The following is a 52,524-nucleotide window of genomic DNA, read 5'->3' as shown; positions in this document are numbered from 1 at the left end:
ATCCAGCAGAGGGAGCATGTTGGCCTCAGGAGCAGAGGTAGAAGGGGGGTTGTTCTCCTTAGGGTGCCCCAGGAGGGAGAGTTCCTGGCCAGTACCCCCTGTGATGATAGAGGGACAACAGCAAAAGGCCCCCAGAGCCTTTTCTCGGCCTAGCCGGCGGATTAGATCTGAGCTGGGCCCAAGTGGGGCGGCTAAACTCAAGCCGCTAAAGTCTCAGCTGGAGGCTTGATTCCTCAACCCTGGGAGCCAGGCTCCTGTCCATCTGGCTCCCAGGGCTGGGCCCACAGCTGCCATCTCCAGCCCAGGCTGCCCCGTAGGAGGTCTGCTCCCGGCATCCTACTGACCTTGGCGGCACCCAGAAGGGCAGGGACCCTGCTCTGGGGCAAGTCCTGGAAGGAGCCACAACAGCCCTGGAGGAGACACACCCTTGGGGGACAGAAGAGCTCAGAGACTGAAAACTGAGCTTGACAGAAAGAACTGAACTAGAGAGGGAGGTGGACAGGAGGAGACAGGTGTGAGTGTGTGTGTGTGTGTGTGTGTGTGTGTGTGTGAGAGACAGAGAGACAGAGACAGAGACAGAGAGAGAGAGACAGAGAGACAGAGACAGAGACAGAGACAGAGAGAGACAGAGAGACAGAGACAGAGAGAGAGAGACAGAGACAGAGAGAGAGAGAGACAAGAGAGAGAGAGACAGAGAAGAGAGAGAGAGAGAGAGACAGAGAGAGACAGAGAGAGAGACAGAGAGAGAGAGAGAAGAGAGACAGAGACAGAGACAGACAGAGAGAGACAGAGAGACAGAGACAGAGAGAGAAAGAGAGAAGAGAGGAGAGAAACAGAAACACAGAGAAACAGAGAAACAGAGAGAAAGAGAGAAGAGAGAGCAAAAAAGAGAGAAAGAGAAACAGAAACACACAGAGGAACAGAGAGAGAGAGAGTGAGGGAGGGAGGGAGGGAGAAAGAGAGAGAGAGAGAGAGAGAGAGAGAGAGAGAGAGAGAGAGAGAGAGAGAGAGAGAGAGACGTCAACTTCAGGCTGCAGAAAAACCAGCAAGAGGATGCAACCTGGTCCTGCCAGTTTGCGTTGGGGCGGGAGGGCGGAATGTCGGACGGGGGGCAGTAGAAGGGAGCATGGGGTGGGGGATGAGGGGGGAGAATACGGATCAGGACCCAAAGGACGGAAGCCCGCGGCAGGACCGGGGGGCTGCAGGGGGGGACAGCCCACAGCGCAGGGCCAGAAGGACATAGCTGGGGAGGGAGGGTACGAGAAGGGAGAGCACAGCTGGGAGAGCATGAGGGAGACAGACGCGGAGGGGAGGGTGCCGGGAGCGCACAGCTGCTGGGGCGGGTGGGGACGGCATGGAGAGCGCGCCGGGGGTCAGGGCGGGGAAGGGGCAGCGAGGGAGACGGCGCGGAGCGCACATCTGGGGGGCGCTGGGGTGTGACAGGGTGCCCCGGGGGACACATCTGGGGCCAGGCAGGGACGGGGACGGCCCGGGGAGGGCGTGCAGCTCCGGGGGCATGGGGGGCATGGGGAGGGCTGGGGGAGGGAGGGGAGCCACGGGGGCGGATCGCGAGGGCGAGGAGGCACACGGGTGGGGGACAAAGCTGGGCGCCCTCGGGGGGCAGAGCTGGGGCTCGGGGAGGAGAGCCCCGGGGAAGGGCCCGTTCGGAGGTCAGGCACGGAAGGGGGGCAGCAGCTCGGGGAGCAGCGGGGTTGAGGCGGGATGACGGGGCGGACGCGGCGAGGACAGCCCGGGGAGGGGCGGGCGTCCGGGGCTTCAGGCCGTGCCTCAGGGGGTCACGGCTCTGAGGGGGGTGCGGCGGCCGCGGCAGAGCCCCAGCCGGGCCGAGGGGAGCCTCCAGGCTGGGTGGGCCGGGCGGGGCGGGGCGAGGAGGAGCCCGGGGTCCCGCTCCCCCTCCCCTCCCGGTCCGCTCCCTCCCCCTCCCCGAAGCTCTCTTGTTTGTCTCTCGGTCCGGCCGGAACCGGCTCGTGCTCGCTGCCGGGCGGGCGGCTGCTGATTGGTCGCTGCCTGTTTCCAGCGCCGTCTGCGCCAATCAGCGCGCGGCAGTGTTTTCCTCTCGGGGTCGGAATAAAAGGGCTGGAATAAAAGGGGGGCAGAAAAGGCTCCGGGCGGGCCCGACACGCACCGGGCGGGAGCCGGGTGAGCCGCGCCGAGGGGCAGGGGGTTTCGGCCCGGGGGCCCCGGGGCGGGAGCGGGAGCATCGGCAGGCGGCGGGAGGGGATCGGAGGCCGGGCGGAGGGACGAGCAAGGCGGGGACCGGGAGGGAACGCGACGCCGGGATAACGGGAGCCCCCGGGCTCGAGGCGCCGGGCCGGGAGCCGGGGGGCCGGCGGGGGGGCCGAGCGGGGCGGCTCGCGCCGCCGGTTCGAACCGGCTTCGCCCGTCCCATGCGGGGCTCGCGTGCCCGCAGCGCCTAGCGACCCGGAGATCCGCCAATGGGGCCGCGCTCCCCCGGGCCGCCGAGCCAATGGGCGAGCCGGGAGGCGGGCCGGGCGCCGCTCCGGTGCTGATTCTGTGGTTGAAGGAGCAGCCCCTCCAGATCGGGGTCTGTGCGCGAGCCGGCGGGCGGGCGGGCGGCAGGGCTCGCCGCTCGGGCTGGGACGGCGGCGGGCGCAGGTGAGTCGGGCCCCCTCCCCTCCTGCAGCTCGGCGCAGCGTCCGGCCGCCGCCCCGGGAAGCCCTGGGGCTCCGTCCGTCCTCGCGCGGGGACCGGGCTCGGGCTCTCCCATCGTTATTCCTCCCCCGCGCTGACTCAGTTTCCCCGCGCGTTACACGGGGCCGGAGGGCCGGGGAGGCTCCGGGCGCGCTGGCAGCGGAGGGGGGCGAGGGCGCTGCGGGCAGCGGGCTCCGGCTCCGGATGGTCCCTGCCGGGCTTGAGCCTGCCTCTTGCTCAACCCTCCTTCCTCCCCCACCTGCAGCAGCCTCGGTGGAAGGGGTGACATCGTTTGCATTTTGCTGCAGAGGCTGGGGAAGGGGGAGGCGCGCCCGCCACGGGGCTCCGGGGTTGTGACCCGCGCTTCTCTTTGCAGGTTGCCCCCACATCGCTGCTGCTGCTGCGGCTCGCTCCGGGCTCTCCCCGCCTCTCTCCTCCAGCTTGAGCCATGGCCCCCACTCTGGCCACTGCCCACCGGAGGCGGTGGTGGATGGCCTGCACCGCCGTGGTGGAGAATCTCCTCTTCTCGGCGGTCCTCCTGGGCTGGGGGTCCCTGCTCATCATGCTCAAGTCCGAGGGTTTCTATTCCTATCTGTGCAAGGAGCCAGGTAAGCAGATGGGGGGGGGGGGGTCTGGGGCTTATGGGTACTCTAAAATGAGGTGATATCATCGAGCCAGGCTGGGGCGGGATTATCCTGTTCTTCCCACCAGTCAGAGGCTTCCAGGGAAGTCTCTATTTCTATAATCTCCGTACCCACCCCCACAGCGGCCGAGGCTCGGAAAAATCTCCTATGCATCCTCCCAGCCCTTCGGGGTCCCATTGTACAGATCGGGAAAGTGAGGGGCCACAAAGCAAATCAGGGTGGGACGGGGAGCTAAGCAGTATGGTTGGGAGGCTTCTGTGCATTGTGAAGGGAGGGCCAAGTCTGGCTGCCCTCGTCTAACTGATGAGCAAATAAAAGTCAGGAGCTCAAGCTCCCTCCTTGGAAAGCAAAAGAACAGGATCTCTTGTCAGTGACTCCCTGTGAGGTCTTGGGCAAATCAATTTCCTTTCTCCATGTCTATTCCTTCCTTTTTGAAAATGGAAGGTTAGCCTCAAAGGCCTCCAAGGGCCCGCTTGGGCCCTGACTCTGGGGTCCTGCAGTCTCTCCGGGCCCTTCCAGCTGAAATGCGGGAGACTTATGTAAGCCAGGGCCCCCAACCCACAGGGGCTGGGTCTGCTGACTCCAGAACCCGGCCTCCAGCTGTGATCAGAACCGTGGCTGCCCTTGCCACACAGCAGCACTCAGCAAGTCTCTGTTGGTTGCTCAAATGAGCCTGACTTTATTCTGCTCAGAGTCTCTTCAGGGAAGAGAGTCTTTTGATTCGGTGGCAGTCTGTGAGAGATACTGAGAGGAAGTTGTGGTTCATGGCTTTGCGTCAGGAGGCAAGTATGCCCCATTATTAAATCCCTGCTCCACGCAGAGCCCCAGAGGAGACGCAGAGTTCAGTTGAGACAATCCCCTGCCTTCTGGGAGCTTACAGTCTCCGAGCCCGCTGAGAAAGGTCTCCAGATGGAATTTCCCTCAGAGCTTGATGGGTTTGGAAACTGATTGACTCAGTCTATTTTCTTTGTGATATTCGAAAAGCTGATTCTTCCTTAGAGGTTGTGGAAATGCTGCTGATTTGTGGATTGTGTGTGATAGAGGGGTAGGATTACGCAGGGCCTCCAAGGACCCTTCCTTTCTACACTCTGAAGCTCCATTCCCTCCCCAATTATTGCTGTTATGCTTATTTTTGACTAGGTGAAAGGGCTCATTCTCTGCCTCCCTTCTTAACTCACCTTAATCACTGAATGGGTGTATTGCCTCAGTCAAAGTGAGATCCTAACTTAAAAGGTCACGATCTTTCCCTGAATCTGGGGCCACCTCCTTTGGTCTGAACTGTCTTGCTATTGGACCCAGATGACTCTGGAGGAGAAAGTGAATCTGCTGACCTTGCACAGCCCTCCCTCATTTCATGGCCTCACCTCCCTGATGGCACGAGGAAGGACAAACTGAGGCTCCCTTAATTATGTCCAATGTCAGTTGGGCTGTTTCCTTCTAGAGAGGTCTAGTGGCTCCCCCCAGTAGAGGGACAGTCCGACAATAAATACTTACCGGTTGTACGATTGCAAGTCAACTCACTTCTCTGAGACTCACTTTCTTTGTCTGTAAAACAGGCAAGAATAATACTAACAGTGATTACACCATGAGTTGGTTGTGAGAATCATATGGACAGTGACTCCAAAGGGCCTCATGTGCTTTAGAACCTTGTGTAAAATAATAGCTGGACAGCTAAATGGTGCTGTGGATCTTTACCAGCTGTGTGACCCTGGCAAGTCTCTTACCAACAAAATAAAATGTAAGCTCCTTCTGGAGCTCAGCCTCCCTCTATCAGAACTAGATAAATAAAGCACAAAATAAAACCGTTGTGGAAGTGAGTAGAATTGTAGAAAAGTTAGATAGGATAAACCTTTGGAGAAATTTAAATGAGGATAAAAAGGAAGGGATAGACTGAATCTGGTCTCAGACTTTTACCAGATCTCAGCCTCCCTCTATCAGAACAAGATAAATTAAGCACAAAATAAAGATGTTGTGGAAGTGAAGAGAATTGAAGAAAAGTTAGATATGATAGATAGGAGAAATTTGAATGGGGATAGAAAGGAATATAGCGAATCTGGCCCCAGACTTTTACTGGCTCTGTGACTCTGGGCAAGTCACTTAACTCTGTTTGCCTCTGTTTCCTCATCTGTAAAATGAACTGAAACAGGAAATGCAAACCAGATGGGGTCATGAAAAGTCAGTCACAACTGAACAGCAGCAAAATATCAGCCTCTGTGTGATTATCACAACTGGTAAAGAATATCCTGTAGGGAGAGACCAATTAACTGATATTTGCTAGAACTGTCCAAATTTCAACGAAGGGAAGTGGCTAAAATTTAATGAGATTTTGGGAAGGGAATCATTATCAAGGTCAGAGACAGCAGGGTTCCAGCTTTGCTGGAGGAACAGGGAAAGTCACTTCTCCTAGTGCTAGAAATAATTCTCTGGGACTCCAAGTGATAGTGAGAGTGCTGAGGATTACCTGGGCTGAAAGAGGTCACTCCACCAGGGAAACCTCTCCTCCAGTTCTTTACCCTGCACTTGCAGAAAAGAATGCCTTTGTCCTGGACTCCACGTCATGATTCGGAGCTTCAAAAAAATGAACAATGTGCCCATAAGGTCACGATTTCGATTTGGTTTGGGTTTTTCATCATTTGGGAGAAGTCGTCATTGCGTGGGGCCCCAGAGTCACAGCCTTGAAGGACTTCCAAGTCCCACCCTCATTTTTTGGAGGAGGAAGTAGAGCTCAGGAAAAAAAGGGCCTTGATCCAGATCGCCCTGCTAGCTGGTGGTGCGCCTGGGGCTCAGGTATGATATACCTCTGGCTCTGTTTACTTCAGCTGCAGCCTTAGATAATACCGATGAACAGGAAACTGAGGGAAGTACCACCCCTCCAACCAAGCCTCCCCACTTGCCGTGGGTGGTGAATTTAGATGAGAGATAACCCATCCAAATCTCAGCCACACCCAAGCCAGTCTAAAACTGGCTCTTGTCCTCCTGAGGCCTTCCACTGTGCTCAGACCTAGTTTCCTCCATGTAAATTGGGCCTAAATTCTGTCATTAAGGCCTGTCCCTGGGTTGTGTGGCATTGGAGCTTGAGCTTGAGTGAGAATCCAGGGTGGGCTCTGGGGGTGACCAGTTCCTCCGTGTAAATTGGGCCTAAATTCTGTCATTCAGGCCTGTCCTTGGGTTGTGTGGCCTTGGAGCCCAAGCTGAGTGAGAGTCCACAGTGGGCTCTGGGGATAACCAGCACCCAGCTCTCCTGTGTCCTCAGGGAGGGCTGGAGTCTCTAATTCACTAGGGCAGGAGAGTGCTTGAGGGGAGGGAGTAGATACTTGGAAGAGGGCAGAGAATATATCTCTTGTAACCCTTGACCTTTAGCTACTCAAAAAACATTTCCTAACAACCTAAGAGCCCTTGGCAGGGCTTTGCCGGCATCAGCAGAAATCTTGGGTGATGCAGACCTTGTTCTCTGGACAGGGATTTCTGCTACGTCTGGGAGATGTTCGGAGATTAATGACTACTGAAGGCCCCGAGTCACTTGGCCGGTTCTTACCCCTGACTTCTTCCTTTCCTCTTTCCTGCCTGCTGCGATCTGAACTAGCTGCCTCTTTTCTCAGAGTGTTGAGAACTAGGCGACCACATTTGGATGGGAGGGTGGTGGGTTTTAAGCACCCAAAGGAGTAATAATAACTGAACATACACGAACAGAGATTCTTAATCCCTTCTGTATGTATTCTCTGGATCCCTTCTCAGAACCATGTTCTTAAATCCCAAGGATTACAAAGAAAACCAATTAATGTTTTAAAAAAAAAAAAAAAAATTTATCTCAGCTTCATATGTGTCTTAAAGTTTGTTCTGTTTCCTTGGGGACCCTCCTTCGTTGGGAATTCCAGCAGACTGGAAGTTTCTTTAGGCCAGGAACGGGGTGTTTGTTTTATCTCTGTGCCCAGCATGGATGGGTGTAAGAAAATACATGTTGAATTGGATCAGTCGAGTTGAGTAGAATTGGCAGTGTGTTCTGACAGACAGTGAAATGGTTGGCAACGGTCCCTTGAGATCCCGGGCACGAGCTGCTTTTCTCGGCTCTTCGGGAGCCCTTTGCTCCCTCCTTAATTTGGGTTTTGCTGATTCTGGGCCCCTAACCTGTTGATCCAGCATCTTCTGCTGGAATTCCTGCTGAGGCGGGGCGCTTTATCAGGCTGGCGCTGCTTATCAGCACTTCTGAGAGATTGCTCTGACCTGTTACTTTCAGACTAGAAGTCATGGCAGGCCTCTGACTAAGATGGGGAGATTTATGGTTAAGATCTTTTGTGGAATAAGTTTAAAGTCTTCAAACTTGGCAGTGATAAAGAGGCAATTAGATGGAGAACTTTAGCTGCCTCTGGAGGATTGGTTCTAGAAGGAAGCTGGAATGTAGGAGCCAGTTTACAAGGGGCAAAATGCAGATTTGTCAGCTTTTCCTTTTTCTTTTAAGATCAGCATGGAGACAGTCGGCCTGAGTAGGTTAAGCCTTTTCTTCTTCTCCCAGCCTGATCCAGACATCCACGGGGCTCCAGAGCCAGGCCGAATTTTGCATTTGTTGTTTACATTCAGATTGGAAGGCACCTATGCCGTGGAGATAATGGGTGAGGGAGAGGGACGCTTGTAGGTTCAGAGTCCCAGAGCTGGAAGGGAGCACAGAGACTGGCTAGTCCATCCCTCCCCCAATTTTACACAGGTAGTCAGTGTCAAGGGAGGATTTGTGCTTCAGTGGGAAGTCAGATCCTGGGTTCAGATTCTAGATCTGCCACTTACTTGGTCATGGACTTTTATAAAACTCTGAGCCTCTTCATCTGTAAAACGAGGCGGTTGAATTAAATAAAAACTAACATTATATGTGGCTTTAAGATTTTTAGAGCACTCTACTATGATTATTTCATTTGCTCCTCATAGCAGGCCTCTAAGAGAGGCGTAAATATTCCCATTTCATACATGAGGAAACTGAGGCTTGGATATGGCTAGGATCGCCCAGCTACTAACTGTCTGAGGCAGGATTTGAACTGGCATCTTTCTGACTCCGAGTCAAGACCCCATCCCTGTACCACCTAGCTACACTAAAAGATTCCTTCCTCTTTTAATTCTATGACCCCTTCCTCCCGGGACTCGAGGCCGGAGGGCCCTTTCTTGCTCTCGTTGAGAGAGGGAAAAGGTAGAATGTGAGGACATGAGAGGCTGGCCTGTGGTCTCCATTAGATACCAGACTCCCCTGGTGGCTCCATCTCCCCGTGCTCCGATGTAGCCTTGGCAGAACATCACCGTGGGACCTTGGCCAGGGACACCAGCGTTTCCTCGCTGATGTGTCCGTTTCCCTACTTTGGAGCTCAGGCTCTCCTACTTTCTCCTGCTCCCTTGTGTTCTAGGACCCAGTCTCCTGGAATGTGGTTTGAGGAAGCCCATGTTTCGGACAGGCCATTTTCAGGGGCCAGGACTTATCCAGACCTGTGGATACAGATCTGTGTACTTGCTCCATGCCCTCAAGTGTTTCTAATTGTGTAGTGTAAGAGACGGGATGTGTGCAATCACACTTTACCATTTACCTTCCATTTCTTGGGAGGCTGCCACCTTCTCTGCCATCTAGAATCTTAGAGAGCTGCCCGAGGGCTCTTAACGGGGAAGTGACTTGCCACGGGTCACACAGTTCAGATGGTTCATGGAGGGGGGGGGGCAGTTCCTTGACCTCCAGCCTCCCTTCTTTTGGAATCACAGGATGTGGCTCAAACCCAGGTTCTGGCCATCACTGCCTGGGTGATGTTGAGTGACCCCTTTCATCACAGAGGCTCCTTTCCTCAAGCACAAAGTCAGGGTGTTGGGGGATAAACAGTTGATGGTCTATAAGTGTCGCAGATATCACCACATTGTAAGACATGGTGAAATGCACGGGAAGACCTCTGGGACAGATGCAGAACCGGGACAATTTATAAATAACAGCAGTATCGTAGAGAGAAGCGGCTTAGAAAGACTTGAGGACTCTGAGCGATACACCGGCCACCCATATTACCAGGGGATGATAGAGAAAGTCCCTTCCCCAGTCCCAGTGAGCAGGGATAAACCCGTACGGCACAGTCAGACCTAGCCAGGGAGGATGTGTCCAGTGACTGGGCAGATTTGTTAGGACTGGATTTTTTTTTTTTTTTTTTTTTTTTATTGGAATGGGGCAGGGGCAGGAGGAGGAGGAGGAGGGGAGAAGACATGGGCCTGCTCCCTGGAAAAAGAAAGAAAATATAGTCTTCTTACAGGTCTAAGTCTGTGATCCTCTGCGTCTCCCATCTTTCCTTCACCTTCAGTCCTTAATATTCTTGGTGGGGTGACGGTGGGATCGGGCCTAGGACACACTAAGTGAGGGAGCTCCATCACCCAGGACGGGGCCTCCTCTCCTAGAATCCGGTCTCAGGGAATAGCTGCCTTGGAGGCTAAGTTAAATTCTTGCCTGATTCTGACTAAGATTAGAACCCAGCCCTGCCTGGTTCTCTCCAATGCACCAAGCTGCCTCCTTGGCAGAGGGCACCACCGCTTGGTGATGCTCATGGAGACCCTGGAAGATGCCCAAGGTCATGGAGCTAGAGCTGGGCTGCAACCCTACATCCTCTGGGCTCTTAGGCCTGATGTTCTTGGAGAAAGACAGGACGGGTACAGAGAAAAAGAAAGACCAAGAAATAGCATGAAGGGGGGAGGGTGAGCCAGAGAGAGGAACGGGGGGGCCAGAGAGAGGAATGGAGGAGAGAGAAATAGAGAGGAAAGAAAGAGACAGATGGTGGAGGGAAATGGAGGGAGGAGAGAGGGAGGAAGGAAGGGAGAGGAAAGAGTCAGAGAAGGGGAGAGAGAGGGAGACAGAGAGATAATGGAGAGAAGCAGAAAGGGAAAGAGATGAGAGAGGGAGAGGAAAGAGAGAAGGAGGGGAGAGAGACACAGAGGCAGAGTGGAAGGCAGGGGAGGGAGAGAGAAAGGAGAAAGCTCTTGTCCTTCTGGGAAGTGGGGAGACGGGCTAAGGTTGCAGATTCCAAGGCGACCACAGGCAGAAACATGTTGCGGGAAACTTGCTCCTTTCTTCCCGTCACTGAGCGTCTTTGCCGCGGCCCTGCCACCCAGGTATTTGGCAGGGCGATAATGGGAGTCTCACGTGCGCCAGGGTGACTGCCAGGGAACCGCGTGTGTTTCACAATTGCGCCCTTCCTTGGTCAAGGGTGATGGGCCTGGGCTTTGGAGGAGGGGGGGGGCAGGGGCTTGCTGGGGCTTCCAAGCATGTCGGTGCTGACAGTGCTGGGTAACTGAGGTCATGGGGCTAACCAGGGACCGTGGCAGCTGAGATGGGGAGCTCATTCCCTGTCCCCTTCTCCCCTGCCTTCAGATGGAACCAGGGATCCTGCAGCAGGATGCTTTGGGGCACTCCCATTTTATGATCCCCTCCCATGCTCCCAGGCCAGAAGTTCAGGACTCCCCACTGCTGCCCTTTCACTCTTGCTGCCATTTCCATGTGTCACACGTTTTTATCTTTTTATTTTATGGGTGTGTGTATAGGGGGGTGCTGAGTCTGCTTATTTGGTGATTTCTTTAGAAGAGCCACTCCCATGAGGAAGCTCCCTTTGCCCACGCACCTGGGAACCTTTCTCAGAATACTGTGTTTTGGTGCATAAATAACCTGAGAGTACAAAAGAAATCCCTTATTTGGAGAGGCAGCGGTGGTAACAAAAGTCCAGACCCCAGGTTAAGGTCTCCTTCCTCGGGGGCCTGGGGCTCAAGCCAGGAAAGGGACTTGGCGGGGCTCACCAGCCGAGGCTAAGGCTGGCCCTCCAGCCGCCAGGCCGGCCCTTTACCTTCCTCCCCCACCTCTCACATCTTCTCCAAAGAGGGCCAGGAGGTCACAGCCGGCCCAGGTCTCGTGGAGCCTCTTGTTCTTGCCGCTCTCCCAGAACCCAATGGGAAAGGATGCCGTGCATGGCTCAGCTACTGTGTGGCTACCCCTTGGACCGAGGGTGGCTGGGCCATCCCTGTGATGGAACCAGCTGCGTAAGGCAGTGGGCGCGTTGCCCGGAGTGAGCTCCGCCATCCTTCTGGGCCAGTGACATCTCATTACCCAGCGTCCCCTTGGGAGTTCTGCTTTTCCCCCTTCCTCCCTCTGCTTGCCTTCACTCTCTGTGACCTAGCCGGGCCCCTCCCCCATCGGCCGCCCTCCCCTTGTTTTCCACAGCTCCAAGAGAGTCTGTCTGGTTAAGTGCTGCTTCTCAGGGACCTTGTGAATGGCCTTGTGACAGCCCCCTTCATGCTGAGCAGTACCAAGGAGTTATTCTTGCCCCCAGACAGTGGGGATGTTCACAGCGACTTGCCAGTGCCCGTTGTGGGTATTTTCTCCTTCAGACAAGACAAGAAGGGGTGTTCTTCACTCGCAGCCCCGGGAGAGTGGGGGTCCCGTCTGGCCACGGGCCTGGCCTTCGTTGCTCTGGTCTGTCGCCTTCTCTTGTTTGTCCCCCGTCTGAGACTGACCTCTCCCCCACATCTCCTTTGGTGAGCCGAGATGCTTCCTGTTGCCGGATAGGATGGACAGAGGATTTCGGAGAAGGGCAGAAGAGCCTTGTCCAGGTTGAGCCTGGTCAGCAGCAGGCCCTCTGAGCCCAGCATCCCGTGGGGGTGGGGGTGGGGAGGAGCAGCCAAGTGAGGGGCTGACGAGCTGATCAAAGGCCTCTTCTGTAGTAAGGATTTTCCAAGTTTTGCAAGGCCGGGAATCCCAGAGGGCCCTGGAAAAAGCCAGTGGCTTTTCATTTAGTGGGATTTGGGAAAAAACTCTTGGATCTACTGGGAATCAAGGGAGGTGGTGTAACAGAGGGTGTGTTTGAGAGTTGGGGAGATCCTTTATGGATTTAGGGTAGGAAGGGAGCCTACAGGCAAACCTCATTTTCATTGGAATGGATGTCCCTTGAACATAGGGATCATTTCATTTTTTATACTTGTATCTCCAGTGCCTTGCATCATAGTAGGTATTTAATGAGGGATTAGGGGAGGTCCCTCATCCGTTTTACTTGTCATCTCCAGTGCCTAGCAAGTAGTAGATACTTAATGCACAGATTAGCTAACTAGGTTAGCTTGATTTGCTTATGGTCACACAGCTGATCCCTGTCTGAGGAGGATTTTAACCCAGGTCCAAATCCAGTGCTCTATTCACTAGGCTATGCTGCTTGGGTTAATAATCACTCCTTAGAACATTTCACCATGTGGCCCTGGGCAAGCCACTCAATCTCCAGGCCTCAGTTTCCCTCATCTGTAAAAGGGGAGAGTCATAGCCCCTCGTGCCCAGCCGGGCGGGGGATCAGGTGAGCGGACATCTTCTGCAGACTGTGAAGCATCCTTCCCCAGAGCAGCCCCGTCCGTGGCCCTCCGTTCCCTGGCTGTTGCCGGCAGTTGCATCTGGCACAGATGGGCTTTCTTTGACTCTTGTGGTGAAGTTCATTGGAACAGAGCGTCGTATTGTTTCCTCCTCCCTCCTCCGGGGCCTCGGGTAAACAGCCCCACTGCGGCTCTTCCCTCAGCCTTGTTCTACCAGTTCTCCTCTTTGTGTTTCCCCTTTCCTGGAATGGGACTCCCGTGGCTCCCACAAGGAAGGGACCCTCTGACTTCTCCGCCCTGGCCGGCCGCTCCCGGCCACACTCTGCTGCTGCTGAGGAGGCCGAGGGGACTCTTTCTGGGTGACCCATCCCACAGCCGTCTTTCTTTGGCTTCTTGTGGCCCAAACAGGGGCCCCGGGTGGGGTGGCCCGGTGGGCGGGGGCTGTTATTTATGACGCTCTTGTTTGCTGCCAACAAAAGGTGTGGATTCCTGGGTGTGTTCGGCATTCTCTCTCCTGTGGCCCCACACCGGCAGGTGAGCCCCCTCCTGCTCCTCCCACCTCCAGGTGGATCAGAGCCGTAGTCACGCCCACAGTCGCACAGCTGGCAGTTGTCGTCAGGAGGCTCTGAAGCTGCTTCCCTCCCTTCCGAGTTAGTGCTCTTCCCATCCTGCCCCGAGAGCGCCGAGCAGCAGCCTAACGATTAGGGAAAAACTGCTCCAAGATGGAGCAGGTGGCTCCCGGGGACCTCTGTGGCCATTTAGGTCAAGCTCTTCCAGACAGGATTTCCCTCTCCAGGTTGTTGGAGTGCTGGGCCTTGAATTCAAATGCTGCCTCAGACCTTTATTAGCTTCATGACCCTGCACAAGTCAGCCAGGCTTTCAGCCTCACTTCATGTATAAAAGGGACTGAACTCAATGTCCTCTAAGGGCCCATCTTAGCCCTGAATCCTAAGAGAACCTGTCACTCATTCCCAGGGCAGCCTCTATTTGATAGGTGGTATTAGGATACAATGAGAAGAGCATGAATCTGAATGAAGAGAGAGAGTTCGAATGCCGCCGTTGCCGCTGGTTGTCCCTGGGCACCGGGCAGCCCTGCCCTCCTAGGCTGCTCCGGTCTGTGTCTGTATCAGGAGAGAGCTGGAGGTCCATCCCAGCTCAAAATCCAAGATGGAGACTTGGAGCAGCAGGACTTAGAAGGGCCCTACTGTGCCATGTCCGAGATGACCCAGGGAGTGAGCTGTTAGGAATGGGAATCATTCCTGGAGACCAAGTGGAACAGATGGACTCCCTCTTGTAGAGCTGGGACGTACGCACTTCTTCACTGCTCTCGTATCCACTCCTAAATCTGCTCCCCCTGGTCCTTTCCCCAGGGCAGATCTGTGAGGCTCTCACCGGCCTGGCCTCCGCACTCTGGGAGCCCTGGCCCATGTCTGGATACACACTGCTGCAGCTGCCGAAGGGGGTGGAAGGGGAGCCCACCCTGGGAACACTGGCAACCCTGACTCTCCCTCCTTCCCCCATCACCCCAACCACCCCAACTGGTGGGAGCAAAAGAGTCTGGGCTGAAACACGGCAGTATTCTAGGAGGGTTTCTGGAGTGCTCCAGCACCCAACCAGCCAGCCTCAGGCTAACCAGGAAGGAGAAGTGGACTTCTCTGCCTCCTTTAGCCATCTGTTCTCATGCTCCTGCCACATGGGGAGGATAGAGAGGGAGGGAGGAGGAAGAGAGAGACGGGGGGGGGGGGCGGGGAGAGAGGGAGAGGGGGAGAAAGAGAGAGAGGGAGAGGGGGAGGGGGAGAAAGAGAGGGAGAGGAGGAGAGAGGGAGAGGAAGAGGGGGAAAGAGGGGGGGTGGAGAGAGAGAGACAGAGAGAAAAACACAGACAGAAAGAGAGAGAGAGCTTGTGTGAACTGGCATGGATCTTCAAGATATTCTAGACTTCAGCAGGAAGGAGCCTTCCAGGCCATCTAAGGAAAGGAGGCCTTAGTGAGATTCAGGGATCTGTCCAAGGGCACACTGGGAGTAAACGACAAGAGGCAGCATTTGTCTGTGGCCAGAACGCAGTCCAACCCTCCTTCTCCCCCCAGCTTAGTAAATAAGTGGCTTGCTGTCTCTTGTTTTTATATCTCCTGCTTATCCTGAGGTCCTCCCCCTCCTCCCGCCCAGAGAGCCAGCCCTTGTGGGCGAAGGTTCAGGCAGGGACCCAGGAGGCTGTGTTCAGGTGTTTAAAGAGAGGCATGAAGAAGGGCTTTTGGCCTCCATCTGTCCGGAACCTGTGAGGAGCAGTGGCTGGGCCTGGGGGAGGGCCGTTTATAGTAGATACAGGGCAGAGATTCCTGATGACTTAGGCTCCAACTGAGAGTCATAAGCCCCCGGCCCCAGAGGTGGGAGGGGGGGGGGGTCTCAGAGGCCTTTGGTGGCCCAGGAACGGGAGCCCTGGTCTCATCAGCCTAGACCTCCTCTAACCTGGCAGATGGATCTTCCCTGTACATAGACCTTGTCAACACGGGGACTAACACAAGGGCCAGCTTCCTTCCTACTGGCGCCCTCAGGGCCGTCTTGGCACACAGGAAGGGCTCTGTCTTTTTGTTTTTTAATTTTCTGTCATAGATTAGAGCAGGAGATCTTTTCCTGGGGTCTGTGGACAGATTTCGGGGCGGGGTCCCTGAATTATTTATGTTTTTTGATGTTGATAATGATTCTGACAGAATTAGTTTCCTGTGTAAAATTATATATTTTATTTTGTGCATTTAAAAACATCATTCGGAGAAGGCATCCTGTGCAAGAGTGACCCCTGGGGCTCCCCAAAACCCTTTAAAGGGATCTGCAATATCAAAACTGTTTTAAAAATAAGAATAAAACATTTAAATTTCCAATAGGGAAACTATCACTAGAAAGAACCCCCATAAGCAAAAGCTCTTGGGGTAGAGATAGGAAGCCCCCCTAATGCTTAAGCGTGTATGGAAAGTTTGGGAAGCTCTGGCCTAGAGAATAGTTAGCCACAGCAGGGTCTGAGATGGCCCAGCAGGTCTACAGTGGATGTGGCCATATGGCAGCACCGTGGGGCTCAGGTGGTTTGGCCACCTGAGAAGGAGAAGGCTTCTTTCTTTAAAAACCAGAAAGGAAAATTTCTTTGGTTTATTTGCATCCTCAGCTCGGGGGAATCCAATCTGTTTCAGATCCTTCCTGGCTCTTCCCTCAAACAACATGCTCTATTTTCTCCCTTCTCTATCTGCCCGCTGGCTGGGCTGGGTTGCTCCTCCTGTATAGTTAATTGTTTATCTTAATTAATTAGCATCTCTTACGCACGTTGGGTGCCCAGATATCGCGTGGCAGGAGCTGTCAGTAGGCCGGGATCTTGCCCTGTGCCTGCAGTCTCTGAGGCCCAGGCCAGCACCAGCCCAGGAGTCTGACGAGTCGGGGTTGGCAGCCTGCACTGCCTCCTCCTTCCATGCTGGCAGCTTGTGTGTGGGCATCTCTGAGCAGGGATCGTTTCAGACCAGTTCCCGAAGGCCTGGTCCCTCCCCTGGGTTCAGTGGAACCTTTTCCCTGTCCCTTCCTCACCATGGGATCAGATGTGAAGCACAGAAGCCCCTCCTGGCAGAGGAGATGACCCCAAAGTGCATTGTGGTCCATGCAGGAATTGGTCCATGCAGGAATTGGTCCTGACTGTCTCTGTGTTCCAAAGACTTTCTTCTCTTTTCTCTCGTCTCCTCTTCCAGATAGAAAAGTGGGCTTTCAAGGGGCCAGAGCGACAAGCTAGGATAAAAGGAAAGGACTCATTGGACAGCTGAAAAAAATTTCAAGGAAGAGAACAGAAGACTGGGAGATGCTCACCCAAGTGGGGGAGCTGGGAAAGCTCCAGGGTGGGAGATGTACTTAGAAAGAAAAGTAAGAGCTACAGTTTCATGGATCACCCCTCCTTTTCCTGTAATCCCAGGCCTTTGGGAAGGCCCCTCCATTCGCAGGTTGAGATCCGAATGAAAAAGAAAGTCATTTTACAACCTCAGGGCTTGGCCTGGTTTTGCACGATTAGTCAGCGCCCTTTCAGTCTCATTCTGGTGAAAGAGTTCAGCTAATTGTTCCATTCACCTACGGCCTCTCCCCTTCTTTCTTGCTTTCCTTCTATTTCTGGGTCTTGGGAGGTGAGAGACCAGGGCCATGGTCGCCCCACTTCTGTGGCCAAGCTCTGTCGTGCCAGGAGCTGGACCAGGTGTGTCCAGGTGTGACAATTCAGGCAACCGAGACTCAGAAGAGCAGTGAGGGCCATACAGCAGGAACTTTCCCCTCTACTTAAGAAAAAAGGAGGGTATCACGGTGACTTACAAAGGAAAATTCTGTCACAAAGCCCGAGGTGCTGGTTTTAGTTGTCGTAGTCATGAATACCAGGAGTAAATGGCATAGCTGAAAAAGTCATCAAGGAAGCCCGGCTCTGGGATCAGCCAGACGGGCACTTTTATAAAGGGCTCTCCCTTTTTACGAATATGAGCTCCAGGGGAGCTCCCTCCCTTTCTCCCTCCTGTCTCCTTCTCTCTCCTTCCCCATCCCTCTCCCAGGTCAGCGAGCCTTAGCTTTCTGCATCCATCAGGAGCGAGCTGGCGTCGTTCGGCCAGAATTCCAATTCCATCGATGACCTGATCTTGTGGCAGCTGCTCTGGGCATTATTTTGGGGTGGGTCACCGACCCTTGACCTTGGTGTGGGACCCATCCTGCACTAAGAGAGTTGAAGGCAGTGAGATAAGGGCCCTCGCCTTGGTTATTTGTCCAGGGTTGATCTTGTCTCTCCGATTTGGGTTGGTCTGGACTAACTGATCCTGGGCCAGCTTTCTCCCATTGGTTCTGTGACTTTGAGGGAGGGTCGGGGTTTCCTATCTGGTGCCCGAGTCCAAGGAAGCTGGCTTTGCTGCGATTGGGAAACAGGTTGGGTATCCTGTACCGGTCAAGGTAGTTCCAGGGGTTCTGGGCCAGACTTGCTGCCCTGGCTCTGTCGTAAAGCCAGTTTTACCTTTGAGAGGGAAAGGTGCCAATAGTGACACTGTCAAGAGTATTGGGATTAGGGCGTGGCCGGGGACTGGTCCCGATGCCCCAGACGGTGCCCTAAGACGCTGAATGAAGGTTCTAGAGGCCCGCCAGTACTGCGGTGCCATGGATAAAGTCATAGTGGTTCCTGATGTTGGACCATTTGCCAAGGACTTTGATGGCACAAACCTTCCTCTCTGGGACTTCACTACTGTGGCTATGGCATCTGCAGGAGCAGCTCCCAGGCTGCATCTCAGGATGATGCCTCAGGCTTTTCCCACGGATCTTGGGGTCCTGGGCTGTCCCCTCCAGTGGAAGGAGATGGGGGCCAACCTCCGGGTGCCTGTTGATTCCAGCCAGGCTGGCCCGGCCTCTCGGCCCTGTGGGTGATGTTGGGGGTGGCTGGCACCTTCTCCGTGGGATTGGCTTTCCTGTCACCCTCATCCTCATCACTGTGTGTGGGTCTTCTCCTTTTCATCTCACAGGGAACATCACCAACAGCTCTGACCAGGACCCAGAGGTGGAGCAGGAAGAGGTGAGCTGGATAAACAACTGGCTCAGCTGTAAGGCCCAGGATGAAATGCTGAACTTGGCTTTTACTGTGGGCTCCTTCCTGCTCAGTGCCATCACTCTGCCCCTGGGCATCGTCATGGACAAATATGGCCCCCGCAAGCTGCGCTTGCTTGGCAGGTCAGTATAAGGACCCCTGAATGGAGACCAGCCGCGCTCCCAAGCCACTTACTAGCTGTGGAGCTGGCCATCCTTGCCCTGAACTTCAGCTCCCCTTTGGGGAAACTTTCTGGGAAAACCCAGAGTGGGCACTGGTGGGTCCCTGGTAAATCCCATCACCTGGAGGGCTTGCGGTGTTGCTGAGTCGGGAGGCTCTGAGCCCCATTCCGTTCTTTGGAACATCTCATGGGGTATCCCAGTTAGCTGAGCCCTTGTGATGTGGGTCCAACCATGGGCCAGGTGACATGAGGGAGACTAGAGGTGGCATAGAGGAGAATGGTAGACACCGTACCTATCCTCAAGGGATGAGGAGTTTGCTTTGGGGTCAAAGGCAGAGGACCAGTTCAAATTCTACCTTTCCTCCACCCCCTGGCCATTGGGTGGACGAGGTGACCTTTCAGTCTTTTCTAGTTCTCATCTGTGATCTCCTGAGTCTTCTAAGTTTCCTTTTGGGGCATCCTTGGCAGGTTTTTCCAACAGTCTCCACAAATGAGAACCCCTTCTGGCTATTTCTTTTGGTCATAAAGGACAGTGGGGGGTTAGATATCAAGTGAAATCGAGAAGGACTAGATCTTCTCTTGAGTAAAATCTGGAACGTCAATAATGTTATTAGTCTGGGGTTAGAATAGAACACCAAATGTTTCATAAAAAACCCTCCTTTTTGTTCTCTGTATTTTGAAAGGGTCATGTTTGTTGATGGCTAAGTTTATGAGAAAGAAAAAAATTTAAATATAATGTTTTAAGGTTTACATCCACTTTTTATATATATTAGTTCATTATATTATTGTTTATATAATATATAATAATATAATATATTATTATTTACATATATTAGTTCATTAGATGACTGGAACTATTCAGATTTATACAAGGCAAAAGCCTCACACTGTACCCAGATTTTTGGGACATGCTGTCTCTCTAATGGAGAGGTCTTCAAACTACGGCCCATGGGCCAGATGTGGCAGCTGAAGACGTTTATCCTCCTCCCCCAGGGCTATGAAGTTTCTTTATTTAAAGGCCCACAAAACAAAGTTTTTATTCCCCTCCAACAGTCTGAGGGACAGTGAACTGGCCCCCTGTTTAAAAAGTTTGACGACCCCTGTTAATGCTTTGGGGTTTATAAAGTACCTTGCTCACAGCAGTCCTGTGAGGTAGACACTATAAGTGTGATGAACTTCATTTTATAGATGAGAAAATAGCAGATCCAAGAAATGAATGGACTTGTCCAGAGTCTCCCAGCCAGAGGCAGACTTCAGACTCTGTCCTCCTCCAAATTGGGCTTGGGCAGGTTTCCTGTTCTGCCATCGCACCACCTAGATTAGAGGGAGTTGAGTTGAGTGTTTTGGTTTTCCAAGCCGATGAGGGGCCCCTCAGTGGTTCCAGTGCAGCATTTAGTGGCCAATGATAGGAAGCCTGAGTTGTGATCTCTCCGATTCCCTTCATTCACTGCACCCTCCACCCCAGCTCTCAATGACAATGACTGATGGTTCCCATTTGCTTTCAGTGCCTGCTTTTCCGTTTCTTGCTTGATGATCGCCTATGGAGCCAGTAACCCAAGATGTGAGTATTCAGGGCAAGAGGGGGAACTTGGGTGTGTTCTCTGGCATATTGCCACCCTACAAAAATAGGTACTGAGTTCTGGGAGGGGAACAGGGGTTAAGGGGCAGAGATGGTAGGAATTTCCAGTAGATTGTTTCACATTGCCAGCTGGGCAAGAGAACAGGTCACTTATCCAGGAAAACCACAGGGAAACTAGTGGTAGGTGTGAAACAGCCTCAGTGGTATTGCTCAACCCAAACTGACCCCGCTACTCCTGGGATGCCAAGTGGAAAATGGCACCCATCCAGCTGCAAAAGGACGGAGTTCTTATAGCATCCTGGCTCAGTCTTCCACTGAACACCCAGAGCTGCCCTGAGGGCACCGGCCTTCCCTCCCTGGGAGAGCCGATGCATTAAAATCAAAAGCACCTCCTTTGTGCTTGGTGCCAGTGAAAACAAGGACATAAAGAAACAGCCCTCCCTGCCCTCCCCCCCCCCAAATTGATAAATGGTCAAAGGATATGAACAGACAATTTTCAGATGATGAAATTAAAGCCATCTATAGTTATATGAAAAAATGCTCTTAATCACTATTGATCAGAGAAACATAAACGAAAACAATTCTGAGGGACCACCTCACAACTTTCAGATTGGCTAAGATGACAGGAAAAGATAATGATGAATGTCGGAGGGGATATGGGAGAACTGGAACATTAATGCATTGTTAGTGGAGTTGTAAAATGATCCAACCATTTCGGAAAGTGATTATAGCCCAAAGGGCTATAAACTGTGAATACCCTTTGACCCAGCAGTGTCTCTATTGGGCTTATAAACCAAAGAGATCTTAAAGCAGGGAAAGGGGCCCACCTGTGCTAAAATGCTTATGCGACTCTTTTTGCGGTTTACTACCACAAAATTGGAAAAGGAATGAATAGCCATCAGTTGGGGAATGGCTGAATAAGTTGTGGAACATGAAGATAAATCTCATAAAATCTCATAAATATAAAAATCATAAAAAATGATGAACAAGCTGACTTTAGAAAAGCCTGGAAAGATTTACATGAGCTGAGGCTGAGAAAACAAGCCAAACAGGGAGGACATTGGACACAATAACAGCAAGAATGGGCAATGAGTGACTCAGTGATCCAAAGCAATCCCAATAGACTTTGGACAGAAAATGCCATTTCAGTTTTGTCATCTCTCTCATGATTTTTCCATTTTGCTCTGATTTTTCTCTCCCAACATAATTCATAAAGTAATGTGTATTTAAAAGAAATTTAAAAGAAATTAAAAAGAAAAAAAAAAAAAAACAGCCCCTCCCCACTTTGGGAAGAGATTCAGTCAACAGGCATTTATTAAGCAGTGTGTGTGTGTGTGTGTGTGTGTGTGTGTGTGTGTGGCCCTGTCCTAAGTTGAATATCAAGCCAGTGCCTGCCCTTAAGGGACTTCCATACTACTATATACCCCTGTATGTGTCTAGGTACCCACAGACTCCAAAATGGTAGCGTGAGGGGCCAAGAAGAGCCTTGTGTTCTTAGAACATGATATTTGACTGGAGGCTTGAAGAAACGTGTTCTAAAGGTCAGAGGGCAGATTCTGAACCTCAGACCCTGGCATAGAGTTTGCAGGGCACAGATATTTCTATTGTGAGTGGAATGAGGCAGCTTTTACTAGTGAGATGCTAAGAGAGAGTGAACCGTGTTCTGAGGAGCGATTCCCTCCGTTTTCCTTTCCCAGCCTCCTTTCAGTTACACTGACTGTCAAAGAAGGAAGGGAGAGAAAGCAGGGCAGTCCGGGCATCCTCCCTCCCCAGTGGGCCAGCTTCCTGGGAGCCTCCTCCCTCCATAAATATTCTCCCTTTCCCCCACAGCCCTCTCTGTGCTCATCTTCATCTCCCTGTCTCTGAATGGCTTCGGTGGAATGTGCATGACCTTCACTTCGCTGACGGTAAGATCGTTTTGGCTCCCACCCTATCCCTCCCGTGTCTGCTCTGCCACAAGCCTTCCCTTTTATCAGAATGACAAAGAGAGAGCGGGGGAAGCGTTTCAGCAAAACTCACCTGGACATTGCCTGGGTCTGCCAGGAAGGGAGGGGGCCAGATCCACGTCTGGGCCTGGGCATTGTGGTCGCCCATCCTGCGTTTGTGTTTTGTGTCATTTCGTGTCATTTGGGCATTGTTTCCCAGTCCCCTTGTTCCCTCTGAATCGGCTCCCTAAGTCTCTGGAAGCGTCTCTGAGTCCCTCCTAGTCACCGCCTGGTTTTTGTAGCTTAGTCCTTTCTCGTTACCCCGGTTTCTCTCCACAGTTTGGTCGATGGGCACCTGCTTTGTTTCCAGGGGTTCGGTGCAACAAAAAGCGTTCTTGGTGTCCATGTCTCCATGCTTTCTGAAATGTTTCCCCGCCCTCGATGCTCTCAGTGCTCTTGCTGACAGAACCTCGGGTAGGGGTGTCACGGTTAGCTGACCCAGAGACAGTTGGTCTCTGGGTGCAAAGTTGGAAAGGGTTGGGGGCTTACTAACTATATGACTCTTGGGGGTCGCTCACCTCAGGGGCCTCCTCCTCCTCCATAAAATGGGGCATTGGCTTTCTAGCTCTGCATCTGCCTATGACCTATCGAGCAAACCAGCAGGAAGCTGGCACAGGGGCCCACCTTCTGCTCGGTCCCACTGGCAAACTCGAGAGAGGAGTTGGTCCCTCGAGGTCCTGGGGCCCTCTGGATGAGGGGAGGTGGAGCCGATAGAATGCCGGGTTTGAATCCGAGCTCTGCCGCTTGCTGCCTGTGTGCCAGGGGCCAACTCTCCCTTTCTCTGGGCCTCAGTTTCCTGCTTTGTAACACGAGGTGCTTGGATTGGTGGCCTCTGGAGTCCCTGCCAACCTGAAGTCAGGTTCTTTCCCCTCTGACCCAGGGAAGTGGCCCATCCTTGGCTCAGGGTTTGTTAGAGAAGATGGTCTTCGGCCTGTTAACCACATAGCATCGGGACAGAACATTTTCTGTCTTGTCCCTTTTCCTCCTCATCTGCCTTTGGCAAATGCTGCCATGATGTTCCGGAGACTGGCATAGCAGCACAGCCTAAAAAAAGACCATGACTGGAACTTCCCCACACCCCACCCTCGCCTTGCCTCTTGTTATGAAACTAAGAGGGAAAACTTAGGTAAGGGAGGATCTGTTTTCTTTCTGAGTTGGCTCCACCTACTCTGGGGCAGTGAAGGTGGGGAAAGGTCTCTGCACCTCTCCTTTATCTTTCACCCTTCACAGGAACAGCTGGCTGAAAGTGGGCTTCTGTGCACAGGAAAAGCAGGTTTGAATAAATAGAGTTTGGGGGAAAACACCCTCGTGTTACAGAACAGGAAACTGAGGCTTGAGGAAAGGGAGATTTGCCCACTGGCATACAGGCAGTGAATGGAAAGAGGAAAAGGGAAGCGGTTCCATATGAGAGGGCAGCCAGAGAAGATTTTTCTTATTCAACAGTTTAGGCTATTCTAAGATTCAAAAAGTCATGAGAATAATGAGATTATTTAGACAGAAGATTAAAAGGTAGTCTTTATTTTTAAAATATGTATCAATACCATGTGTTTTCATGTTACCTTCATTTTTGAACTATTTTCTTCTCCTTTACCCACAAAGAACAAAAGAAATAAAAGAGGTGTGTGTGGGGGGGGGGAGAGTTGAGCAAGCAAACACGTCAGCTAAGTGTGTGTATGTGGTGTTCCATATCCATAGTCTCCCACCTCTGCAAAAAAGAAGGAGGTACATTTTGTCATTAGAGGGTTCTCTTTGGGACAGGGCATGATGTTCCTGGACAGGGCATATCCTGGGGCATTTGGGCAGCTCTGTTCTTGCCCTTGCAGGGGGCAAAAGCCAGGAGGAGCCTGTGAAGCAATTGAGGGAAGGGGGCCAGGAGGAAGGAGGAAACAAGGAGTTGGCTTAACCCTATTTAAAGAGTTAGAGTAACCCTTGGGCCCTAATTGCCCTGCCTTTTAGTTCACCAGCTTTAGGAGGAGAGCACGAACCAGCTCAGAGCTGTGTGTATGCACGTGTTCATCCGCCTCCTGACACTGCCGGATGATACCATAGAGGGCCTTGTTGAAAAAGTGAGCCAGCTGCCTTTGGAACACGCCTTGTGCCTCCTCCCTTGGTCTTCATCTTCCCAGGTTTCCACACCAGCTTGGAACCTTTGCTTAGCTGCCGCAGGTCATGAGCCACCTCAGAGAAGAAAGGGAACCCTTTGGTGCTTTAAGGACTTTAGGTGTGCTTATCCACTCATTAACTACTTAGAGGGGTATTAGCGTCTCATTAACAGTTCCCTTGTGGGCTCTGAGCCAGAATCTGGGGCCAAAACTAGTAAAATCCCCAGCTCTGATTCCAGGTCAATGGGTCTAGGAGCTGTAAACCTCCCCTTGATGCTCTATTCCAGGTTCTCCTGTACCCCCTGTATCCCTGCTGCCCCCCCCCCCAGCTTCCCAACTCCTCTTCCTTCCCTTTTCTTTTTCCTAAAACTGAAGGATTCTTTCCTAAAACTCATAGAAGTCTCCAGCCTTGGACTTAGCTGGAGCTGGGCAAAGCAGTCAGAGCTTTGTTTCTAGAGCCTGAAGGGACCTCAGAAGGTCATGGGATCCAGCCCCCTGTCGTAGTGACTCCCATTTTGTGGCTGTGATTGATTCGGTGACATTAGTTGGCGGTTTGTAATAAAGAGAAGAGACAGTCTGTGCCTCTGAGGGCCTCATGTCTGAAAATATTCAGCACTGGAGCTAGAGAAGCTCTCTCAGAAACAGGAGGACAGGCGGGTCACCGGGGCAGTCGTGAATTCATCAGCTTCTTTTCAGCACCAAGGAACTAGAGAAATGGCACCGACGGACAAGCCTGGGGTCACAGGACCTGCATTCAAATCTTGCTTCTGCCGCTTAGTCTCTGGGAGAGCCGGCTAAGCTCACTTGTACTGTTTCCTCTGGTGTAAATTTAGGGGGTTGGACTGCAGAGCTGGGAATCATCTGGGGATGGCTACAAGGTTTGTGGGAATGAAAGGATCATCAAGGGAGGATAGCAGAAGCTTGGGTCCTTAGAACGTCCTCTAGATTTTCTCCACATAACTTGTTTTCCCACAGATAAAAGTCAGGAGTAGCACTGACCACTCGATTGTGCTGGCAAGGATACAAAGTGTGGAGTAAAAGTGCCTTTGTACTGAGCCAGGCGCTGCTGGGTGCCGTGGGGTTGGGGAGGGGGCAGAAGGTACATGTGAATAAGGAGACTTCTCTGTGGGATGGTGGCAGTGCTGATGCCCCCCCCCCCATCCCTGGACCTAGCACTTCCCTCAGGGTGGCCCAGAGAAAGGGATGCTAATGAGCCCCCACCAGGAGATCCGTCCCTAGGAGTCTGTCTTTGTTGTTCTTATTCTCGAAGAGGACCATGACATCAGGAGGGGACGCCATGACATGCAAGGGAATTGGATTTGAGGGAGGGCATCTGCGCGAGGTCCCCTGCCTCACTGTCCCCTCCAGAGTCTGCTAGGTCCAGTGGCCAGAGAGTATCAGGACGCCGGGAGGTGGAGACACATGTGGCAAGGGAGAACGGGGGTGTAGTGACACAAGTAAGACAGTGGTTCCTTCTCTTCCCGAGCCAGCTCTGGCTCCCTGGATAACCTTTTCTGGGAATCTGTGCCCATGGTGTTGGCAGCTCACGAGAAGCTTGCTAATGGCCACAGGCAGGGCTTGTGGTGGAGTGGTGCTTTGCAAATCAGGCTTTTTGCTTTTCTGAGTTGGCCCTTTAAGGGGAATTGGAGTAAGAGCCCTAAGGGACAGGGTCAGAGGTGTTAGGTAATGTTCTTGGGCTGCCTAGGACTTCTGCTGAGCCCGGGAAACCTGGTTTGTCCACATAGGCCGAGACTGAAAAAAGCAGAAATGCAGGTTTCAGCTGCCATCGTCCCTAGGATAGAAGGAGATCCGTGTTCTCTGGGCCCCTCTCCTGCCCACATTTGAACCTGTTGCATATTGGGAATCTTCAGGATTATTTCTGCCCTTCTCTGACCCTCCTCCCCAGACAGGAAACCTGCTTTGTGGTGACAGGACCTCTGCATGGAGACAGGTCCCAGTCCCTGAGAGGTTGGGCTACCATGTGAATAAAGGCAAGCGGAGGACACTTTAGAATAATATGAGAGGCCGTGGCTTTGTCCTGTCAGACACCTATGGCTTCAGCATCATGTCTCTCCAGCTTTTCCAGGATCTCTTGCTGCATATCTACACCTCATGGCCAATCTCGGCCTCCCAGCATATTGGAGCACATCCAGAGCCCTGGGATTCTGCTCAATCCTCAGTCTGTCCAATCTGACCTTTTCATTTTTACAGATGAGGCAACTGAGGCCCAGGGAGGGAAGGAATTAGGATTGTGGCTCAGGAATTAAAAGGGACTTCAAAGACTATTTTCTGTGACCTTCCCTTTTACAGATAAGGAAGCTGAGGTCCAGGGAGGTAGAATTACTCACCTATGGCCACATAGATCGTAAGCACAAGAGAGGGGGTTTGAAGCCAGACCCTGTGACTCGGAGCCCCTTCTCTTGCCCCTTTGGCCTCCAGCTGTGTTTGGGCCCCATCAGGACTCCCGCCCCAGGGCCTCTCCTAAAGCACCGAGCTGCCCCATAGCCACTTCTCCTCCATCTGGGAGTGCACTTTAGTTTGTTTGCTTAATTCCTTCCATTTATACAATTTACCACTTTGGTGGAGCTCATCGATGGGGCGCGTAAACACGGCCCAGTGGGTGCAGCTAGCCTGGTGCAATCTGGAGCCTCTGTTGCTTAGAGATGGAAGCTGATGCAGCCAACATTTTGAAAATCTCTTTTCCACCTCATTACTCTGACCTTTGTCAGTGTGGGTGGAACAGGGAGTTCTGGGATGAAAACCTGGCAGGGGCGTGGAGTTCAAGTGGGGAGGGGAGGGTCCTAAGAGCTACCCAGTTTCTTAATGAAAAAGGTCTGACTTCCCACTGAGACCAGGAGGGCAGAAAGTGAGCAGAGTGGGTTCCAGACTGAAGCTCCCCACTGGCGTGTCTGAGAGAGGGGATGGCTTCTTCAGCTGGGGATGGCAGCTTTTGGAGAAGTGCGGTTCGGGCCCCTTGGCTTCCTTCGGAACCTTCTGGGCTTTCCTCTCTGAGGGGCTGCAGCTCCCTTACGCGGCTACCAGAGGAAAGTAAGGAACTGAGTCTTCCAGGATGCTGGGCCCATGGGCTTTCGGCTGTCCCGGGCCTCCCGGTATCCTGTCTGTGACCAGACGCACAGCCTCAGCAGCCTTTCTGCCCAATGTCCAGGGGATCAGAGGCACAGATTATGGGGAGAAGCAAAGTTTTGGTAGTTCTGAAGTGGAGTAGGAAGTCCAGGGAGAGCAAGGAGCAGGGGATGTGGGGATTATGGCATAGTGGTAAACTGTTATTCCCTCTTGGCCACTGAGTTTTGTTGTTGTTCTGTCACTTTAGTCCTGTCCAAATCTTGGGGATCCCTTTGGGGTTTTCTTGGTGGAGATACTGAAGTGGTTTGCCATTTCCTTCTCCAGTTCATTTTACAGATAAGGAAACCGAGGCAAGTAGGGTGATGTGATTTGGCCAAAGTCCTCCTAGCTAGTAATTGTCTGAGGCCAGATTTGAACTCGGGGTTTCCTGGTCCCAGACCTAGGGCTTTACCCACTGCACCACTCAGCTGCCTCAATGGCGCCAAGTAGGAATCTCGTACATATGGCAGCTAATGACCAAACAATAGAGGAATCCAGGGTATGGATATCCCAGCAGCAGAGCCAAGCTCCCGGTCCATGTCCCCTCACTCTGCAGTCTCCCAAGAACCCTCCTTGGACTTCTGGTTTGTGGTTCTGCCTCTTGGGGCCCAAAAGAAGCTGCTGCCAGCTCTCTACCCCTAGCCAGAACACTGTCTCTGAGGCTTTGCCAAAGCACCTGACTCAACAGGGGGAATCAGGCACTTGGGGCAGTGGTCCTTGCAGGCCTCGGTCTTATCTCCCGCCCCACCCTTCCCAGCCCTTCCCAGCAGCAGCTGGGAAACTGCTTATCAGGCAGGCCCAAAGATGACCACGGCGTCTTTGTGAGATGGAGCTCTTGGCCCAGAGGATCTCAGCTGTGAGGTTATAAAACAGTACAGCTTGGCCGGGTTGGCTTGTCCAGACTGGCACCTGGATCCCTGCCTGTGCGGGCACTCACACAAACACTGGGCGTGTGCGAGTCTCTCCAGGTGGCACGGCCTCTCTTCCTGGGCTGGGCTCCCCTCCAGTCCCTGGGTCTCCCTCGGAGACCTCTGGCCTGGGCCCCTAGGCAGACCTGGGATGGGACCTTTGGGCCTCTCGTGTTCCATTTACCACTTGAGTCGAATGACAAGAGACCCTCCGTTCAAATTCAATCCAATCCGGGAGGATTTAGCCAGCAGGTTTCCCAGTCATAAAATGTGACAGATGGAGACTCCAAAGTCATAAGTAACACTGCTCCCGCCACTGTACCTGCGGCGGCGGCGGCCCCTGCTCCTCCTGATACTGGTGCTTCTGTTAGTTCTGTGACTGGCTGCTGCTCTGCTGCTCTTGCTGTTACCATTACTGCTACTTCTATTCCTGCTGTTACCATCACTACTGCTGCTACTGCTGTTGCCATTGCTGTTACTGTTACTGTGCTATTATTATTATTACTACTGTTGTTACTATCACTACTACTACTGTTACTGTTGCTGCTACTGTTACTGCTATCCCTGTTGTAACTATTATTTTTATTGCTGCTGCTGCTATTGTTGTTGCTGCTCCTATTACTCCTCCTCCTGAGGTTACTATCACTAATGCTATTGCTGTTGCTGTTATTATCACTACTGCTACTACTATTTCTGCTACTCCTGCTGCTACTGTTACTCCTGCTATTCCTATTACTACTACTGCTGCTCCTATTACTGCTCCTATTCCTCCTCCTTCTGTGGTTACTATCACAATGCTATTGTTGCTGTTATTATCACTACTGCTACTACTATTTCTGCTACTCCTGCTGCTACTGTTACTCCTGCTATTCCTATTACTACTACTGCTGCTCCTATTACCATTACTATTACTCTTCCTGGGGTTACTGTCGCTACTCCTGCTGCTACTTTGTTGATACTATCACTGCTGCTGCTCCTGCTGTTATTGTTGCTACTGCTGCTCCTATTACTGCTCCTATTCCTCCTCCTTCTGTGGTTACTATCACAATGCTATTGTTGCTGCTGTTATCACTACTGCTACTACTATTACTGCTGCTCCTGCTGTTACTGTTGCTCCTGCTGCTCCTATTACTGCTCCCATTCCTCCTCCTCCTGGGGTTACTATCGCTGCTCCTGCTGCTACTTTGCTGGTACTATCACTGCTGCTGCTGCTGTTATTATCACGCCTGCTCCTACTGTTACTGTCCGTATTGCGACTCCTGCTGCTGCTCCCACTGCCACCAGCACCACCAGCACCAGCAGCAGCCAGCCCAATACTCACTCGTGCGCCGGGCGCTGTGCTGAGCACTTTACAGTGTTATCTTGTCTGTTCTGAGCGCTTTACAGTGCTATCTTGTTGATTTCCAACAGCCCCGGCAGGTAGGGACTAGCATGATCCCCATTTTCTAGCCGAGGAAATGGGTCAAACAGGTTAAGTGATTTGCCCAAAGTGTTGGAGGCAGGATTTGAACTCAGATTTTCCTGACCACCAGTTAGGTCCAGGGCTCTATGCTCTCTGCCGTTCCCTAACTACCAGGGTCCCCGGCTTCAAGGAGCTTCCTGGGAAGAAAATACTTCACGCAGAGCAATCAAAACATCTGTACACAGCAGATAGGGGGAAGGAGGGCCTGGGAGGAAGTCTTCACCACTGGGGGTGTGCAGAAAGGCTTCCTGGAGGAAGGGACCAGTTAAGCTATGCCATGAAAAGATCCCGAGCAGTGGAGGTGGGGAAAGAAGGTGTTGGGGTCATGGGGGGAGCAGGATGATGATGGAGAGGCCAGTTGGGTGAAACAGGAGGCTGGGGACAGGGAGTAAGCTGGGACTCTTTGTAGAAAGGCCAACCCTGGGAGTTTGTTTCTAGTTTGTCCTGGGGTTCTTGATCGTTCTTGAGCAGACCTGTGCAGTTGCTGTTGCTGTGCATCCCTCATCTTATAGACAAGGAAACTGAGTCAAGGATGTGAAATGAGTTAGACCAAGGTTCCTACAGGTAAACAGCTGAGCAAGGATTGGAACCCGGCACCTCGGACCCTAAGTCTGGCCCTCTTTGCACCATACTGTGCTGCTGGTGCCTTTTTTTTTTAAATCTCTAAACCTCCTTTCTTGGTTCTGTGGCTGGGAGTCTCCTAAGCTCGCTGTATGACAGCGTTGCACAGATCCAGTTGGTCATGGCCAGCACCTTAGAGCACTTTTGGGTTTACAGAGAGCTCACCCTGCATGCCCCTTTGGACCCGGGCTGGTGGGCTCTCTCCTGTAGCCTCCAGGACCTCCTGGAAGGCACTCCATGTGACTGAATTTCAGTTTCCTGATCTGCCAGACCGGGGGTTGAATTTAGGTTGCCTAAGGTGCCCAGTGAGCAGTCGAGAGGATAGAAAGCTGGCATTGGGCTTTGGGAAGGCCGCCTTTGATGCCCTGTGACCCCTGCGTGTTCCGGGCAGCTCTCTGAGGTTCTCAGCTGCACGGAAGGTGCCGGCCTTTCTCCCTCTCCTCAGGTGTCTATGGCCCTCTGGGATCATGGGATGGGGCCCAGGACTGGCTTGGGGAGGGGCTGGAAGTCACCCTGAGTGGTTGCAGAGCTGGGAGAGGGGCCAGACTTGCTGTTTACTTCCCTCTGAGAAGGTCAGGCTGACTGTGCCTGTTTACAGCTCTTGAGAGCTCTCAAGAGGCTGCTTGCGAGGGAGTGAGTCACCGGCATTCCAGCGTGAGCAGGGCCCGGGATAGAACAGCCAGTCCCTGGCAGGGGGGGCTGGCGAAAGCTGGGCTGATTCACCCCATGGAAGTCGGCTGACCGGGACCCGGAGTGTCGGTGGCTCCGGAAGTCCCCAAGGACCCTGATGGAGCCGGGAGAGTGGATGCCGAGATTCTAAGAAATCAGGAAATGGTTGTTGCTGAGCGGGTTCCTTTGAGTGTGTGGGGCTGAGCCCAGCCTCTGATGTGCCAGGCAGCGGGCACATGAAGCTGCTCAGCATCTTCTGTCTGGTGGCCAAGCTGCTTGTCCTGGGGAGGACACAGAGAAAGGGATGGGGTGCCTGCTCTCGGGGAGCACAGGGGCTGGGAAGGCCTCACAAGATGCGAGCCGATCACCCCCCACTCCATATAGCCCTAAACTGGCCCGAGGAGACATTAATGCCCGCCCCATGTGTGAAAGACACATCTTTACTTGGTATAAGTTCTGTGTGGATTGAATAGAGGCAGTGTTGCCTAGTGACTGGGAAGCTGATCTCAGAGCGCAGGAGTTCGGGGTTCAAATTCCATCCTAATATATCCTGGCAAGTGAACTCACAACCCACAAGGTCGTGGGGGTTCCTGACGTTTGTTGGGCCATTCACCCCTTTGGGGAGCTGGTGAAGCCTGTGAACCCCTTCTCTGAATAATGGAGGGGGTTCTTTTTAATTCATAACTGAAGGAAATACTAAATTTTAGCTAGAGTTAGTGAAAATAAAGCTTGTCATTTTTTCTCATCCATGCTCACTAACCCCCAGGCCCATTTCCTCTGCTTCCCGGCATTGGTCCAGAGTTCTCTCATCTTTGTTTTTCCCGTACCTACGCTGCCCTCTCCTTCCCCCATATGTCCATAGACTGTAAGCTCCTTGAAGGCAGGGGCTTCGCATTTCTATTATTCAGATGTACCTAGTAGGTACTTAATAGTTGTATGGCCACTTTTGTGGAGGAGGGGAGTTTTCAGGAGGAGAGGGCTGCTGGGTGAGAAGCAGAACCCCAGGGAAGGCTGGGGAGGGGAGGGCCAACAGTTCTGCCCGACGGGGGTGGGAAGGCTGGAGAAGGGGCTTCTTTCAGAACATGGAGTCACAGGGAAGCTCTCCTGAGGAGGGCAAGGGGCCAAGGTTCTGGCCTTCAGCTGCCTCCATCCTTTTTCTTTGATGCTTTAAAAAAAAAAAAAAAAAAAAAAAAAGATAGTGGCGAGGGGACAGCAAAGGAAGTCAGAGTGGATTTTAAAGTAAGGAAAGTGATCACTGCAGTTAGTGGCCCAGGTCTGGTCTGAGTGGGTTGTCACCTCTGTATCCAGTTCTTTGGGAGGATTGAAAAGGAATTTGTGGACTTGGGAGGGGAGCCTCGCGTTCAGTCACAAACTTGTGGCACCTGGACAGATGGCAGCTGCCAATCCTTTGCCCCAGGATGTCCCGAGAGCTAGGCCTGGAAGGGCCTTGGAGGCAGTGGGTCCAAATTCATCATTTGACAGATGAGGAAATTAAGGCCCAGGGACTTTCCCAAAGTCACCCAGGTTCATAGAGTCATAGTCAGGATACCACTGTGACCAATCCCATAACTGCGGGTGAAGAAGGACACCTGCCTATGTGCCGAGTCTCAGAGGTAGGGTTTGAACCCAGATCCTGAGCCTCCAGGGAGGAAGCAGGGTGGAGTGGCCTTGGGTCAGACAGTAAGTTCTCTACTTTCACTCCCGTGTCTTTTGTTGGTTACTGAGTTTACTCTGTTCTCTGATTGGTTGGAAGGTGCAACCTGCTCCCCTCCCTCCAGGTATAGAATGGGTTGGGTGGGGGAGAGAGAAGAGGAGGCTGGGGACACCCTCCTTCCCCCCCTCCCCCCCCCTCCCCGCCATGGTGAGAGGTCAGGGGAAAGTCAAGTACTTCCCCCATACACACAGATGCACAGACACCTTCACACACAGAGAGATATTCACACTCAGACACATTCACACAGACACACAGGCAGACATACACCCTCTCTCCTCTCTCTCTCTCTCTCTCATTCTCTCTCTCTCTCTCACACACATACACACACACACACACACACACACACACACACACACACACTCAGGGTGATTCATTCTGAGTGGTGAGAGAATTTTCCCATCTTGCTTTTTTCCAAACCAAGAGGGGAAGCTGACCATGATCCTCAGGAAGCCTTTGTGGGATTGTGAAATGCTGACATTGCTCTCTCCAAAGACCTTCTGCTGGATCAAAATTGAAAGCAGTTTGTTCTGTCGTCTTGGCAGGTGGTTCCCAATTTTTCTAAATTTAAGGCCCTGCTCCACATTTAACAAAATGATTTTTATTTGAATCTAATCATCAGCAAACACAAACATTCTAATGTGCAAAGTTTTTTTTTTTAAGGAAATGACAGGAAGCTGTGATATATAGTTTGACCTTTAAAAGTGTGTGTCAGATTTTAGTAACAACATTGCCTTTCCAGAACTTTGTATTTTCTTCAGAGTATTTTCAAAATATTTTATCATTGCTTATTTCTTGTTTTCCCCATCTCTGTCACTTCCCATTAACTCACTCCCCAATCCAAATAGAAGGCCTCCCTTGTAAGAGATAAGTATGTCAAAGAAAACGATTCCTCACCTTGGCCATGTCTGAAAATGCATCTCATTCTGTCCCAAGGCCCTCAGCCAGAAAGTAGGAGGCTCCGTCATTGAATGAATGAGTCGTGAAGTCTTTCAGAGCGACTTTCCTTTCCATGATCATCATATAAATCGTCTTCCTGGATCTCCTCATTTCCCTCTGCCTCAGTTCATAGAAGTCTTTTCAGGTTTCTCTGAATCCATCTCTTGCCATTTCTTACATTTCAGTAATATTTCATTACCCTTAGGACAGCTGGTTGAGCTGTTTCCAAATCAATGGGACCAGCTACAAAAACTCTCCTAGCTGGGAGAGGGAGGAGAAGGTGGACAGAGAAGGAGGGAGGGAGGGAGAGGGAAAGGGAGAGCTGCCCACCTCCAAGTAGGGGAGTTTCCCAGAGTCGGGTGAGCCCCTATCCATAAGCCCAGCAGCCAGTTCCAAGTGAAACTGATGGGCAGCAGGACAAACACCCGCAGAGCTCCAGGAGCTCCTGCTCTGACAAGGGGAAGGGAGGCCTTTTCTCCTCTCCTTTGGGGAGACCATCTTCATTCTCCTTCCCCTCTTGCCCTGATTTCTTGCTCTATCTTGTGATTCCCAAATAAATTCTTCTTCTTCTTCTTTTTTTTTTTTTTTTGCTGTGGCAGTTGCGGTTAAGTGACTGGCCCAGGGTTACACAGCCAGGAAGTGTTAAGTATCTGAAGCTGGATTTGAACCCAGGTCCTCCTGACTTCAGGGCTGGTGCTCTGCCCACTGCGCCCCCTGGTTGCCCCACATAAGTAAATTCTTCCTTGGGGCCACGCTCCCTTTGAGGAGAGGTCTTGGCCCTCAGGATACTATGTTCTTGGGACGCCGGGGAAAGGCGGGGGTCCCAAGGTGCTGCTTCCCAGTGCTACGGGCGGAGCTCAGCGCAGGGCATTGACCACTGGCCCCAGAGCTCGAGGCTGAGGAGGAGTTCTCTGTTAACAAAGGGTCAGTGATCTCTTGGGTTGGCTTCCCTCGGGGCACTGAAGCTGTCCCCAAGGGGGACACAGTCGGCTCTACAGAGTTTTCCTCGTGACAGGCCTAGGAGAGGTAGTCCAAAAGGACCACTACGCCCCCGTCTTCTGGATGAAGACACTGGGACCCAGAAGGGCTAAGTCACAGCACGTATCAAAGCCAGGATTTGAACTCGACTTTCCTGATTCCTCGTTCTTTGTGGCGCTCTCCTGGCATTCGTCCCTCCCTCTGCCCAGTGAGATTCAGGCCCCTCTCCTTCCCCAGGAGATCCTCCTTTTCCTGGCCTCCCCCTCTCTGCCTCCTAACTGCGGCCCCATCTGTTTTCCAGCTGCCCAACATGTTCGGTGACCTCCGATCCACATTCATCGCCCTGATGATCGGCTCCTACGCCTCTTCCGCGGTGACTTTCCCAGCAGTCAAGGTGAGGCTTCTTGTGGGATCGGGGGAGGGGGAGGCTGTGTGCTTGGCTCCCCTCCTGAGTCCCCTCTCCCAGAAGGAACTAAAGAATGGCAGGGTCTGGGCAGCCGCCCAACAGGACACACCTGGGAACAGAAGCAGGGTGAGGGATGTTCCTTTAGGGCTTTAAAGTTTAAAGCTTCCCAGAAGCCTTGAGGTAGATATAACGGTATAATCCCCATTTTTATGGAGGAGAAAATCGAGCCTCTGAGAAATCAGTGACCTACCTAGAGTCATCAAAAGTCAGGATTTGAACTCATATCTTTGTCTAAGACCAGCACAGCAAGTGCTGACGTAATTGTGATGTGTGCGGGGGGTGAAGGGAGAGAGGAGGAACATGCTTCTTGGGGTCCCTGCTCCTGTGGCTAACATTGGGGGGAAGTCCCAGCTCTGGATCAAGCTCCAGGGGAGTGCTCCGCCACGCCAGGTGGGCAGACTCGGAATACTTCTCAATCCTCCCCAAGTCGGGGCAAACCCATCCACAAGGAACCCCAAACCATGGGGTGGCCCCTCAGGGCCCCTCCCCCCAGTCCTCTTCCAAGATGGGGGAGAAAGTGGATGGGGAGGCCACATGGGAAGAAGGGGGCTTCCCGGCCCCCGCCCCCTCCACCTCCCGCTCCATCGCTCCAAAGGAGGCACGCCTGACGGAGCCGGCACCTCCCTGCCCCCCACCTGCCAGGTGCTTCTGCTCTCTGGGCCAGACAAGTCTGGACCCTAAGTCCTGACATTACTGAGGGGGAAACTGAGGCTCAGAGAGAGCCCCCAAGCAGTCAGCCAGGCCAGGAGCCTCGGGGCAGGGTCTGTGCCCCCGTTCCAGTGCTCCAGCTGGTCCAGCGCCCTCATCCTGCCTGCCTGCCCCCGACACCTCTAACCCCGGGATGTAGGGCCAGGAGGGACTCTCACCAGGGGTCTGAGGTGAGATTTCAAGTCCAGCCCATTAACCGCCGCCCTCCCCTGGTACTGTCCCCTTCCTCCAGGTGATCTATGACTTGGGGGTCTCCTTCATCATCATCCTGGTGGTCTGGGCTGGCTGTGCCGGCCTGGTGTTCCTGAACTGCTTCTTAAACTGGCCCCTGGAGCCTTTCCCGGGACCAGAGGACATGGACTACACGTAAGTGGTGCCGAAGGGAGCTGCTGGGTGCGGGGCGTGGGCAGGGGGCCCTGGCAGGTGCCAGGGGGGCAGAGGGCATTGATAGGTAGGGAACATGGGCATGAGCAGGGGGCCCTGGCAAGGGGCACCAATGGGTGGCAGGGAAGGGCAAGGAGCACCGGTGGCTGCTGACCCTCTTCCCACGGGCCCACACAGGGTGAAGATCAAGTTCAGCTGGCTGGGCTTCGACCACAAGATCACTGGGAAGCAGTTCTACAAGCAGGTGACCACAGTGGGCCGGCGGCTCAGTGTGGGCAGCTCCATGAAGCAGTCCAAGGAGCAGTCGGCCCTGCAGGAGGGCAACAAGCTATGTCTGTCCACCATCGACCTGGAGGTGAAGTGTCAGCCCGACAACGCAGGTACTGGGCCCCCTGGGCCGAGGGCAGGGTTGCCGGGGACAAAAGGGCGGGCCAGGCAGGGGCCCAGAGAGCTTAGAGGGGAGGGAAGAGGAGCCTGAGGCTGCCGGGGGCCCTGGTTTGTTCTAGGCCATGCTGCCGTTTTGTGGAAGGCCTGGAACCAGAATCAGGTCCCCTGATGCCCACGGCAAAAGGGGCAGGGTGGGGTAATGGTCGGAGCGAACCTCTTGGCCAAGTCCTGCCTCCGGGTGTGACCTAATCTGGATGGTGGCGACCGCTCAGGGCCAGGCTATGGCAGGCAGCTGAGCGCCTGGACACGGGGCCATGTATCCCCCTGGGCGGCCCTCTGGGGTCACATGTCCTTGTTCCTGCTGATGCCCTCAGGGACCCCAGGCAGGGGTCAGGGAGTCTGGGGCTTTACCTGTAGCTGTAGAAGCCAGGCCAGCAAGCACGAAGCTCCTTCTGGTTTCGGAAGGGGAGGAGGCAGCACTGCCCCCTCCCCCAGGTGCCTGGGCCTCTGTCGTGTCCCCACCCCAGGTGCCTGGGCCTAAATCGTGCCCCCCACGGGCACTGGGTTTGTGTCACCCCCCCCCGGGTGCCCGTGCCTGTGTTGTGCCCCCTCCAGCCTCCTGGCCCCGGCAGCCTCCCGCCTGACCTGGTCTGTGCTTCTCCCCAGCGGCCCCCTCCTTCATCCACAGCCTGTTCAGCCCCATCCTCATGCTCAGCCTGGTCACCATGTGCGTCACTCAGCTCCGGCTCATCTTCTACATGGGCGCCATGAACAACATCCTCAAGTTCCTCGCGGACGGCAGCCAGGACGCAGGTGGGCCACGGGAAATGGTCGCCCCTCGGCCATTGCTGCCACCCCCTGTCCCAGCCGGGGGGAGTCGCCTGCGGGGGGGGTTGCCTCCTGACCGGCCGCTGTCAGGCTCTGCGACCCCCCAGAACCCTTGGAGTCAGGGGGAGTCCCAGCTCAGCTTCTGCCTGCCTGGAGACAGGGAAGTGGCCATGGGGGCGGGGACGGGGCAGGTTGTCTCTCTCTCTCTCTCTCTCTCTCTCTCTCCCCTTCTCTTTCTTTCTCTCCCTCTTTCTCTTTCACTTTTCTTCACTGTCTCTCTGCCTGCCCCCACCCCCTTTTTCTCTGTTCCAGTAAGGAAGGGGTGGATGGTTTATTAGGGGCCCAGGAGAAATGTGACCCTTGCTAGAGATTCCCTAAGGAAGCAGGAGGCAGTGGCTTCTCACGGGATTAACAGCTCAGTCTGCGGCTGCCTGGCCCTTCCTGGCCCCCCCCCCCCCCCCCCCCCCCCCCCCGGGCCCGAGACCCGCACCCCGGCCCTGCCCGGCCTAAAAGCCCTCAGCCAGAGCCCAGGAATTGCTAAGTGGCTGCACTGCTGCTGGCCCCGCATCCTGGGCCGGGAACGGACAGGGCTGCCGTGGTGTTTGCCGGGGGATCCAGTCGGGACTTGTTAGCTGAAATTGCAGAACTAAGTGTGCAGATCCCCAGGCTGCACAGAATCTGCAGAGATCCCCCAGGACCCAGGGTCCCTCTGAACCTGGTGGAGGGCATTGCGGGGGCCCAGAAGGCTGCCTCCTCCTCAGGATTCTTCTCCAAGTGTGCCCCACGCTAGAGGCAGCCCAATGATGCAGTGGTTAGAGCCCTGGGCCCAGAGTCAGGGAGCCCTCTATTCAAATCCTGCCCCACCAGTTTCAGCCGGCCCAGAACTCACTTCCTTATCTTAGAAATGATTATCTCTGCTCCTTTGTGGCTCTAAATCTACAATCTTGGAGTCTTGCCCCTTGCCTTAATTGCCTGGAACTGTGCACTTCCCTGAGGGGAGCTGGGCCAGGCATTTAAAGGGATCATCAGGTTTTCACTTTTCTGGAAAATAAAAGGGCTCTGGAACTGATCTGGCCCAAGCCCCTTGGAGTGGTGGAGGGAAGGAGGAGGTCACTCAGGTTACCAAGCCAGCCCCTAGATTGAGACCCCTGGCTCCTGACTCCCGGGGCCTAGCTTTTTTCACTCTAAGAAGCTGAGAACCATTTCAGGGCCTCCTAGAAGTCTCCATGTTTCCCCTTCAGAAAGTGCAAAGTTCCATCTCTCTAATGAGGTGGGAGGTGGGGGTAGGTCATGGTTTCATTTTCTTTTTGCTGTTTTTTTCCCTGAGGAATTTGGGGCTAAGTAACTTGCCCAGGGTCACAAAGCCAGGAAATGTTATATGTCTCAGGTCACATTTGAACCCAGATCCTCCTGACTTTAGGGCTGGGGATTATTTTTCCTTTTCTTAAGGTTTTTTTTTTTTTTTTTTTTTTTTTTTTTTTTTTTTTGGGGGGGTGGGGGTGGGAGGGTGCCTTTTTTTTTTTTTAACCATAGCATTTCTTAATGTAGCTCCTAGATTCCCTTCTCCCCCTTATATCAACCAAAAAAACCCCAAAATTCAGTTTGCCAAAACCAGTGAATCAAATGACCTCTCCTGACCACGTATGCGCCATTCTGTACCCATGGCCCCTCGCCTCACGATGACTGGAGAGGAGTGTTTCATTAGCTATTCTTTGGGGCTCTCTCCTCAAGTTCAGCGTAGGTCACTGACTCTTCTCACATTTCTCCTGAATTTCTCCTCTTGCTATCGGAATCCCGCTTCTGTCAGGACACAGAGCTCTCGAGATGAGTGAGCCAGAGGCGCCTTTCTGCTTGAGGAATGGCCGCCGTGGCCACCGCCTTGCTTGTGGAGGAGCCGAAGCTGCTTCCTCTTCCCCCTCCTCCTCTGCCCCTGCCCCTCTTTTCTGGGGGACTGCACCAGGTTACTGGTGACTGCAGCAGCCATCACTCTCACTTCCCCTTGCTGCTTCCTCATCCCGGCCTAGCCACCGTTCTGATTCACCAGCACATGGCCGACATGGGGAACCGGCCTCTGTGGTCGGAGCAGTAAGGCTTGGCAAACAGGAGAAAAGGCCCTTTGCTGCCATACGGGCCCCCAGCCCCTCCGTGGCCTGATGGGAAATCCCATGACTCTGGGAAGCTCCCCCAGGGATCTGTCTATAGGCCAGGTGCTGAAGCCCAATGTGGCGGGCCAGGCCCCGAGCTGACCCCTCCCCAGCCCTCTCCGAGAAGCTTCTGCTGCTAACTCCTTTCCTTTTCTACATTTCTCCCTTTGCCCTCTCGATGCAGTGATGGCTACAGGTAAGTGGGGTGGCTTTGCGCCCATTCCTTCCTCCCTGATATCTCCTTATTAGAAAACGTCTACCACGTTCCTGATCATTCTCTGGTTCTCACCTTTCCTGCCTTTCCACCTTGGTTAGAGTAGTGGGGGGAAAACCAGCCATTTGAAACTCTCTGCAGCCCCAACCTCAAAGTCCCTGGGAGTTGCCTATCTCTGGGCACCATTGCAGATGTGGAATTTATTTACTTATTTTTTTAAAATTTGTATTTGTTTTTAAATCCCTTTCTTTTTCCAACATCTCTCCCGTCACTCTCTGGAGGGGAGAGCCAGCCCCGTCATAAAGAATAAAGCAGTTTAGCAAAGACATCCAGTGAATCTGATAAGACATGCTGAGGCCTGTAGATGAAAACCGAGAGCGTTTTGCTGCTTTTTGAGCATAAACATTTGTCATTTAAAAAAAAAAAAAGGGAGTTTTGCTTATGGGTCATGGGGTTGGGAGCCAGATCTCCTAGTCCAAAGTGCCCTTTTCCCAGGGGAGAAGACAGAAGCAAAGAAAGGGATTTGTTGAAAGTTTTAGGGGCAGTGAGTGTGAAGCCGAGACTCAGACCGAGGTTCCCCCTCCCTCATTTGTTGAATTTTTTCATTGTCTGGGGGCTGAGCGTATCTGTGTTAGCGTGGAAGCTTCATGGGCTCTCCAGGCTTCCCAGAGTAAGCACTTAAGGCAGCTTGGTTAGTCCTGAGACTGTCCCCGCTGCGGCGGGCTTCCTCTGGGGGTTGCCGCAGCCCAGCCTCTCCCCCAGCAGCGTCGCCGTTGTGGGGAGGGAGCCTTTCTGATCGTGTCTGTCTCTCCGTCCAGTGGGTCTTTACACGTCCATCTTTGGCGGGCTGCAGCTGCTTTGCCTCCTGACGGCCCCTGTCATTGGCTGCATCATGGACTGGAGGCTGAAGGAGTGTGACGATGGTTCCGAAGAAGCCGAGGAGAAAGATAGAGACCAGTACGTGGATGGTGGGAAGGGGGGGGACGCAAAACCTGTTCAGGGACAGCTGTCCCAGAGAGCAGCCCCATCGGGGGGTGCCCAATGACATCATCGCAGCAGACTTGGTGGTCCTACCCGGAACGTCCTGCCTGCAGGCTGTCAGAAACCCCTCCCACCTCCCCTGCTCCTCCCTGTTTGGCTCCTTCTTAGAGATGCAGTTTTAGAGCTGAAAGGGACAAAACTGAGGGCCCACAGAGGCAAATAGACTTGTTCCAAGTCACACAGGAAAGGCTGGGCCTGGAACTCAAGTCCTAGGATTCCAAGTTCACAGCCCTTTCCCCATCGCACACCAACAGGAGAAAACTGGTGGAAAAATGTTCGGTGATGTTCTTTCTTTGTCGCTTCCCAGAAGAGCTAGAAGAGGTTAAAGCCAATGGCTCAGATCCTTCCTAGCTTGGCCTTCCTCCCCCCCCTCGCCATTCCGCCCCCTCCCCACCTATCATCCCTCCATCCCCCTGGGAGCGAGCAACAGGGAAAAGAAGTGAATTTTGAGTAAGAGTATACCTGGCATTCACTTCTAGCTCGCTTATGATACGAATGACCTTGGACAAGACCTTTAACTTTATAACCCTGAGTTTCCTCAACCAGAAAAAAGGAGGGTCAGACCAGGCCATCACAAAAGTCCTTGTAAACTTTTGACCCAATGATTCCACAGTTCATGGTGGGAGAATAAGCCGCTGCCCTGCATTGCTCAGAGCCCTTCCTATGTGAGTGTCAGAGACCCGGCCAGATGGGGGAGCTTGACGTGTCCTGGGCGATGGGTCGGCCCGGACGGACCCCTAGAAGCAGGCGTGGTTCTCTCCCTATGAGGCTGGTGCCCAGCAAGTGGTCCCACAGGCAGCCGACAGCCCCCCCCCCCCCCAGTAGCCACCCCCGGCCCCTGAGTCTGCGTCTGCTCTTCTGCAGGGGCGAAAAGAAAAAAAAGCGTGATCGCCAGATTCAGAAAATCACCAATGCCATGAGAGCCTTTGCCTTCACCAACCTCCTGCTCTTGGGCTTTGGGATCACCTGCCTCATTCACAATCTGCCTCTCCAGGTAGGAGACTTGGGGAAGGACGGACAGAGCTGGGAGGGGAGGACGGACAGAGCTGGGAGGGGAGCGCGTCTGCACTGGAAGCGGGGGAGGTGCTGTCTCAAGGGGCTGATCCCTGGATGAGCAGTGGCCCAGAGCCCAGAGGGAAAGTGTCCCCTCTTGTGGACAGGCTGACCCTTCATGAGGAGGCCCCACTTCTTCACATCCTGCACCTGGAAATGAGGATCGTGATGGAAGCGACCTCATTGGGTTGCTGTGAGAATTGGATGAAGTGGGGGGTGGGAAACGGTTTGCAAAATGTAAAACGAGATAAATTCTAGCTGCTTATAATAGTAAGGGATGTTCACTGGAGAGATGTGTATGTGTGTGGAGAGAGACAGAGAGAAGGACTGAGAGAGGGAGGGAGAAAGAAGGAAAAAGAGACAGAGACAAAGACAGAGTGAAGGAGTAAAAGGGAGGGGGAGAAAAAGGGAGAAACAGAAAGACAGAGAGGAGGGAGAGGGAGAAAAAAGAAGATAAAGAGACAGAAGGAATGAGAGAGGGAAAGGGAGAAGAAGGAGAGAGAGACAGAAACAGAGAGAAGGAGAGAGAGGGAGAGAGAGCCAGCACAGCTGAGACCATTTCAGTAATGTTAGGCTGGGGAAGGAAGGATGCTAGGCATCTAACCTTCCAGCTAATGGTCGTTCGAGGCCAGAGGGAGTCAACCAAGAAGCCTTCATTCTGAGTGCCTGCTGTTTGCCAGGCCCCACGCTGGGCACCAAAGATAAAAAGACAGACGTTAAACAGTCCCTCCCCTCTGCACGTGCACTTTCAAACCTAGAGGGGATCCCCAGTGCCTCAGTGCAGGTCTGAGCAGACCAAAAACATCTGGGACGCCCTATTATGGACAAGATGGAAAATGAATGCCAGGCAGTGAGGCGCTGCCCACTTTGGGGATCAAGAACAACCCGCTGCAGAAGGGGGGCTGGAGTTCCAAAGGAAGCTAGGAATCTTAAGAAGGAAGGAAGGAGAAGTACGTTTTAGACCTGAGGGTTGGAGGACCCAGCCTGGGCAGAGGCCCAGAGAACAGCAAGGAGACTGGTTGGTGCTCAGATGTAGAACATGTGATGGGGAGGGAGGCAATTAGAGCTGGGCTGCAAAGGGGTTTCCATGTCGGAGGGCTCTGTTGTGATCCTAGGAGGAATAGGGAGCCCCTGGAGGTTACTGAGCAGAGCAGGGACCCAGCCGGGCCTGGCTTTGGCTGCTGAGTGCAGTGGGGAAGAGGATATCACCTGCACTTTTTTTTCTGGGGAGTACAGAGAAGGGAATGGGCCATGAGACCTGTTGGACAGGTAGAAGGAGAAGGGCTGATGGTGGGGGAGGGAATGGGAGGAGCCAGGCCACAGCCCCAGGGTCAGGGGACAGTGTGGTCCTCCCCTCACCAGAGAGTGAGGAGCAGAAGGGGGCTCTCTAGTTCTGGGCATAGCCCCGAGTTTGAGTGGCAGCAGAGTCTCCCTATCCACCCATCCCAGGGACGTGGCCAGGGGCACTCTGTCCCCCACCCTGGGCATCGTTGTCGCGCTGCCACATTTGTTGTGGACGGCCCATTACTTCCTGACACGGCTTTTTGGGGTGTGATTCCTGAAAGCAGGGCAGCCAGTGTGGGAAAAAAGGGGTGTGTGTGTGTGTGTCTGTGTGAGTGTGAGTGTGTGTCTCTATGTGTGTGTGTGTATCTGTATGTGTGTCTGTGAGTGTGAGTTTAGTGTGTGTTTGTGTGTGTGTGAGTGTGAGTGTGTATCTGCGTGACAGAGGGCAGCCTGCGCCCAGTTCCCGCCACCCACATTCCTGGGAGCAGGTCCGGGCAGCTGGGCCTTCACAAACAAAGCTCCGGAATGGTGGCGGCCTCTGGGCCGTTGTCACTGGGAGCCAGCCCCCCCCCCCCCCCCCCCCCCATGGGTCCGGGTGCAGCCCCCAGGCTGAGCAGGCCGGGCTCCCCCAGAGGCCTCATTTGCACGCACTCACACCTGTCTGGCCCCCACAGTCTGCCGGGCGCCCCCTCAGGGATCTCAGCCGCCCATGCCCCGGGATGAGGACAGGGCTCTCCGGTGGGCGCCTCCTGGAACATGGAATTAAATAACTGAGCCCTCCTTCCAACCCTCATGTGTTTCACGTTTTTGCTTCATGAAGCTTTATTACTTGGAGGTGACTCCCTCATTCCCGAGAGCTCCCACAAAAACCTCCCTCCACACAAACTGGCGGCTTGGCTGTAACAGCAGTGAGGGTTTGTCTGCATGACCTAAAGGAGTTTTGGGGGTTCTGGGAGGTGAGTGGTTTCTCCCTGGGCCACAGTTGGACCAGGTTGGAGCCAGGCCATCCCAGCTCTAGCTCAGCCTCTGTCTGCTCTGCTCCCCCCCCCCCCCCCCCCCAGCCCAGGGTCGGTTTGGGAGCCGCTGACTCCCTGACTCCCGGGAGCTCCCCGATTCCAGTGTGACTCACCGAGCCAGAACCTGACTCCGAGCCGTTTCCTGCTGTAACAGGGGTTTCTCGTTGCCCAGAGGAAAAGGGCTGCTCTGTAGAGCTCTCAATTTGAGGGGCGAGAACTTCTCCCCAAGAACTGATCAGACAATGCTCCTGGTTAGAAATGGGGGTCCCCATGGGTGGGACAGCACAGAAGGGTCCCCACTTTGGTTCAGGGAGCCCTAGGCCCCCATGCGCATCTGTCAGGGCTCAGAGCAGCCATTGGAGGCCTGAGACCACACCTAGTCATTCGGCAAGCACCCATCAAACAACCTACTATGTGCCATACACTGTGCCCAATGTCGGGAACTCCAACAAATACCAGGACAGTTTTTGCCCTCAAGGAGCTCGCACTCTGCCCGAGGGAAAGCAGCTTGTGTGCAGTGTGGGGGAATGCAAAGTCCTCTGGGAAGGGCAGGTCTAACCATGAGGACTTAGATGAGCAGATGGGTATGAACTACAAAAGAAGCACTGGGAGCAGGGGGGCCCATCCTAGGGATGAGGGAGGCTTCTGAGAAGAGCCTTCCCGGGCTGAGGGAGTAGATGCCAAGGTGTCTCTGGGCACAGCCTGGGCAAAGGCTCGGGAGGGGGAGATGCTATTCTACGTTCAGTGAGCCACAAAGGGGCGGTTTGGTGAGAATGGAGGTTTTGGGGAGATCGCTTAGAAAAGGTGATTTAAAAGTGTCAGACAGACATCTGTGCTTGGGGCCAAGACAATCAAGAGGGACTGTCGTATCTGAGCTTTAGGTGTTCTGGAAGCTTCTGGAGGACACGTTGAAGAAAGAAGAGGCTGGGAGGGGGGCAATTGGGAGGCCGTTGGGACCCGAAGTGGGGAGGGGCAGATACCGGGGGAGGAAGGAGCATCCACAAGCCTGGCTGCCCAATTGGCTGTGAGCTCTGAGGGAAAAAAAAGGGTCAAGGAGGCACCCAAAGTTGTGACCTCGAGGGAGGAGAGGAGGGAGGTGCACTTGTGGGGTGGGTGGGGAGGGAGTCCTGTTTGGGGCCTTTGTGAAAGGGAGGGTTTTGCTATCTGGAAGGGCGCCCTCCCCGGGGTCTTGCATGTAGTAGGTGCTTCTGAACGTCCCCCGATGGCTTGGGCCACGTGTGGGAGAAGCCTGGGCCACATCTGACCAGAGCTGTTTTCCCCCCAGATTCTCTCCTTCATCCTGCACACGATCGTCCGGGGCTTCATCCACTCTGCTGTTGGGGGCCTCTACGCTGCTGTGTAAGTTGGCGCTCCCTGGGGGTCGGGGGCGCAGGGTCAGAGTCCTGGAGGCCCAGCCTGGGCTCTCCCCCCGCAGACGGGCCTGGCTTCCTCTCAGATATGTTTGTTCTGCCCCAGGAGGGGAGGAACCCGCAGTAAAACCAGTGGGAAGGTGGTTTGAAGGAGAGTCAGATGCTCCCGAGCCACAAGCCTGGAAACGAGGTCACAACCTCTGGCCGGGCCCTGGCTGCAGCACGTTCTGGGCCCGACGCCTCAGGGCTGGCCCAGAATGAGGAAGGGGGGGGGGGCCTCTGGGAGCGTGAGAGGGGGGGGGGGGGCTGCCTCTGGGAGCGTGAGGGGGAGGGGAGGCTGCCTCTGGGAGCTTGAGGGGGGAGTGCCCCCACCTTCCCCACAGGAGAAGGGGGGGTAATTAAATACAGAGTGGCTCCCACTCCCAGGAACCAGGAGCCGTGGCAGGCCCAGCTGGAGCAGGGCTTTGGGCTCCCCAAGAAGTGGCATCATCCTCTGGGAACCGGGCCTTGTGTGGCCCCCACTGCTTGGGTGGTGTCCCCTCCCCCGGGGCTGGGCCGGCTGTTCCCAAAGTGTCCTGTTCTGGGGCTGTATAGGGGGGAGGGGTGGGTGGGGTGGGTGTCTGGGTGGTCTGTGTGGTCGCAGTGGGTGGGACGTGTTTATTTGTGTCTGTGGAGAGCCTGGGCTCCTGTGTGAGGAGGCGGGACAGGGTGGGGGGACATGTGGTCACGAGGGTGGGGGGGCAGAGGCCCCGCCTTCCCCAAGGCTCTGCCAGGACAGACGCCCCCCACCCGGGGGCTGCCCTTCCGAGGCTGGGCCCTGGCTAGGCGCTGCTTCCTGGGGCCCAGCCCTGTCACCATGTGGGTGTCTGGGATTGCACAACCTTCCCTTGGACGCAGGCTCTGGGAACACCCGGCCACGGCTCAGGCCGAGCTGCCAGTGCCCGAGGCCCCCTGCACACTCACACTCACACACACACACACACACACACACACACACACACACAGACACACTCACACACACCAGACCCTTCCCCTGCATGATCCCAACCCAAAGAGCCGACCCGGGAGCCTCTGCAGGCCCATCTGGGTGGAGGCCCGAGCGCTGGGTGGGCAGAGGGCGTCCTTTCCCCCAGACCCCTCCAGGGGCACAGTGGGTGGGGGCTGCTCTGGAAGTCCTGCCTGGGGCACTTGGGGGCTTGTTTGCCTCCGTCTCCCCAACTCCAGCCTGCGTTGAGTTCCGCGCCCTTGGAGGCCCCGTGCCGGGGGGCCCCGGGTGACGGGCTCTCTCTCTGTCTGGTGCAGGTACCCCTCCACGCAGTTCGGCAGTCTGACAGGCCTCCAGTCCTTGGTCAGCGCGCTCTTTGCCCTCCTGCAGCAGCCTCTGTTCGTGGCCATGATGGGGCCCCTGGAGGGGGACCCGTTCTGGGTAAGTGGGGTGGCTCGGTGGGCGGGAGACTTGGAGGCAACAGGGCCGGGTGTCCGTAGGCTCTGGGATCGAATCCTGCCCTGGCAGGGGAGAACGTGGCCGAGTCACTGGTGCTCCCGGGCTTGGGTTTCTGGCCCATCACGGCGCGGGGCTCTGCCCGGTGGGGTCCAACTCTCCCTCGGCAGGCTCGGCCTGGGGGAGCCAGGGGTTGAACGGTCAGCCCTGGCGGCTGCCACGAGCTGGGCTTGTGTTGTTTGTGGGGCCCCTCGGTTAAGAAGAATGATGGAGAAGGGCCCGGAACCAGACTGAATGTCAGAGAGCCGCCTTCACTTTGGGCCGAGCCCCTTGTTAAACGTTCTCCCGCAGCCTCAGACCACCAGGAACCCGCCCGTACGCGGGGCCCGGCTGCAGAGGCTGCTGATGCTGGGGCCCTGGGCCCTCCCCAGACCACCCAGACAGAAACCTCCCCCATTTCACAGAGGAGCAAGCTGAGGCCCAGGGAGGCGGCATTTGAGCCCAGTTCTTCCAAGTGCTCCCCCGGGGCTGGGGGCTGGGAGCGGCTTCTCCCACTCCTGAAGGGAGGGAAGGGGGCTCAGGCAGCTCTGGGCCCCCATGGCTCACCTCTCCCTGCTTGTGCCTCCCCAGGTCAACGTGGGGCTCCTCGGGGTGAGCATGCTGGGCTTCTGCCTGCCCCTTTACCTGATCTACTACCGGAGGCAGCTGCAGAAGCAGCTGGAGCAGAAGAGAGAGGACGAGAAGCTCTTCCTCAAGATCAACGGCACCCCCAACCAGGAGGCCTTCCTGTAGGCCCCGCTCCACTCCACATGCTCCGCCCCCACCGACCACGGCTGCCTTTGGCCCCCAGAGCACACGTCCCTGTCCCCCGCCTCTGCCCACGCCCGCTCTGGCGTTCCCCGGGACTCTCCACCACTCGGACGCTGCGCCTGTGGCCCCCCCTGTGGCCCTCTGGCCTCCCCGGGAGCTGGCACGGGACACCAAGGGCCTGAGACGGCAGCCCCTGGCACTGGACTGCTGGTGCCCCCTCGTTGAACCCCCTGGGCTTCTCTGGCCAGGGCTGCTGGGGAGCTGGTCCCCCGCCTGCCTTCTGGCCCCTCCCCATGCTCCTGGACATCACGCTGCCTAGGATGTGCCGTGGGTTCAGCGCCACCCTCAGATGCCCAGGGGCCTCTGTGCTAAGTTTGCCAAATTTGAGGAGGGGGCTGTCCTCCCTGCCCCCAGGAGCCCAGCCGGCTGCTCCTCCTGCATGCCCACAGACTGTCTCCCCGGGACACAGAGGCTTTCAGCGCCCACCCACGCCGCTCAGACTCGAGATGCCCGCCTCCTGCCCTGGTGCCATCCTGAATGCCCGTCCCCGAGGAAGCGGGCCAAGGAAGGAAGGACCCTCTCGTCCCTGTTGGTGCTAAGCCTGGTGATTCCTCTCTTGCCCACGTGCCCACCCTGCAGAGTCTCCCGTCCTGTACATGTGGGGCCCCTCGCTTGCATCTTGCTGCGTCCCTGCTGGCCAGACGGAGGGCAAAGGTCAGGGGCGTCAGGCGAGCCCCGACAGAAGGGCAGCCCTCCTCCCTGGGGGGTTGGGCAGGGTCCGGAGCACGGGGGAGGAGAATGAGGGGGGGGTGTGCCTTCGGACACCCAGGTTCTGGGGGAGGGGGAAGAGTCGTGCGTTTGGGTTTCGGAGTTAGGTGAGCGTGTGCTTGGGTGAGTGTGTGCCGGGCTGGAGTGCCCTGGGCTAGGCTGGGTGAGGTGCCAGGGCCAGGGACGCAGCTGCAGGCACGCAGCGCCCTCTGGTGTTAGGCCCTCATGTGAGGGTCCCCCTGGGCTTAGCCTGGCCCTCCCCTCCCCCTCCAGCTGTGGGGAGCCCTGGGGCTCTGGCGGGGGCGGGGCTCAGCCTGCGGCGGGGCAGCACCTGCCAGATTCCAAAGGACTTTTCCTGAGGCTTCCCAGTAGGTCTGAAAGGGGCGCGGGCTTGGGATCGTCGTCGTCGTTTTCTTATTTTAAAGTTTTCTCAACCTTTTTTTTTTTTATTGTAAAGCAATAAATCCATCTTCCTCGTAGTCAGGGAAATCTGTGTCTGTGTCCACCAGCGGCCGCTGGATCTGCAAGTCTGAGATCGCCTCAGAGAAGTGCAGAGAAGCTCCCGCTCCCTCAGCTCTCTCGGGCCATCCTGGACCCCAGGGGCTCCCGGGGGAAGGGCTCCCCCCGTCCCCCCCCGCCCGTGCAGGCCACATACAGATAGTGGCTGCGCGTCCCCACTGTTGTTCAGAAAGATTGGCAGAGACTCCTGAGTCTCGGAGCTATGGTCTAGCCCTAGAAACTTGAGAAGCGGGAGCTACAGCAGAAAGCTCTGCCTTTAATTAGCCGTGGGACCTCAGGCAAGGCACTCGGGGCATCAATCAAAAAAGAGCTGGTCGGGCTAGGTAGATTCTAGAGTCTCTTCCGATTGTCTGAGGGGCCGCTGACTGTGGGAACAAGGATTCAGGCCCGGAGTCAACCAGAAGTGAAGGGCTGGGGAGAAAATCCCATTAGGACTTGAAGGGATTTGTGGGAACTTCGTTGTGCTTGGGGGGGACGGGGCAGGAGGAAGAGTAGCCCCAGCAGCGCAGGGGAAGCAGGTCAGAAAACCCACAATCACGGGATTGTGGAGTTAGAGAGCCGGAATCCTCCCTCACCCCGCATTTTACAGATGGGCAGACTGAGGAACAAAAGAGGTTTGACATGATTTACCCAATGTCAAACAGCTAGGAAAGGTTGAAGGTCAAATTTGAACAGGCTGTTGCCTGTCAAGCTGGAGGCCCCTGGAGGGGGCCAGACCATGATGTCATCATTCACCACCTTGCTCTAAGACCCAGCACAGACAAGACACTGGACTGACTTTCCCCAATGTAGCAGGGACCCCCTAACCCTTCTCCTGTTATCAGGGACCCTTATGTCCCGGGATAGTGGAGATCACCTTGGATTCGGAGCTCGAGGAAGCGGCTCCAGCCCTGATTTTGTGTGAAGCCCTTAGATCACTTAGCCGAGGTTCGGATTTGGTTTTCTTTTGTCTGTAAAAGGAGGGGTTAGAACAGGCGGATTCTGGGGTCCCTTCTGGCCCTGGGCTTGGGACTCTGGGTTCAGCCGTCTGGCCACTACTAACGGTAGCAAAAACCAATCCAGACTGCTGCTGGCTGGGATGGCTCGGCCGGGACATCGAGAAGGAGAGGGGCCGGTCTCTATAGAGATTCAAATTGGACTTTTTATATTTTATATATATATATATATATATATATATATATATATTGTGTGTGTGTGTATATATATGCCTTTTAATTACAGCATACACTCAGCTCCCATTTTCCAAGGCAGTTCCGTTATTTTTTAAAGGAAACTTTCTTCTGAAGGCAGTTTTGCCAACGGAAAGAGTCTTTGTTAGACGATAGAGTTTTGATCTTGGGCTTTCAAAACATTGTTGTGGAATCCCTGGCAATTCCTGGGACTTTGTTGGAATGGAACGCCCGCGTGGGCGCCTTAGGCGCTTTGTTTGGGGATCGGGATGGAGAACATAGAGACTCCTTAAGGGTTATAAGACCAAGGAATCAAATGCCGCCCCGGAAACGCCGCCCTAGCCCCTCCGTCCACTAGCCCCGTGCTAGTCTCATTAAAAACCAAAACACCCCAATGTTTTGTGGATACATCACTTTCATTTCCCAGGATCCTTCCTCGTAGCAATTAAGTCAACAAAACAGAACAACGTTGACCTTGTTGGAAAATGTATGCTTCTCTCAGCACCTAGAAGTCCTCCCCTTTGTATCCAACTCTAGAAAATAGATTCCTTAAATCCTTACAACTTGGTTTCTATCCCCGCATCTGAAGTGACCTTTTCTAAGATCACTTAAGCCCTTATTTCTGAAGCCATAGGCCTTTTCTCCTCCTCCTCCTGAACTTCCTCGACCTTTGTCTAAGGAGCTTTCCTCAATGCTACCTGGTTCCTCTCCTCCTTCTCTGCTCTTTTTGCTGACTTTTTCTCTAGCCCCTCTTTTCCTGTCATAGCCAGTCTGAGAGGTGTGGAGGCGTGTCTCAGAGTTGTCTTATTTTGCATTTCTTTGATCAATAGTGAGTTGGAGCATTTTCCACATGACTAGAAATGGTTTTAATTTCTTCATTTGAAAATTGGGTGAATGTTTCTCAAAGCTCTCTCTGACTTGTGCCTCAGTGTGCAAGCATTGTGGAGATTTAGTCTCAAACTCTCTCGTCTGACTCTTCCTGACTCCGTCTGGGGTTTTCTTGGCAGAGACACTGGAGCGGTTTGCCATTTCCTTCTCCAGTTCATTTTATAGAAGGAGAAACTGAGGCACGCAGGGTGAAATGACTGAGGCCAGATTTGAATTCGGGTTTTCCCGACTCCAGGTCTGGAACTGCATCCACTGCAATACCTTCATTCATTCCCACTTCCATAAAATTTCTTGAATCACTTCAGCCTTCCCTTCCCCCATCAGGTTCTCATTAATCTTCCTGTCTTCAGTATATCCCCTTTCCAATCCAAGTTCCACACCATTTCCCAAGGAAGCTCCCACGTGCACATTATGACTCTCACCCCTCAGTTGATTCCAGATTCTGGAATCTGAGGCTTGGGTTCAAATCCCAGCACTGCCACAGAGAACCCGTGTGTGACCTTAGCCAAATCCACCAATCTCTTCTGGCTGTAAAGGGAGATGGTTAGACCTTTGGGCACTTCCAGCTGCTGCTGCTGCTGCTTAGAAAGAGAAGCCTTGATAACTCCCTATTGCCTGCCAAATAAAGCGTAAACTGGCTCTGACATTCAGAGCCCTCCACAATCTGACTTGTACCTACTTAATTTTTTTTTTCTAAATTAAATATAAAGCCAATTTTTAATCTTCATTTTTGAGTTCCGAATTCCCTCTGTTCCCTCCCCCATTGGAGACCACAAGAAAGTCGATGCAGCGTGATCACGCAAAATAGAGCTTGTTATTAGCCATGTTGCAGAAGGTGACACAGACCAAAAAGGAAAACACACACACACAAAATGAAGTGAAATAAATATGCTTTGATCTGCATTCAGACTCCATCAGCCTTTTCTGGACGAGCCCTATGGAATTGTCTGGGATCATCGTATTGCTGAGAAGAGCCAGGTCCATCCCATGATCATCATCTAATCTTGCTACTGTGTATGATATTCTCTTGGTTCTGCTCACTTCCCTCAGCATCAGCTCCTGTAATTCTTTTGAGGTTTTTCTCTCATTTCCTACAGCATAATAGTATTCCATCACAATCATAGACCACAGCTTGGTCAGCCATTCTCCAACCAATTTCCAATTCTCTGTCACCTCAGAAAGGGCTGCTGGAAATACATACTTTTATGCACACGAATCTTTTTTAAAAAATATTTTTGGGCTACTGCTACTTCTGGATCAAAAGCTACACACGCAGTTATAATAGTGGGGTCTTGTTCCAAATTGCTCTCCAGAATGGTTGGATCGGCTCACAACTCTGCCAACAGTTGTAGCTTTTGCAGGGGTCCTCAAACTTTTTAAATAGGGGGCCAGGTCACTGTCCCTCAGACTGTTGGAGGGCCGGACTAGAGTAAAAACAAAAACTTTGTTTTGGGGGCCTTTAAATAAAGAAACTTCATAACCCTGGGAGGGGGATAATCATCCTTAGCTGCTGCATCTGGTCCACAGGCCGTAGTGAGGACCCCTGAGTTAGAGCTTC

General features: G+C 54.0%; 1 protein-coding gene across 3 annotated transcripts; it reads left to right on the top strand.

The window, feature by feature from the left end:
* Positions 1 to 3,098: 3,098 nt before the first annotated feature.
* On the top strand, positions 3,099 to 50,355 carry SLC43A2 (solute carrier family 43 member 2). Of its 3 annotated transcripts, none has more exons than XM_031967782.1 (14): positions 3,099 to 3,281; positions 18,157 to 18,361; positions 19,905 to 19,960; positions 21,809 to 21,885; positions 34,778 to 34,870; positions 35,883 to 36,016; positions 36,212 to 36,414; positions 37,088 to 37,234; positions 39,578 to 39,589; positions 40,426 to 40,564; positions 41,513 to 41,642; positions 45,287 to 45,360; positions 46,674 to 46,797; positions 47,443 to 50,355. In XM_031967782.1, the coding sequence occupies exons 1-14, from the start codon at positions 3,122 to 3,124 to the stop codon at positions 47,602 to 47,604; spliced, it is 1,716 nt and encodes a 571-aa protein (XP_031823642.1). In that variant the 5' UTR covers positions 3,099 to 3,121; the 3' UTR covers positions 47,605 to 50,355. The 3 variants fall into 3 exon arrangements, with proteins under 3 accessions (XP_031823642.1, XP_003770163.1, XP_031823643.1); XM_031967783.1 differs by lacking the exon at positions 3,099 to 3,281 and adding an exon at positions 17,299 to 17,323 and having other exon boundaries at positions 47,443 to 47,604; XM_003770115.4 differs by lacking the exon at positions 39,578 to 39,589 and having other exon boundaries at positions 3,122 to 3,281; positions 47,443 to 47,604.
* Positions 50,356 to 52,524: the final 2,169 nt, after the last annotated feature.

This window comes from Sarcophilus harrisii, chromosome 4, assembly GCF_902635505.1.
Source record: "Sarcophilus harrisii chromosome 4, mSarHar1.11, whole genome shotgun sequence".
NCBI lineage: Eukaryota > Metazoa > Chordata > Mammalia > Dasyuromorphia > Dasyuridae > Sarcophilus > Sarcophilus harrisii.
This window is presented reverse-complemented; position numbering and strand designations above follow the sequence as displayed.

Excerpts from the sequence above, each read along its gene's own strand:
- SLC43A2 (XM_031967782.1), top strand. The coding sequence starts at position 3,122 with ATGGCCCCCACTCTGGCCACTGCCCACCGGAGGCGGTGGTGGATGGCC. Across the intron at positions 3,282-18,156 it reads CTATCTGTGCAAGGAGCCAG|GGAACATCACCAACAGCTCT; the intron begins GTAAGCAGATGG and ends TTCATCTCACAG. Across the intron at positions 21,886-34,777 it reads TGACCTTCACTTCGCTGACG|CTGCCCAACATGTTCGGTGA; the intron begins GTAAGATCGTTT and ends TCTGTTTTCCAG.